At 35.6% G+C, this 72,089-nt stretch overlaps 2 protein-coding genes and 2 pseudogenes across 2 annotated transcripts; all 4 read right to left on the reverse strand.

Annotated features, from left to right (window-relative positions):
- Positions 1-3,467: 3,467 nt before the first annotated feature.
- On the reverse strand, positions 3,468-6,596 carry LOC124959273 (olfactory receptor 4C6-like). Its single transcript, XM_047517830.1, has 2 exons — positions 6,570-6,596; positions 3,468-4,373 (listed from the first exon to the last, which is right to left on the reverse strand). Exons 1-2 carry the CDS (start codon positions 6,594-6,596, stop codon positions 3,468-3,470), a joined length of 933 nt encoding a protein of 310 aa, XP_047373786.1.
- Positions 6,597-30,829: 24,233 nt separating this feature from the next.
- Positions 30,830-31,738, reverse strand: LOC124960688 (olfactory receptor 4C6-like). The gene has a single exon (XM_047519583.1). It carries the CDS (start codon positions 31,736-31,738, stop codon positions 30,830-30,832), a length of 909 nt encoding a protein of 302 aa, XP_047375539.1.
- A 12,506-nt stretch (positions 31,739-44,244) lies between these two features.
- On the reverse strand, positions 44,245-45,191 carry LOC124959435 (olfactory receptor 4A5-like; annotated as a pseudogene).
- A 14,287-nt stretch (positions 45,192-59,478) lies between these two features.
- LOC124959275 (olfactory receptor 4A15-like) lies at positions 59,479-60,388 on the reverse strand (annotated as a pseudogene).
- Between the last annotated feature and the right edge of the window lie 11,701 nt (positions 60,389-72,089).

The raw sequence follows: 72,089 nt of genomic DNA on the forward strand, positions 1-72,089 counted from the left end.
GGGCATCACCTAAGCAGCAAGAAGACTGAGTCTAGTCAGACTTGGAAAGGGCCCTTTGTATGCACTTAGGAGTCTTCATGAGTTAGGAGAAGCATTGTGCTCCTGGGCAACAGATTGGGATTTGCTCTGTTCCCTCTGTTGGGCAGCAATTTTGCAGACTTTAGGCTTTCAGTGACTCCACTGCAGAAATTATTCAGATGACTTCGTAAAAGCTCATTCCTCCATGATATTATTTGCTGTTATCTCCAGAAGAGATGAAGATGCACAGGATTGTTTTCCTACCATGAAGGCTTAGGGATCCCCAATAAGATTGTTTTCTGTCACAGTTCCTCATGTATAAATGGGAAAGTGGAGTAGAATCCAGACTGATTGCCCCTCTGACACTCTTTCTATCATAATTTTGTCAGATATGCCTCTCTTTCTTAGTGTGACACTTCCCTCTAACCTGCTATTGGCTGGAGTGCCAGTTAAGACCTGATCAAAAATTTCTCACTCTATTCTAGTAAGCATAGGCTTTGAGTTTCTCAAAGATAGCTCTAAAAGTGATTGGAAGTGGTTGAATTTTGTGTATATGCTGCAAGTTGATTCCAGAGGATTTCCTGATAGACTGGATATTAGATGTGACACAGATCGACCAAAAGTGCCATTAATTAACAGAAAATGTTGTAGGTAGAATAGGCTTGCAGATAAATGTAGATCCAGGAATACAGCCTTGAACTTGTTCATTTTGAGAAAATATCTGTCCCAGGGAGAAGGTCATAGAGAAAGTTGGATTTACACATCATAGCATTGAGAAATAATTCTAAGCTGGAGATATTAGAGAATTTTAGTCTTGTTAAGAGAGTGTGTCAGAAAAACTCATTTAAAAACTCATTTAAAATTCACATGATGGATTTTATTTCCTAGGGTGAGAGATGAGCAATGGTTATTCAATTTAATGACATAGGAGTCATTTGATATTTTTCCACACAGACTTTCAGAAAGCCTTAGATAGTGAAGTATGATTTAAAAGTGCTTTTAGATTAATAGAAAAGGAGATGAGAGACAAGAACTACAGCGATCTCTTGAGTTTTGCTGCAAAGGAGAGGACTCAGGGTAGTCCATGACATCGGGTCACGGGAAGATTTTTTAAGATAAGAGATCACTTCTTGTTAATTTTCCCCTTCCCCATCAACACTAATAAAATGCCTACTGAGTATTGTAGGCATAAGTATTGAATTTTTCTGTATTTTCTTTATCATCCATGCCAGGTTCAAAGTAGCAGAGTTTTTTGATGCCACTGCTCTGTTTTAACTTAAGGATACAAATTAGAAGAAATAAAAAAGTAAAAAAAAAAAAAGAAAAAAACTAATACCATTGGCCTGGCCTGCCTTTCCTCTCTCACCTGACCCCAACTCAGTGCACACTCTTCACTTCAGGGTCCTCTCTGCATAACATTTTCTCTTCCCATGGATATGTCTGAGGATGGTTCTTCTCATCATTCAGATTTCAGTGTAGGTATTCCCCTCAGAAAGCCCCTGACCCACCTCCACAGAGCTCCCCAGTCACCTTCACACTACTGCATTAAAATTAGCCTATCTTGTGATGGCTCCATAAGTTTTTATTTTCATTTTCATAAGTTGTCTGTCTGTTTCTTGCACTAACATTAAAGCTCTGAGACATAAGGAAGATGAGTTTCTTATTCACTGCTGTAACCCAGCTCCTAGTGAAGTATGGGAAGTTTATACAAACTCAGCAATGACCTTTTTTTTTTTCCTCCAGGATTTATTTATTATTTAATTTTTTAAAAAATTTTACAGACTGCATTTTGATTCATTGTACACAAATGGGGCACATAATTTCATTTCTGTGGTTGTATATGATGTAGATTCATGTAATCATATGTGTACATAGGGTAATGATGTCTGTCTCATTCCACCATTTTTCATACCCCTGGATGGAATTAGAGAATATCAGGCTAAGTGAAATAAGACAATCCTCAAAAAACAAAGGCCATATGTTTTCCCTGGTAAGTGGAGAATGATATATAATGTGGATAGGGGTGTGGGGAGTGAGAGAAGAATGGAACAACTATCTTTAAATGAACAAATGAATCTTAAAGTTACAAATACAGATTTTTAGAGTTAGATGCTTATTGCATGTACTTGGTTTAATTCAAAATAACAATATTTGACTTAAATGTTGCTTTATTTGAAACCATAACTCATGCTGAAATTGTTGTCCTCACATATATCATAGATACTTGTTTTAATAAGGAAACAGTTTGCCAAATCATACTAGGACCTTAGGCTTCATCAGGACAAGTGACGTGAAAACACCATCAGTGTCTTTTAGTCTTTTTCATAGAAGAATCTTGGTGAAAATAAATATCCTTTGGATTTGGATATAGGTATCTTGAAGGTAACAGCAAAATTGTTTTCCCATAGTCAATAAAATTAGTCCAGGTATGCATAACAAAAAAGAACCTATAAAATAAATAAGTCGATACAGTTGATCCAGTCCCAGAGAGAATGTATAACTTCAAGACATAGACACTTGATTTAAAAGCATTCTGAATCCACAAGTAGTGGCAAGAAGTAGTTGAGAATCTTGGCATACTTGTGGCCTCCTTATTACACACCACACGAACAAATAATAGTGTGTCCAATGGGACACTTGGCAGTATGCCAACTGGGGGATTCTAACCTCCTATAGTGCTGACATGTATTTATATTCCCCACATTTTATGTTTATTTGCAAATATTCTGGACTTGGAATCATCCAATAAAGTTTATTAAACACATACTGAGTGACCACCAGTGTCCTAACCACTGGGGCTACAGCAGGAAGGAATAAAAGTAATCCCTGCATTGACAAGAATTGTGATTTGGTGAGGGGAAAAGAGAAACTGAACCTCAAGAAGTATTTTAAAGTATAATTTTTGATTTTTGATGTTGAAGTAAAAACCTGGATATAGCAGTGGAGAACAGCTGAAGGGAAGGTTTGAGGAAAATCATCAGGAAGTAACTCATAGGAGTTTATATGGAAATAGAAAAAAAAATTCAGAGACTCAGCCTAGCAAAGGCTTTAGGACAGCTCATCTCAAAAAGAAAAAAATAATAATAAATTTAAAAACTGAGACTTGGGAAGACTAGGGTTGTTCAAAATAGAATTTAATTTAAAAGTGTGCCTAGTGTCTTGTGGGGAAGGTGATGTACTACAAAATGTACCCGTGTGAGGTCCTGGACAGGACCCTGTAGTATCTTGACTTGTTTTTTAAGAAACTGATTCTGCTGTCATGTGTAACTGAAAAGAACCAATAAAAATAAAAATAACAGAAATAAAATAAAATAATAAAAAAATAAAATAAAATGATGCATCTGGTTGCCGGTGCCCAGTGGATTGGAGTTCTGGGGAAACTATGACTCTACTGGCTGTGTAAGACAAATCTGTTCCTTGGAATGCAATCTAGTGACCACCAGGGCCCCTCACTTCACCCATAGTTTCCTCATGGCACTCTTCACCTCGGCATTCCTCAAGGTGTAAATCAAGGGATTTAACATTGGTTCAACAATGGTAAAGGACACAGCCATCACCTTGTCTATGGGGTAAGTGACCACAGGCCTCACATACAAGAAAATACATGGCACAAAGAACAACACCACCACTGAGAGGTGGGACCCACAGGTGGAGAGGGCTTTGTGCCTCCCTTCAGAGCTGTAAGACCACAGGGAGCAGAGGATGACCATGTAGGAGGCCAGCAGGATGAGGAAGATGGTCACACATATCACCCCACTGTTGAGGATGACCAAGAAACCCAGGACATGGGTGTCCATGCAGGCCAATTCCAACAGTGGAAACAAGTCACACATAAAGTGATCGATGACATTGGGGCCACAGAAAGGTATTCTGTACATGAAGAGAAGCTGTATTGTTGCATGCATGGATCCGCCCACCCAGGCCCCTCCCACCACCAGGCAGCACACTCGAGGACTCATGATGCTGCTGTAGTGCAGGGGCTTGCAGATGGCCACGTAGTGGTCACAGGCCATCACGGTGAGTAGGATGATCCCCACACCTCCAAAGAAATGCTCTGCGAAGAGCTGGGTCATGCAGCCCTCGAGGGAGATGGCAGTGCTCTCAGAGAGGGAGTCCACGATCAACTTGGGGGCAATGACTGAAGAGTAGGTGACATCCATGAGGGACAAGGAAGCAAGGAAAAAGTACATGGGAGACTTCAGACTCTGACTTGCACTTATGGTCACCACGATGAACAGGTTTCCCAGTACTGTGACCACATACAGGATTAGAAACAAACCAGAGAGTATTTTCCTCAGCTCTGGATTCTTTGTAATGCCCAAAAGGATGAATTCAGTCACGTTGTTTGGATTCTCCTATTAAATGTGGGCTGAGGACAACATGTCACTCTGCACTGGAAAATCTGCAGAAGGATTATCCTTTTTAATTAGCAACCACTAGGTGTGCTAGACATTTTTGGTATGTTGTCTTATATACCCTCTCCCTACTTTATCTGAGATGCTCTAAAAGCAGTACTATTCTGGAATTGAAATAATTGAAGCATGCATCAAATCTAAACAAACCAACACTTACATCAATCATATAAAGAAACACTTAAAATTCGCATCAAAATATTGGCAATGGAGAACATTTTGTGCTCATGGTTCATGATTTCACATCTTTAAAAAGTAATTGTCTTAAATTCAATCAGTTATCATTAAGATTCCTACAGCAGAACAAACACAGCAGCCGAATGAAATCACTTAAATATAAATAAAATAAGATTATTTGAAATTATTTAAAATTAGTTAAGATTAAAATATCCATGTTTATTTCATCATCTTGACAGATGTATCTTTGAAAATATAAGAGGATAATAGTAGGAGATAATGAGTGAGAGGTGTTCAGGAAGTTTCTACACTCTGTAAGCAAGGATTTTCCTGATCTGAATTTATTAAAAATAAAAATTCAATAAAAAATTTTTCATTTTTGGCTACCAAAATGCTAGAAGTTTCAACTCCATCATGAAATAGTCAAGTGTGACTATTTCATAAACAAACCACCCTGCTCCTCTCTCCTCTTCTGGACCATAGCAGTAGTACCAGTGGCCCAGCTGCCTGACCTACAAGAATCAAGTGCACAGTCATTATGAACAGTTTTACCAAGAATGGATCAAAAGAAAATGGAAATATCAATGTTGGCATTGTTTTTAAGCAGTATTAACAAACACAAATAAGCTAGAAATTGGATTGGCATAAGAATGAAATATGTATCTTAAAAATCAGGCTGTTTATTAGTTATATCTACTAATATCACAATGAAACTGGTTCATTCATGTAAGCATTTTCAAAACAATGTGGGTAAATACTTTCAGAATCATAGACTTGTACTAGTAACCCCAATCTTAAAAATTTATTCTAAGATTGAAATGGCATGGAAAACCTTTATTCCAGAAGATAATGCATTATCATATGAAACAGTGAATATCTAAAATACTCAATAAGAGTAAGCTGATTTTGCAAATTATTGCACATTAATTTCACATGATGCTATGACTAAACAAAAAATTAATAATATGAGGATAGAAAAGGTAAAGCATTTTTTGGAATTTTATGTGTGTGGTAGTTACTGGAAATTGAATTCAGGGACACTTTACTACTGAGTTACCTCCTCTGTCCTATTTATTTATTTATTTATTCATTCATTTATTTTGAGACAAGGTCTTCCTAAGTTGCCCACACTATTCTAAAATTTGTGATCTTTCTTCCTCACTCTCCTGAGGCTCTGGTATTACAAGTTTATGCCTTTGTGCCTAGCACAGAAGAAAATTTCTGGTAATTTCCCCCATTGGAACAGATATTTTATTTTAAATATAATTTTACAATTTGTAAGGGAAATATATAAAAATTATAGGGTTTAAATTTACAATGGAAATTGGTTATCATTTGAAGATCATCTAATATTGCACATAAATTTAAAAGCACAGCACCAGATTCTTCCTTTAAACAGTTCAAAAAGGAAAGGAGAGAGAGGGGGTATGAAAAATCATGGAATGAGACAGAAATCATTCCCTCCACAGTTATGATTACAAGAATGGTATGACTGTACATCCTGTACAACCATAGAAACAAAATGATCTACCCCATTTCTGTACAACAAATCAAAATGTAGTCTGTAAAAATAATTAATTAATTAATTAAACAATTTAGAAAGTATATGAGGTTTGAAGAAAATTTGTTTGCAAAGGTGAAGCTAACATGCTAATATTTAAAAGAATCATACCTTGAAATTTTAAACTATTATAGACTTTTTTTTGTAAACTTTGTATGAATAGCTATACCATGGCCCATCACTCCCCATCCTTTATGCATGTGTTTTGATATAAATTGTAAATTCACATTCTATTACATTCTGTTCATCTTTCTCCTTGAATATCTGATGACCTTTCTCTTCTCAAAAGCCATGCCCTTGATTAGGCTGGGTCTTCCTGAGATTGCTCAGTGCCCCATGGCAGCATGAACTGTGGGTGGTGGGCCATCTCCTAGGGCAGTGACCTTGACAAGGTCACCTGCCTGTGCTCCACTGCCCACATTGCCCATTGTTTCCTTCTCATTCATTTTAATCAAAACCCATTCTACCAACATCCTTCAAAAAATAACAGAACTTCTGTTTCAAGTTTAAGTACATACAACATTCAAACCTAAAACAGGGATGAGGAGTAACTTCATTACGTGAGTAGTGCTTTGTAACTCTAATTCAAGCAGAAAAGTTCAGATGTATTTATATGTATATATATGTGTGTATCATTCACATTTGCATTTGTATTCTAAATAAATGATTTCTAAATAAATACTTTTGCAAATTAAAAGAATAATTTAAAATCTTAAAATCTTAATAATTTTAAATCTTTGTGATTACCCTACCTGCAAGTTTATTCAATCCACCATATTGTTTTATTCAAGATTATCATTCACCTATAAATGGTTCATTTCTCATTTGTCTCTCACACCATATTCTTTTTCATAACTACCAGGGAAATAGGTTCCTTTCAGATTTCAGTACCTTTCCTCCCCTTTCAATGTAGCTCTGTTGATTTCCCTCAATATCTCAATGTTTATACTCTTAATATTTCTGGATTTTGGAAAAAGAAATCCATCTCTCTGTTTCCACCTTTTCTTCCCAATGGATGTATGAGCCTGCTTTTTCCTCTTGTCTTAGTATTTTAAGGGAAAGACCAAGAAACAACAGCTAAAATCAAAGAAGTTTAGAATTCCACCAACTGTGATCTTTCCTAAACAATTCTCAGGCAGGAACCTAATGCTACTTGTGATATCAAATGCACTTAAGGAAAGTTAAATGGACAGAGATAAATCAGAGGACTCCAATCTGTGATTTTAGTACCTATTTCTTACCTTAGAGTCCTCCCATTTTCATTTGCCAGTTTGTGGTTGTAGAAATAATAAATACCACCATCTACATCAATAACTGTGAAAGGTATGGTTGAGAGCTCTTGAATTTATCACACCCACATATCAGCATTCTTTGTAGGGCCTCTGAAAATTCCACATTTTAGTCTGAAATACAAGGACAGAGAAAACATTAGAAGATAAAGAATCAATGAAAGTGTGTTTAGAAAGATCAAATAACATGCTCTTGGAAAGCTAGAACAAAAAATGTGCACTTGTAACATTTCTAAGTCACTTGGATTTAACTTGAAGATGAAAATCTAAATAAACCTCTAATTTCATTACTTTTGAAGAAATAGATTCTTCTAACCACACCACTCCATCTGGACTTTTAAAGATTTGATTCTTTTAAAATAGCTGCTGTTGTGAGAGGTTTTGTTTATTGGGCATCTTTTAGGGATCAAGAGCTGTTCCGTGGGCCTCTATGTATTGTTTCATATGCATGCACATTCTTTAAACTTGGAAATGCAGTCCTCATTAAAGATGAGTCTGAGAGCCAGAAAGATTAGTAAGTTAGCTCAAGCACACACAGTCTTGATAGGCCCATCCACTGCATTAAATATGGTACCTGGCCACAATACCCACACTTTTTAGCCCTGAATCACAGTTTGAAATCCCCATTGAAAATGAAATCTGTGAAGTAAGAATCTCACCATATATCATTTTCTTGAGAATCCTGGTGATGATAACTTCCTATCCTGAATGAAGAGAAGAAATTCAATTCAATGGTGCCAAAAATATGAAGGCTATTTCCAACTCTTCCTTCTGCCTCTAAGTGGGTCAGGAAGAGTATCCCTAGCAGTCAAAATGGACAGTGTTTTCACTATTCTTTGAGTGCTGCCTTCAACATCTCAGGAAAAAATGAACAAGCAAAGCTTCCTCCTTGATTTCCAGTAGAATATGAAGAAGTTTCCCTGAGAGATCACAAATCCATACAGCTACCTCACAAAAGCCCATGGGACTTGGAATTTTTCCATCAGCATGGACTTTCCATGACAAAATTTTGTGTTGTTTTACACTTCCTCAAGTGTTTGTAACTCTCTATGTCTCCAAAGAGTATTTTTTTCTTTCTTTCTTCTTAAACAGCTGTATTTCTATTTGAAGGTTTTTTTCTTTCCTGTTCTGTTCTGGAATAGAACACTGAATACACTGGGATGGAACAGTGTACCTTTGTATAATGCCTGTGTACCTATTAAATCTAAGATCTGAAATTTAAAAGGACCTGAGTTCTGAAAGAGGGCAGTGTTTATTCATAGAATGATGATTATTGCTTTGGAACTGGGGTGGTAAAGAGTGCCTATTAAAGAAGAACACATGCATATGCAGAGATTTATGGGTCAATCAAAAAGTACTCTCAGAAGTTGATTTGAGATTCCATGATTTTAAAACTAAAATCACAAAGACTACAGATTATATTTTCACTTTTTCTCTTTTCTTCTTGTGTTTCACTTCTGTTGGTATGTTATAGTTGTACATAACAATTGAGTTCATGCTGACATAATCATGAATAGTGAAATTTAATTTTCTCCATCTCAATCCCCAGTGTCCCCCTTTCCCTTCCCTTCTCCCTTCCCATATTCTGCTTCTTCTACTCTATTGGTCTACCTTTCACTGATCTACGTATTTTTAATTTGGGAGATAGATATACATAAAGGTGGAAATCACTGTGGTATGTTTATATATGCAGTAGTGTAATTTATTCAAATTCATTCTGCATATCCTCCCCTTTCCCTTCATGCTTTTCTCCCCCTCAATCTCCTTTTGATCTTCATTTTCTTTATGGTATCCATCCCCCCCAACTTTTTCCCATAAGTTGCTCTCGCTTCCAAACATGGGAGAAAACAACTGACACTTGATTTTCAGAGTCAAACTTATTTCCCTTAGCATGATATTCTCCATTTCCATCCATTTAGCAACAAATGCCATACTTTCATTCTTCTCCTTGGTTGAGTAAAGTTCATTGTGTATATGGCCCATTTTATTATCCATTTGTCTGTTGATGGTTACCTCAACTGTGCCATAATTTGGCTACTGTGAATCATGCTGCTTAAACTGTTGATGTAGCTGCATCATTATAGTATGCTAATTTCAGTTCTTTTGAACAAATACTAAGGAAAGGAATAGATGGGTCATATGGTGGTCCCATTCTGAGTTTTTTGAGGAATCTCCATACTGCTTTCCAGAGCATTTGTATTGATTTACAGTCCCAACAACAATGTATGAATGAGTGTACTGTTTTTCACCACCATTTATTATTATTTATATTCTTGATAATTGCCATCCTTATAGGCTGGACATGAAATCTCTGTAATTTTGAATTGCATCTCACTGAATTCTAGAGATACTGAACATTTTTTCATATAGTATTTGGCCATTGTATTTATTCTTTTGAGAAATATCTCTAGTTCTTTTGCCCATTTGTTGATTGAGTTTGTGTGTGTGTGTGTGTGTGTGTGTGTGTGTGTGTTGTATGTTAAGCAATTTTAAAAATTTTTATATATTCTGAATATTAATCTCTTGTCACAGGAGTGGCTGGCAAAGATTTTCTCCCATTGTATAGGTTAAGTCTTCATGCTATTTATCAAACCTTTTGCTGTGTGGAAGGTTTTAATTTGACGCCATTTCTCTCATTGATTCTTGGTTTTATTTCTTCTCTTTGGGGGTCTTGTTAAAGAAGTTGCTTCCTGAGCCAATATGTTAGAGCATAGAGTCTATGTTTTCTTCTAGCAGATACAAAGTTTCTAGTCTAGGTCTTTAATCCACTTAGATTTGACTTTTGTACAGGGCAAGAGTTAGGGATCTAGTTTCATTCTTCTAATTATGAATATTCAGTTCTCCCATGTCCATTGGTTTAAAAGGCTATGCAACATATATTTTTGGCACCAACTTCAAGTATGAATTGACTGTGTTTATGTGGGTCTGCCTGTGTGCCTTCTGTTTCATTCCCTGCTCTTCACCACATTTGTTTTGATGCAATACCATGCTGGTTCTTTTTTTTTTTTTTTTTTTTTCCCTATACGTCTATAGCATAATTTGAGATCAGGTACTGTGATGCCTCCAGCATTACTTTTTTGTGTTTTATTTTGTTTTGTTGTTTTGGTGTAGGGAATTGAACCCAAGGTACTTAACCACTCAACTGTATTTTATTATTTATTTCTATTGTTTATTCCTCACTAAATTGCTTAGAACCTTGCTAACTTTCTGTGGTTAGCTTTGAATTTGAGATCCTCCTTCTCAACCTCCCAAGCTGCTTGGATTAGAGGCATAAATCAACATACCCAGCTCTAGCATTACTCTGTTTGGTCAAGATTGCTATGGGTATTCTGGGTCTTTGTTCTCAGAAAAGACAAATTTCAAGACCAAGGGAACCACAGTCAAAGATCTATAACAAACTCAGGATAAGAGAATAAACATTGCTCTTCCAGAATTTACCCAACATTCCAGTGATTACAAAATACTTTATCATCATTTAGTTAATCACAAAATTACTAGTAATTTTCCAGAGAAAGAGAGACAGATGGCTCAACATCTGAAGAATTTGTCTGTTCTTTGGAATTCTTAATTACTCAGTCTATAGAAAATGTTTTACAACCAGAGTTTGACTCAGTATCCAACTCTCTAGTACTCATCGTCGTTCTCATATTGTTTTGCTAAAAAGCCTGTTATTCAAACCCAGGCATATACCCATATAATCTTACCATTATCTTATCAATTTCTCAGAAAAAAACATTTTGTTATTATGAAGGAAATGGGGAGAGTCATTTATTTATCAAAACATTATCATCTGTAAAATCAGGGTTAACCCTAGGATGTGCAGAACCAGTCAAATTAATTTTTATTTTTTTGCAGGAACCCTAGTTTACATTTAGTTCAACATAAAAATAAACCATTAGGCTAAAGATTGTAATACAAAATTTCTGAGTCAGTGTCTCATGTAGTGATTTATTAATGGAGACTTAGAATTTTAAACATGGTGGAGGCACTGATGTACTTGTTCATTGTCCGGTCAGAGCACAGAAAGATGCTTTCTGCTCTTCAGGCATACTTTTCTCATCCATCCATTGATGGACACATAGTCTGATTGCATAGGTTGGTCATTGTGAATTGTGCTACAATAAACATGGATATGCATGTATCTCTAAAATAAGCTGATTTAATTCTTTTGTATAAATACTAAGGAGCGGTATAATCGAATCTTAGGAAATATCTATCTCTGACTTTTTGAGGGACCTCCATACTGATTTCCATAGTGGCTGCACTAATTTACATTCCCACCAGGATTGTATTAGAGTTCTTTTCCCCCACTGCATCCTTGTTAGGATATGTTGTTTGTATTCTTCATGCTTGCCATTCTAACTGGAGTGAAACGAAATCTCAAGTGCACTTCCCTATTTACTAAACCTGTTCAACATTTTTTCATATGGATATTTCTGTCAGAAGTGTCTATTTGGTTTATTTTCCCATGTAGTGTTTGGATTATTTGTTTTATTTTGTTTTGTTTTTAATGTTGAGTTTTGTGAATTCTTTAAATATTCTTGATGAGTCAGAGGAGAATCTAGCAAAGATTTTCTCTCATTCTCTCAGTTACCTATTTTCCTTTGCTGTGCAGAGGTTTTCAAATTTGATGACATCGAATTTATTAATTCTTTCTCTTAGTTCTTGAGCTTTAGAGTTCTTATTCAAGAAGTCTTTGTTTGAGCCTATATGTTGAAGAATTTCCCTTACTTTTTCTTCTAACTTTTGCAAAGTTTCTGGTCTTTTCATAGATATTTCATCCCTTTTGAGTTTTAATTAGTACAGGATGAGAGGTAGGGATCTGTTTTCATTCTTCAACACATGGTCATCTAGTTTTCCCAGGATAACTTATTAAAAAGCCTGTCTTCTCCAAGGTATGTTTCCTGACACTTTTGGTATTTTTATGGAAATTGCATTGAATCTGTTGACCTCTTTTAGAAATATGGTCATTTTATTATTAATTCTATCTATCCAAGAATATGGGGAGGCTTTCCTCCTCTAGTGTCTTCTTCCCTCAGAGTTCAACAATTTTTGTTACAGAGGTCTTTCTCCTCATTTCCTTAGTTAGCTTTATATCTAGGTGTTTTTGTTTTTATTGTCAGTGCTGTTGTTTCTGTGTTTGTTAGCTATTTTGCATGATTTCCTTATCAGTGAATTCCTTATTACAGTATTTAAAACCTCATTTTTTATTCTGATTTTATATTCTATTACTTTGTTGAATGTGTCTGTCTGCTCTAGAAGTTATAGAGAGGATCATATCAACTGCAAATAGGAATAATTTGACTTCATTTTTCTATCTGTAACTCTTATTTCTGTAGCATAATTGCTCTGACTAAAATTTTAAACACTTATAATTGAATAGAGTGGTGAGAGTAGGCATTCTTGTCTTCTTCCTGATTTTAATGGATATACATTCAGTTTTTCCCCATTCAGTGTGATGTTTGCTTTGAGTTTGTCATCTATGTTCTTTACGAAGTTAAGTTGTTTTTATCCCTAGTTTTTTCAAAGTTTTTATCATAAATGGTTTGTTGAATTTTGTCATAGGATATTTTACATCTATTGATATTGTCCTGTGATTTTTCCTTGGTTCTATTTATGTAGCGTATTAAATTTATTAATTGTGTTATGCTCAATGATCTTTGTACCTTGGCATGAAACTAACTTTTCATGTTGCATAATATGTTTAAGGCATAGTTGAATTTGATTGGCTAATATTTTCAACAGCATTTTTTTTATGTTCATCAATACTGTTGGCCTGCAGTTATCTTAATTGAACTATTGTTATCTGGTTCTGGTATCAAGGTGATACAGGTCTCATAGAATGAGTTTCAAAGTGTTTTCTCCTGTTCAATTCCAGGGAATAATGTAAAGAGTAATGGGATTAGTTATTCTTTAAAGATTCAGCAAAATTAAACTGTTATTTGATAAGGTCCTAGGCTTTTGGCAGGTGGGGATAGTGAGGAGGCCTTTTATTACATATTTTTCTCATGACTGGTGTTATGGTTTGAATGTGAGGTACCCACCAAAAGCTCATGTATGAGAATTGATTGGATTATGAAAGTCTTAATCCAATCCGTGAATTTATATCAAAATGAGATTAACTGAGTGGTAACCGAAGGTGGCAGGAGGAGGTGGGTCTCTGGGGATGTGCTCTTGGGGTATATAGATTTTCTATCTGCAAAGTGGAGTCTCCCTCTCTGGTTTCTAGTTATCATGTGAGCTGCTTTCTTTTACCACACTCTTCCTAATGATGTCCTGCCTCACTCTGAACCCCTAGGAATAGAGCCTGTTGTCAATGGACCAAGACCTCTGAAAGAATGATCTCCCAAATAAACTTTTCCTTCTTTTAAATTGTTCTTTGTCGCATTCATGAAAAATCTGAATAAAACAACTTGTTATTTGGTCTGCTTAGGTTTTCTATTTCCCTTTGGTTCTGTTTTGGTAGTTTGAGTGTGTCTCAGAATTTACTCATTTCTTCTATATTTTACAATTGATTTGAATATACATTTTCAAAGTACTCCCCAATGTTTCTCTGGGTTCCAGTGGTGTCTAATATTCCCAGTTATTTTTTAATTTATTTTGATTCATTGTACACAAATGGGGTAAGTGAGATATTCCCAGTTTTATCTCCAATTTTATTGATTTGGACCTTATTTATTGTTTTGGGTCTTTTCAGTTTGACCTGTTTATTAATCTTTATTTCTTCAAAGAACTAACTTTTGTCTCATTGATTCTTTTTATTGTTATTATTATTTTATTTTGTATGTCATTAGTGACAGATCCAATTTTTCTAAGACCTTAAGGTTTCTTATTTGAGCTCTCTTGTGTGCTCACTCTCTGTCTCTCTCTGTCTCTTTCTCTAATGTAGGCACTCACAGCTCCAAACTTCCTTCATAGCATTGCTTTTGCTATTAGCCAGAAACCCAGATATTGTGTTTCCATCTTTGTTAATTCAGGGTATTTTTAAATTATCCTCTAAGTTTCTTCAATGGCCCATTCATCATTCTAAAGTATATTGTTTATTTCCATGTGTATTTATATAGCTCCTGTAGTCATTATTTTTTCTAATTTCATTCCATTATTACATGAAAAAATGCAAGAGATCATTTAAATATATTTGTGAATATTCTACTGTTCATTTTATCATGTAATATAAGATAAATTGTGGAGAAAGTTTCATGAGTATCTGAAAAGAAAGTATATGCAGTCATTAGTGGGTAAAATACTCTGTAGATATCTGAACAATCTAATTTATCTATAGTAAGGCTTAAATATGAAAGGGCTTTGCTGATTTTAATGGCCTATTAGTGAAAGAGGTGCATTGGTATTTCCCACTATTATTGTAATGGAGGTCTGTCAGTCTCTATATCCAGTAATGTCTATTTAATGAAATTGTGTTTTCCAATTTTCAGAGTGAAAGTATTTATAATTATTGCATCTTCTTTTTGAATTATTCACTTAACTAATATGTAATAACCTATTTTGTCTCTTCTGGTTACTTCTGACTTCAAGTCTGCTTTGCTTGATATTAGAAAAGATACTCCTGCTTGCTTTTAGATTCCACTTGCATGGAATATCATTTTCCATCCTTTCACTTTGTGTCTGCAAATGTTTTTTCCTGTGAAATGTGTTTACTGGAGACAATATATAATTCTCTTTTCTCAATGTAATCAGCCAGTTTGTATTTTATATATATTATTGTAAACAAAAGGGATACATTTTGATTCTCTGTACATGGGGTAAAGGCATACCATTCGTGTAATCATAAATTTACACAGGGCAATGTTGTTTTATTCATTCTGCCATTTTTCCCCCTTCCCCCCCTCCCCACCCACCCCTCTTTTCCCTCTATATAGTCATTCCTTCCTCCATTCTTGCCCCCCTCCCTAACCCTAACCCTAAACCTAACCCTAACCCTAACGCTAACCCCTCCCACCCCCCATTATATGTCATCATCCGCTTATCAGCAAGATCATTCGTCCTTTGGTTTTTTGAGATTGGCTTATCGCATTTAGCATGATATTCTCCAATTTCATCCATTTGCCTGCAAATGCCATAATTTTATCATTGTTTATGGTGGAGTAATATTCCATTGTATATATATGCCACAGTTTCTTTATCCATTCATCAATTGAAGGACATCTAGGTTGGTTCCACAATCTGGCTATGGTGAATTGAGCAGCAATGAACATTGATGTGGCTGTATCTCTATAGTATGCTGATTCAGTTTGTATTTTTTAATTGGTTAGTTAAGACCATTTCTTTTCAGTGTTAATATGTGTTACTCTCATTTTATTTCTAAAGTTTGAATTATTCCTAGTTCTCCTATACTTAATGTTATTTTATTTATTTATTTATTTATTTTTTGAATTTTAATTTTTAATAGAAAAATCTGCAGGTAACTTGGATCTATTCAGTACATTGATTTCCAAATCAGGTTTTACTACACAAGTAAAAATCATAAGTTTTTCTAAAGAACAGTAGATGAAACTAAAACAATATGATCTATTTTTAAAACAAAGTAGAGACTTTCTATCTCTTGTCAACTTATCTAGGATTTTCCTATTTTTTTTTTCCTACATAAAATGGCCAAGTCTGGATTTCACATTTTTTTTTTAATGTTTACATAGGGTAATGATGTTTATTTTATTTTTCCCCTCCCCCCCACCCCTCCCGCCCCTCTTTTCCCTCTACACAGTCCTTTTTTCCTTCATTCTTACCGTTCTCCTTATCCCTAACCCTAAACCTAACCCTAAACCTAATGCTAACCCCTCCCAACCCCCATTATATGTCCTCATCCGTTTATCAGCGAGATCATTCGTCCTTTAGTTTTTGGAGATTGGCTTATCTCACTTAGCATGATATTCTCCAATTTCGACCATTTGCCTACAAATGCCATAATTTTATCATTCTTCATTGCGGAGTAATATTCCATTGTATAAATATGCCACAGTTTCTTTATCCATTCATCAACTGAAGGGCATCTAGGTTGCTTCCACAATCTGGCTATGGTGAATTGAGCAGCAATGAACATTGATGTGGCTGTATCTCTGTAGTATGCTGATTTTAAGTCCTTTGAGTATAGGCCAAGGAGTGGGATAGCTGGGTCAAATGGTGTTTCCATTCCAAGCTTTCTGAGGAATCTCCACACTGCTTTCCAGAGTGGCTGCACTAATTTGCAACCCCACCAGCAATGTATGAGTGTTCCTTTTTCACCACATCCTCGCCAACACCTATTGTTGCTTGTATTCTTGATAATCGCCATTCTAATTGGGGTGAGATGAAATCTTAGGGTAGTTTTGATTTGCATTTCCCTTATTACTAGGGATGTTGAACATTTTTTCATATATCTGTTGATTACTTGTACATCTTCTTCTGTGAAGTGTCTGTTCATTTCCTTAGCCCATTTGTTGATTGGATTATTTGTATTCTTCGTGTAGAGTTTTTTGAGTTCTTTAAAGATTCTGGAAATTAGCGCTCTATCTGAGGTATGGTTGGCAAAGATATTCTCCCACTCTGTAGGCTCTCTCTTCACATTTCTGATAGTTTCCTTTGCTGAGAGAAAGCTTTTAAGTTTGAATCTATCCCAGTTGTTGATTCTTGCTTTTATTTCTTGTGCTATGGGAGTCCTGTTAAGGAAGTCTGATCCTAAGCCAACAAGTTGAAGATTTGGACCTACTTTTTCTTCTATAAGATGCAGGGTCTCTGGTCTGATTCTGAGGTCCTTGATCCATTTTGAGTTGAGTTTTGTGTAGGAAGAGAGATAGGGGTTTAATTTCATTCTGTTGCATATGGTTTTCCAGTTTTCCCAGCACCATTTGTTGAAGAGGCTATCTTTTCTCCATTGCATATTGTTGGAACCTTTGTCTAGTATGAGAAAATTGTATTTATTTGGGTTTGTGTCCATGTCCTCTATTCTGTACCATTGATCTACCTGTCTATTTTGGTACCAATACCATGCCGTTTTTGTTACTATTGCTTTGTAGTAGAGTTGAAGATCTGGTATTGCAATACCCCCTGCTTCGCTCTTGCTACTGAGGATTGCTTTAGCTATTCTAGGTTTTTTATTCTTCCAGATGAATTTCATAATTGCTTGCTCTATTTCTGCAAGGTACATCATTGGGATTTTAATTGGAATTGCATTGAATCTGTATAGCACTTTAGGTAGTATAGCCATTTTGACGATATTAATTCTGCCTATCCAGAAACATGGGAGATCTTTCCATCTTCTAAGGTTTTCTTGAATTTCTTTCTTTAGTGTTCTGTACTTCTCATTGTAGAGGTCTTTCACCTCTTTTGTGAGATTGATTCCCAAGTATTTTATTTTTTTTGATGCTATTGTGAATGGGGTAGTTTTCCTAATTTCTCTTTCTGAAGATTCATCACTTATGTATAAAAATGCATTGGATTTATGAGCATTGATCTTGTAACCTGCTACTTTACTGAATTCACTTATGAGTTCTAAAAGTTTTCTGGTGGACTTTCCAGGTTCCTCTAAATATATAATCATGTCATCAGCGAACAGGGATAGTTTGAGTTCTTCTTTTCCTATTCGTATCCCTTTAATTTCTTTGGTTTGTCTGATTGCTCTGGCTAGAGTCTCAAGGATGATGTTGAATAGAAGCGGTGAAAGAGGGCATCCCTGCCTTGTTCCAGTTTTTAGGGGGAACGCTTTAAGTTTTTCACCATTTAGAATGATATTAGCCATGGGCTTAGCGTAGATTGCCTTTATAATGTTTAGGTATGTTCCCACTACCCCAATTTTTTCTAGTGTTTTGAGCATGAAGGGATGCTGTATTTTATCAAATGCTTTTTCTGCATCTATTGAAATAATCATGTGATTCTTAACTTTAAGTCTGTTGATATGGTGAATGACATTTATTGATTTCCGAATGTTGAACCAACCTTGCATCCCTGGGATAAAACTCACTTGATCGTGGTGCACTATCTTTTTAATATATATTTGTATGCTATTTGCTAAAATTTTGTTGAGAATTTTTGCATCGATGTTCATTAAAGATATTGGTCTGAAATTTTCTTTCCTCGATGTGTCTCTGTCTGGTTTAGGTATCAGGTGATATTGGCTTCATAGAACAAGTTTGGTAGGGTTCCCTCCTCTTCTATTTAATGGAATTCTTGAGGAGTATTGGAATGAGCTCTTCTTTAAAGGTTTTGTAGAACTCGGCTGAGAACCCATCTGGTCCTGGACTTTTCTTTGTTGGTAGGCTTTTGATGACCTCTTCTATTTCATTGCTTGAAATTGGCTTATTTAAGTTGTGTATGTCCTCCTCGTTCAGTTTAGGTAGTTCATATGTCTGTAGAAATTTGTTGATGTCTTCGAGGTTTTCTGTTTTTTTGGAGTATAGATTTTCGAAATAGCTTCTAATTATGTTTTGTATTTCACTCGTGTCTGTTGTGATGTTTCCTTGTTCATTCCGAATTTTAGTAATTTGAGTTTTCTCCCTCTTTCTCTTTGTTAGTGTGGCTAAGGGTTTATCAATTTTATTTATTTTTTCAAAGAACCAACTATTTATTTTGTTAATTTTTCCGATTGTTTCTTTTGTTTCGATTTCGTTGATTTCGACTCTGATTTTAACTATTTCCTGTCTTCTACTACTTTTGGTATTGGTCTGCTCTTCTTTTTCTAGTGCTTTGAGCTGTAGTGTTAAATCATTTATTTGTTGATTTCTATTTCTTTTTTTGAATGCACCCCATGAAATAAATCTTCCTCTAAGTACTGCTTTCATAGTGTCCCAGAGATTTTGATATGATGTGTCTTTGTTCTCATTTACTTCTAAGAATTTTTTTAATTCCCTCCTGATGTCTTCTGTTATCCATTCATCATATAATAGTGTATTATTTAGTCTCCAGGTATTGGAGAAGTTTCTGTTTTTTATTCTGTCATTTATTTCTAATTTCAATCCATTATTATCTGATAGAGTACAAGGTAGTATCTCTATCTTCTTGTATTTGCTAACAGTAGTTTTGTGGCATAAAATATGGTCTATTTTAGAGAATGATCCATGTGCTGCTGAGAAGAAAGTGTATTCGTTTTTTGTTGGATGGTATATTCTATATATGTCCGTTAAGTCTAAATTGCTGATTGTGTTGTTGAGATCTATAGTTTCTTTATTCAATTTTTGTTTGGACGATCTATCCAGTGGTGAGTGAGGTATGTTAAAATCGCCTAGTATTATTGTGTTGTGCTCTATTTGATTTCTGGAATTGAGAAGGATTTGTTTGATGTACGTGGATGAGCCAATGTTCGGGGCATAGATATTTATGATTGTTATGTCTTGCTGATTTATGCTTCCCTTAAGCAGCATGTAATGTCCTTCTTTATCAGTTCTGACTAGTTTTGGTTTGAAGTCCACATTATCTGAGATGAGGATGGATACTCCAGCTTTTTTGCTGTGTCCGTGTGCATGGTATGTTTTTCCCCATCCTTTCACCTTTAGTCTATGGGTGTCTCTTTCTATGAGATGAGTCTCTTGCAGGCAGCATATTGTTGGATTTTTCTTTTTAATCCAATCTGCCAGTCTGTGTCTTTTGATTGATGAGTTCAGGCCATTAACATTCAGGGTTATTATTGTGATATGATTTGTATTCCCAGTCAATTGACTCATATTTGTTTTTGACATGATTTGGTTTCTCCTTTATTTGGCTATTCCTTTAGGCTAGCACCTCCTGTTGCTGATTTGCTTCTTTGTTTTTCATCTCTTCCTCATGGAATATTTTGCTGAGAATGTTCTGTAATGCTGGCTTTCTTTTTGTAAATTCCTTTAGCTTTTGTTTATCATGGAAGGATCTTATTCCATCGTCAAATTTGAAGGTAAGTTTTGCTGGGTATAAGATTCTTGGTTGGCATCCGTTTTCTTTCAGGGCTTGGTATATGTTGTTCCAGCCCTTCTAGCTTTTAGGGTCTGGATTGAAAAATCTGCTGATATTCTTATTGGTTTCTCTCTGAATGTAATTTGATTCTTTTCTCTCGTGGCCTTTAAAATTCTGTCTTTATTTAGTTTGTTAGGTATTTTCATAATAATGTGCCTTGGTGTGGGTCTGTTGTAATTTTGTATGTTTGGAGTTCTATAAGCCTCTTGTACTTGGTTTTCCATTTCATTCTTCAGATTTGGGAAATTTTCTGTTATTATTTCATTGAATAGATTGTTCATTCCTTTGGTTTGTTTCTCTAAGCCTTCCTCAATCCCAATAATTCTTAAATTTGGCCTTTTCATGATATCCCATAGTTCTTGTAGATTCTGTTCATGATTTCTTACCATCTTTTCTGTTTGGCCAACTTTGCTTTCAAGATTAAATAATTTGTCTTCAATGTCTGAGGTTCTGTCTTCCAGGTGTTCTATCCTATTGGTTATGCTTTCCTTGGAGTTTTTAACTTGGTTTATTGTTTCCTTCATTTCAAGGATTTCAGTTTGGTTTTTTTTCAGTATCTCTAACTCTTTATTGAAATGATCTCTTGCTTCCCGTATTTGGTCTTTTAACTGTTGATTGGTGTGATCATTTAATGCCTGCCTTTGCTCTTTCATCTCCTCCTTCAATGTCTGCATTTGCTCTTTCATCTCCTCATTAGCTTCCCTGATCGTTTTAATTACGTACATTCTGAACTCCCTTTCTGACATTTCTTCTGCTGTGCTGTCATTGGGTTTTATTGATGTAGTATCTAGGTTTATTTGGGACATTTTCTTCCCTTGTTTTCTCATATTGATCAGTTGTCAGTGGGACCCTGAGATATTGCAGTTTTCCTCTATTGTCTTATAGTGTCCTGGTAGATTTCCAGTGTATCACCTCCCAGGCTTCAGTTGCGTGATGTCTTGGAGGAATCTGATAAAGCAGCTCATCCAAAGAAAACTGCCCCTAGCCCCCTACTGGTTCCACGGTTTGGAACTGGCTCTGTGCTGAAATGCTCTCACTATGTGCCTGCACTGTGCATCTGGCCGTGTGGGAGGAGCCCACTGCCGGAGTGTGGAAGGCTACCTTGGGAAGACTCTAGCTGCCCTGCCCGGCTCCAATAAGCCACCTCTATCTGGGCCTGCCACCCAGGCCGAGCTTTACCCAGTGTGCAGACTCACCTGTGGCTCTATTTCAGTCCGAGTCTCTCAATGCCTCCCCTTCTTAACTCCTGGGTTCTGGAGCGACTGGGGGTGCAGTCTCCCTCTAGGCCGCCATCTTGGATCGCCCCGTGAAGAGAGCCTGCAGCCGGAGTGGGCAGAGCCGCCTGAAGAGGTCTCTGGCTGCCCTGCCCTGATCCCAGAGGCTGCTTGCGGATCGAGGCTCTCCGCTGGTTCGTTGCCGGAGTACGCTGCGCTGCAGTGGCTCCGGGACTCTCCCTTTACTTAATTTTATAACATGAGTTTATTCTTTCCCATGATCTCTTGGTGATTTTTATCTTCCTCTTCTGTGTAGAGTTTCCATGTATCTTCTAAAATTCTGGTTTAGTGGTCAGGAATCCCTGCATCTTATGTCTATCTTTACTATCTATTAAATTCAGGAGGATGGCTTTGCTGGGTATACTAATCTACCTCAGCTGTACTTTTCTTTGGGGATTTGAAGTATGTCATTCCATACCCTCCTTTCTGAGAAAGCTCCTGTTTCATTGATAGGTTTGCCTCTATAAGAGATTTTGAATTTTTCTCTTTGAGCTTTTAAAATTCTTTCTTCCTTCTGAAGTATAGCCATTTTAACTACTAAATGTCATGGAGAAATTTTTTCTTGTCATCCATCTTTTGGAGTTATAAATGCCACCAGTAATGCTATGTCCATCTTCTTCACGAGAATAGGGGAATTTTCTGTTATCATTTTACTGAATAACTGTTCTGTGCCATTAGTCTGTATCTTCTCTTTCCTCAAGGTTATGTGATTCTTAAGTTTCACCATCCTATGTTATCCCATAATTCTTGTCTATTATGTTCATAGCTTCTTATTTATTTTTCTGAATACTGAGTGTTTTAATTATTGCATCTATCTTTCAGCCCTGCTAGTCTTTCTTATGCTAGATCCAATCTGATGGTGACACTCTGTACTGAGTTTTTTGTTTAATTGAATTTTTCATTTTTAAAATATTTCTCTGATTCTTTTTCAGAATGTCTTTATTGAAATACTATTTCATATCCTGTGTTTCCTTCTTTACTTCATTTCTTAAATCTTTTAATTCATTGATTGTTTTACCAGTCAACTCCTTGAATCCTTCATCTGACATTCCCCACTTCATTATCTCTGAATTTAGTTTAGGGGGAGTTTTGAGCTTTTGGATGCCTCTCATTGCCTTTTTTTACTTGTTATCTTGTTGTATGTTGAATTTTGTTCTGCTGGGATGGATATGCCTCTAGTACCTTTATGTGAGGTGTGTGTGTGTGTATGTGTGTGTGTGTGTGTGTATGTGTGTGTGTGTGAGTGTGTGTGTGTGAGAGAGACAGACAGAGAGAGAGAGAGAGAGAGAGAGAGAGATGCTTTTTCCTTATGATATTCCCTGGAGCCTGGGGTTGATGTTAGCATGAAAGCACCGATTCAAAGTGCTCAAAGTGCTGTGTTTAATTCCCAGCTTCACTTTGAGAGGATAGGATAGCCAACAGGAACAACTGAAGTTCAAAAGCAAACCACTTGTCAACATACAATAAAAATGTATTGAAAGTGTTTTCACTGCTTTATTAACCAAGGGAGAAGAAAGGAGGAGTGATTATATTGAAATATCTTCTAATAGAAGCTAATAGAAAATATAAAACTAATGTGAAATTAGTATGGAAAAAAGGGAAATGGAAGGAGAAAATAACGAAAAAAAATAAAGTATTGGGGAGGTATTTGGGATATAAGAGAAAAACAAATGAAAAATATGGTAAAGACTACAAATAAGAGAGAAGATACATTGAATTTAATAAATTTTTAAATACTTAAATTTATGTAAAAGTATGGAAAGAACAGGCAAAATCAAAAACACATTTAAAAATTACTAAAAGCTCCCCTTGCCAAGGTTTAAACATATATACTTTCAGGTGCTTCCAGACCTGAAATCAGACAGGTGTCAGAGGCATGACCAATGTCCAAACCTTGGTTATTTATACTTTGAAAGGCTTTTGGTTGGAGTGGGGCAGGGGAAGACAGCATCTCAACACTCATCATTGAAGTGGTTCTTCTATATTTGTTTTTTCCAGGATCAGGATCTTGCTTCAATAAACTGTGAAGTTCAGCCCTGTATCCTGTATGTCTAGTCTTCACCTCAACTTCCTCTCATCTGAACATAGGCAATTTGAGTTGTTTTACTATGGTCCTGTGAGCCAGCAGACCATCTGGGGACTGTGCCCTTCAAGCCTGATAGCCGTATCCCTCTCTAGTGCAGGCAGCAGTTTTGTCTGCCCTTGCATGTCCTTGGTGTATAGTGGGAAGCACCAAGAACTGGGTTGATCACAAATATTTCACCCAGTCCTCCGCTAGTGCAGATCTAGATGGTTTTAAAGACTTCATAGCTGCCCTGGGAATGTGTGGGCCCCCACTTATTGAAGAGGAGCTGGTGCAACAATGTCCCTTGTCTAGTGGAACCCTCTCTGATGTGGATGTTGATCGTGCTTTGTGTGCACTCAAAATCCAGTGGGTGAGTGTCCTTAGTGGATTGTGGATCTGACCTATCTCTCTCTATTACCCCTGCTGGGCATTGTGTATTGCAAGTTTTAGATTTGCAGTGACCTCACTGGTACAGACAGCAATTTTCTATGCACACAATGATTTCCTGTTGAGCAGGGAGAATTACTGTGAACTCGGGATTAATCAAAAATCAACACCCCTGTTTCTGTCCCAGAGGAGCATCCAGTTAGCGCTGAAAATTCAGTGACTGGTCTGGGAACTCATGGGTCCCCTTCTATTGCAGAGGGTTGGTATCAAGACATCCCATAAGCAACAGACTGTGCCTAGTCAGACATGGGAATGGCTCTCTGTGTGCACTTGGGAGTCTTCAATGTGTTAGAAGAAGCATTGTGCTCCTGGGCCTTGCTCCATTGCCTCTGTTGGGCAGCCGATTTTGCTAGTTTTGGGCTTGCAGTGATTTCAGTGTATAAATTACTCATAAGTCTTGCTAACAGGCCATTTTTATATGATATTATTGCTATTATATCCAGGGAGATAAAATGCAGGGAATTATATTCTTCCTAAGGTGCAGACTTAGGGATCCCCAACAGGATTGCTCCCTGCGACAATTGTTCACTTATAAATTAGGAAAAGTGGAGTATTTCTCACACAGCATTATGTAGTTGTGGTTTCAGCTGAATCCAAACTGACTTTGCCTTCTGCCACTGTTTGTCATGGTTTTTTCAGATGTGTCTTTATTTTTCTTTCTGTAACCCCTTCCCTTTAAATTGCTCAAGCACTGGCTAGGGTACCAGTTTAGACTTGATTAAAAAATTCTCACTCTTTGTTCCAGGAACCAGAGGCTCTGATTCTCCTCAAAACTCTGATTGCCCAATATGAACTTCAGTACATTCTGTCCATCTCCCACCTCACTGAGTAGCTATTCTCCAACTGTTTTGATACTGAACTGCAGAGGAGCTGGGGCATGCAAACTACTTCTATGCTGCCATCTTCCAAGTCTCCTAAAAGATATTTTCTTAATGATGATTACAATGTAAATCTAATGATAACTTAATGCAAGAAAATGTGAATTCCTTTCTAGTGATTCCTTTCTAGGTCATGCCAAATTTAAAGGGCTTGTAATAAAAAAAAGAATAAAACTACACATTTTCTGTCTTTGTCTTCCTTTGAACTTGTAAGGTCATGATCAGATTCCTAGAATGCATTTTTTTTAACTGTGTTCATGTACTTGACCTCTGTGCACTGTCACCAGCTGGTAAAATAGAGAAAAGATGAGACTGCTTTAAAAAAAAAAAAGTGTTCCAATTTATGTAAGTTATATCCCTCATCACCATGACTGAAGAACATGGGAACACATAATGCCATCGCATCCAATGAAAAACAGAGCACATCAATTTAGGATGAGGAGAGGATTGCAAGTCAGCATCACAGAACAAATGATCCTGAAAGACCACGAAGGTGATATACACAGTAATCCCTACAGAAGTTTCTGATACTTGCCATAGGGACAATGGAAGGGCTGGAGTGACTTCCCTCAGTGTCCATAGTAGGGACAAACAGGATAAATAATGCCTGGAGTAATCCTACTACCTTCTGCAGTACAGAGGTTGGCAATTCAGTCTGATTAGAAGCAGGAAAAAAACTCATGAGGGCACATACACACATGATCAATGCTAAGAGAATAAGGAACATTTGCAGCCCAGAACTTTGTACTTCTCCTATGTGTCCCAAATCTGTATATCAATACCACTCTAGCAACCAATGTAGTGCAATCATATCAAGAAATAATGAATTATCCTTGAGTAATAGTTCTGGTCATATGACCTAGGATAACTTCATAGGTACAACAGCAAGAGCTTCTGATGACACCTGGTAGACACCATGGATAGGATCTAATGTTGGAGAACACCCTGTATGATTTGGAACTAGAATGTCCCAAAAACTCATGTATTGGACACTTGGTTCCTAATACAGTAATGTCTGCAGGTGGGGCTTTTGGGAAGTGATTGGATTATGAAGGATCTAACATCATCAGTGGATTAATCCTTTAATGAATTAACAATTTGAATGGACTACTGGGAGTAAGTGGCAAATGTAGACACGTGGGACATGGTTGGAGAAAGGAGATCAATAGGGACATGGCCTTTGTAAATATATCTTGTCTGCAGCCCCTTCCTTCCTTTCTCTCCTCATTTCATTCCTTCTATAAGTTGAGCAGAGTTCCTCTACCATGCCCTTCCACCATGAGATCTTGCATTGCCTCAGGTCCAGAGCAGTGGAGCTGGTTTACCGTGGGACAAAACCTCTGAAACCATGAGCCAAAGTAAACTTTCCCTTCTGTGTTATTGTCAGTTATTTTGTTCAGAGTGACTAAAAGTTGACTAACACACACCCCAAAAGAGAAAATCTAGGATGCAGTCCAGGCCCTAGATTGTTGACTGAGATACTTCATGAGAAACAACTGCCCAATTCTAGATGCTTAACAAGAACTTTGAAAATTTCAACAAAATTAATCCAAAATATGGAGTCAAGCCCATTGGCTTAAGTCTAAGGGGAGAACTGTCTAAAGTATTGTCCCTTTCAATCAGTTAACATTTAGTGAGTTAGCAATGCAGAAGGTAGGGGGGATATATTGCAGACAGACAAGAGAATGATCTATGTAAGCCCTACCTCAGGAGCACAAACTTACAGTGGTGCACACCTGTAATCCCAGCAACTTGGGAGGCAGAAGCAGGAGAATGACAAGACTGAGGTCAGCCTCAGCAACTTAGTGAGGCCCTAAGCAACTAGGTAATACCATCTAAAAATAAAAAATAAAAAGGGTCAGGGATGTGACTCAGTGGTAAAGCATCCTGAGTTCAGTTCCCAAGTACCAATTTTTTTTTTTTTAGAAAGGATAATCTTAACAGTTGGAGAACCAGAAATTTACCAGAGTTTTCAGGGAAAATGCCAAGGGATCAGTTGTAAGAGAGGAGGTTCAAAGAGAGAAAGGGTTAGCCTTATTGTGGTTGTCAGAACTTGAATGATCGTAAGGGCTTTTACCCTATCATGAAGTGTGATGTAACCTGACTTATAAGTTTGAAAGACAACTCTGAGTGCTATGCTGAGGATCAAATATAAGAGCAGGGGATGCTGAGATAAAAGTACAGAGTAGGCAATAGTTCATGTGAAAGTCGGTGGTGGCTTGGAACTAGGTGATGACTCTAAAAGTCATTAAAAGAGATTGAATTGGGGAAATAAAATGAAAGGTGAGTCCACAGGGTTTCCTGCCAGACTAGATATTACATGTGACATAGACCAAATGTGCCATCAACTGACAGAAAATTTTGCGTGTAGAATAGATTTAGGAATAAAGGTAGAACCAGGAGGACAGCTTTGGACTTGTTCAGTTTGAGAAATTATCTGTTCCAGGGAGAATGCCATGCAGAAAGTTGGATTTCCACATCACAGCATCAAGAAATAAGTCTAGGTTTGAGATATTAATTTGATTATGTTGGTCATGTTAAGATAGTAGGTCAACAAAAACTGGGTTAAGAATTTCTAATGAATTTTTTTAAGGTGAGAAATGAGCAGTGGCTATTAAATTAAATGACACAGGGGTCCTTTGATATTCTTTAGAATAGACTTTCAGAAAGTCTTAGATAAGGGAACATGACTGAAAAGGGCTTATATAAAAATAGGAGAGAGATGAGAGACAAGCCCTATGGAGATCTCTTGAGTTTTGTTATAAAGGAGAGGACACAAGATAGTAACTGATGAAGGAAGTGGAGTCACAGGAAGATTTTTCAAGAGAGGAGATTGATTGTTTTCTAACATAAATGATCCTGTGGAAAAGGAAATGTAAATGAAAGAAGAAACATCAAATCAAGTGTTAGATCATCGCCCTTATGTAAGAAAGGAGGAGAAACCTAAGTCCAGTACACAGGCCAAGTGGTTCACTGGCTCTGAAGTGGTACAGATGATTCACGTGCAGCTTCAGGTAGGACCTAAGTGAACAGATGCTGGTAGATCAGTACAAGCAGCTGTGGGGTAGGAAGAAGTTCTTTTCAATGGCTTAAATTTTCTTATGAAATGGGAGGCAAGTCCACCTAATAGTTACTGTTTTAGTCAACATTTTTTTTTTGTCACTGTGAATAAAAACAACAAAGAAGATAAAAAGTTTATTTGGGGTTCATGGTTTCAGAGGTTTCAGTTCATAGATGGTTGATTCCATAGCTCTGACCTGAAGGTGAGGCAGATCATCATGGCGAATGGGCATGGTGGAGGAAAGCAGTTCAGGACATGTCGATCAGGATGTAGACAGTTCTTCACACCAGGGATAAAATAAAAGTCCCAAGAGTATGCCCCTAGTCACCTGCTTACTCCACCTGTAGCCTACCTGCCTATGGGTACCTCCAAGTTAATCCATGTTAATGGATTAATTCACTGATTAACCCAATCTCACAACTCTTATAATCTAATCCTTTCACGCCTGAACAGTCCTGCATTGTCACACCTATGAGATTTGAGGGGTCATCTCATATCCAAAACAGAAGAGTTACCATTATGTTTTATGTGTACCCTTTTCAAAAGATAGATATTATTGTTCCAATTAAAGTGCCCTTATGCTCCTACCTTTCTATATCTTTATATCATAAGTAATATTAAATTTTTCAAATTCTAATATCCAGAAAATCATATGGTTTAAAAGCTATTATTGATAAGAATCAGTTACTAAAGAAAAAATTAAGATTTGTTCCAGAAGTGAATGTGTTAGAAAAAGAAAAGTGTTGAGCTACTAAGTAATGTGTATACTGAGTAAAACTATTTAATGTGATTTAACATGGGGGATCTATAGAACAGAGAAGACAAGAAATTTTTGAAATCTAAAAGGTCAGCAATATTTTCAGCATGAATTACCAGAACAGTTCTTTTCCTGGTAAGAGAAAAATGTAGGTTCTGATCCTACTAGTGATACTTAAAAATTATCAAGCAGAGTATAAATATTTAAGATTAGGAATCTCATTTTGATTCTTCCATTTTAACTTTATAATCAAACTAAGAAAACGCTCTACATAAATTTCTTACACAGACCAATTATCATATCATGATCATTTTCTTCTTCTGTGACAATGTAAAGAAATGTAAAATGAATCTAGGTATTTAATTCCAAAACATTGCTATCATGCAGTAAATATTATGTTCTCCTAATGATACAGCAAATGGTAAATGAAAGTTGTATGCAAAGATTTTTATGCTGTTTCTAAATTCATCTATAAATCCATGTAAGATCTGATTTTCAGTTGTAGTCTAATAGAGTCTTTGATGCCACTGTTCTGTTCTAACTTAAGGATTAATAATAATAGCATTGTCTTCCAGGGCCTGGCCTGCCTTTCCCCTGTCCCCTGGTACCACAGCCCCACCCCAACAGCAGTGCACTGATTACCTACACATTCCTCACTTCAGGTTTCACTCTGCATATTTTATCTTCCCAGGGATATGTTTGAGGATGGTTCTTCTCATCATTCAGATTTTAGTTAAATATTTTTTCCCAGAAAGCCCCCTTGTCCACCTCTGTAGAGTCCCCTAGTCACCTTTGCACTACTCCATTACGATGATCTGATCATGCAATGGCTCTATGACATCGATTTTCATCTTCATAGGTTGTCTGTCTCCTGCACTAACATATAAGATCCGAGACACAAGAAAGGTGAGTTTCCTTATTCACTGTTGTAACCAAACTCCTAGCAAAATATCTGAACTTTGTACAAACTCAGCAACTGTTTATCAATGAACAAATGAATCTTGAAGTTGTAAATATGGTTGGGGATTATTAGAGCTAGATTCTTCTTGCACATACATAGTTTATTTCAAAAAATATTTGATTTAAATGTACTATATTTGAAACCATAACTCATGCTGAAATTTTTGCCCTCACATATATCATGCATATTTGTTTTAATAAGTAAACAGTTTGCTAAATCATGCTAGGACCTTAGGCTTACCATGTACCTCATTAAGGGAAGTGGCTGGAAACCCGATCAGTGCCTTCCTAGTCCTTTTTATGGAAGCATCAGGGAGAAGATGAACATTCTTTGAATTTGGAAATACATATCTTGAAGGTAACAGCAAAATCATTTTCCCATCGTCAAATAAATAGGTCTAGGTATGCAAAACTAAAAAGAACCAATAAAATTAATAAGTAAATAAATAAAGTCTACACAGTTTCTCCAGTCTCATGGAGAATACATAACTTCAACACATAGACCCTTGATTTTAAAGCATCAGCCAAAGTGAGCTATTAAGAAACTCAGTGAGACTTGTCTCTAAATAAAAAATACAAAATAGAGCTAGGGATGTGGCTCAATAGTCTAGTGCCCCTGAGTTCAATCCCCAGTACCAAAACAAAAACAAAAGAGAGGGGGGGTTTAAATAAATTAATTAAAAAACCTAAACTTGGGAAGACTAGGGTTGTTCAAAATAAAATTCAATTTGAAAGTGTTCCTTTGTGGACAAGGTGAGGCAGTACAAAATGTACTTGTGTGAGGCCCTAGAGGCATATCATGGTTGGACAGGACTTCTGTGTACTATCTTAACTTGTTTGTTAAAAATGGATTCTGCTGTCATGTATAACTAAAAACAAACAATGAATAAAATAAAATTAAAAGATGAATCTGGTTGCCTATGCCCAGTGAATTGGAATTATGGGGAGGATAAGACTCCATCAGCTTTGTAAGGAAAATGTGCTGCTTGGAATGTAATCTAGTGACCACCAGGGTCCCTCACTTCACCCATAGTTTCCTCATGGAATTCTTCACCTCGGCATTCCTCAAGGTGTAAATCAAGGGATTTAACATTGGTTCCACAATGGTAAAGGACACAGCCATCGCCTTGTCTATGGGGTAAGTGACCACAGGCCTCACATACAAGAAAATACATGGCACAAAGAACAACACCACCACTGTGAGGTGGGAGATACATGTAGAGAGGGCTTTGTGCCTCCCTTCAGAGCTGTAAGACCTCAGGGAGCAGAGGATGACCACGTAGGAGGCCAGCAGGATGAGGAAGATGGTCACACACATCACCCCACTGTTGAGGATGACCAAGAGACCCAGGACGTGGGTGTCCATGCAGGCCAGCTCCAAAAGTGGAAACAAGTCACACATAAAGTGATCGATGACATTGGGGCCACAGAAAGGTATTCTGTACATGAAGAGAAGCTGTATTGTTGCGTGCATGGATCCGCCCACCCAGGCCCCTCCCACCAACAGGTAGCACACTCGAGGACTCATGATGCTGCTGTAGTGCAGGGGCTTGCAGATGGCCACATAGCAGTCACAGGCCATCACGGTGAGCAGGATGATCCCCACACCTCCAAAGAAATGCTCTGCGAAGAGCTGGGTCATGCAACCCTCGAGGGAGATGGCAGTGCTCTCAGAGAGGGAGTCCACGATCAACTTGGGGGCAATGACGGAAGAGTAGGTGACATCCATGAGGGACAAGGAAGCAAGGAAAAAGTACATGGGAGACTTCAGACTCTGACTTGCACTTATGGTCACCACGATGAGCAGGTTTCCCAGAACTGTAACCACATACATGATTAGAAACAAACCAGAGAGTATTTTCCTCAGTTCTGGATTCTTTGTAATGCCCAAGAGGATGAATTCAGTCACGTTGTTTGGATTCTCCATTGAATGTGGGCTGAGGACAACATGTCACTCTGCACTGGAAAATCTGCAGAAGGATTATCCTTTTTAATTAGCAACCACTAGATGGTGCTGTCCCAGACCTTCCTAACCTGCCTTTGTCTCCAGCTGCTGCCACAGAATCCAGCTAACAATCAAAGCCTGACAGGGGCTTGACCCTACTGATCCCACACCACTTTCTCCTCCCACAGGCATAACTCTTGCTCTCTGTCCCACTGCTTGTGCCTGAGACAATTAAGAAACTCTGCTTCATCCTGGTAGCACATACCTACTCCTGTGGACATGGAGACATTAACACCCTAGGGGAATCCACTGACCATGGGTAGATAGGAGTCAGTGGATAAATGGAACCAGCTTAACATTCTTTTATTTCCCTGTCTCATTCTCCCCAGTGCTTCCATTCAGTTTTCTAAAATAACCACCTGCATGCAAACCCTTCTCTCAGCTCCTGTTTGTCTGTTTTTTGGATGATCATGCTAGATTGTTGACCTTCATTTATTTCACCCAAGATCTTAGAAAGTATATGAATTTCCATTGATATATTTCATATATAAATTGAATACTTAGAATGTGCTAGTTGAAGAACTGAAACAAGTTCTATCTGAAGGACTCTATTTATTATGGATTATATTCTTTCCATCTACATTCAATTCAATTAAAAAATTGAATTATTATTATTGTATAGTTCTGATAGTCAACTAGTCCCTATTATGTCTCAATATCCCATGAAATATTTCCTTTTTAGAGATGAGTTAATGAGACTTAAAAAGGTGAAATACAATGACACTAAGTTCCTACAACTAGTAAATACTCAGGTTGAATTCTAATCCAGATTTTCCAAGTTCCAAAATTAATGCTAATAACAATCCATCTTGTTTTATCTTATTATAATTTCAAGTGCTTGGTATCTGTATTTCTATCTATCATCTATCTATTTCAAATGTAAAATTTAGAGTTACAACCATCAACACACTTTCCAAGTATTCTAATCATTTTTCAGATGTGCTTATAAAGAAAATTAAGACCTAAGCATCTTTATCTGCTCCAGAAACCCAGATCTACAACCTAGCTGATACCATCCCTACACAGCCTGTGTTGGCAAATCTGTGTAACTCCCAGCTTTCTATTACTTCTGCCTGTGCCCTCTGTTAGCAACTCTTCTCCTTTTCCTTCTCTATCTGTTACTTCTTCCCCTCTACCAGCTTCATCCCTGTCATCCTGATCTTTATTACATGCACCTCTATAGATCATATTAGCAACAATTCATTTATCTTCTTGGCTCATACTTTTATTACAATTGCATGTTGGTTTTATTTCCTAATGGAGATGCTTAAGGATGGCTAATTTATTATGATTCTGTCATATTTCTAATACTGTGCTACACTAGTACACACTCGTCATTTAATTAAATTTAATTGAATCCATAAAATGGAGTTCATCTGAGGAAAATGACATTGAACCATGAAGCCCAAGCACTGCTGGTGCCAGTTCCTGCCTGCAGAAAAGAGAGTGTCATTTTCTGGGCATGGCTATTATTCTGGCATCCTAACTCAAATCCTATCTACCATCTTTCATCTGTAACATTTCCTTTCTTAGACATGCTTTAACCAAATTCAAGAGCTGCACCATACCTTGGACTCTTAATTTGGTGTTGAAACAATACCATCAAATCCTCCTTGTAATATTAATTTTTGACAACTTGCCAAAAGAGATTAACGTAAATCTAGCTGCAAATTGTTGACAGCTCAAGGCTCTTCTTCCTGAGGCCAGTTTCTGCATATAAATAGAACAAAAAAATGAAATACTGACACTTTTAAAACATAATTGTGCACATGTTAGGTGGTTTCAATCATGTCCACAACTTCAAACTCATTCCTCAAATTAACAGGAACATGTCTAATACTCAAGTAAAATTTCAAAACTACCTTCAAGGTTCGGTCTGGTACCTGATGATCCCAGTAAGTAGAAGGCAAAAATTGTGTGAGTCAATTGTCTAGGATCACATCAGGTTGACAAAAGACATAGCCCATCCACAATGCACTCACATGAACTTTCTCCTCCAGGATTAGGAATCTCAGAAAATTAGAGGTCTGAAGTAAGTCAGGACCTGCACAGAGAACAAACATACAGGGCATCGTTTCAATAGGAATAGATTTTCTAATGAAAAGAACAATTAGAAAAAGGTGTTCTAAGTATCCACAGACTTAAATAAGAATATCCACTGTAGTTGGCAGAGAATTTGTTTCCTATAAATAGGATAAGTTGCCAAACAAACAGCAACAAAGAAAAGGGCAGCCAACGAACTTGCTTACAAAATGATTGGTGGCACTGTGCCTACCATATTTCAGTACACTGAGCTAAATTTATAAAAAATTTCCAGTCCACATTTTAGAAGAAACACCATCAATAAAATGTTATCCTTTGGGTAACAGACCTGGGTAAAGGAGGACAGAGCACCAGTTTGAAGTGGCACAGAATTCCAAAATGTCCATATTTGCCTCATTCCAATTGCATCCCTTGGTGACTGTTTCTCCACTGACCGAACTAACCACTGCACCAGTAAATTCCCATCCACACTTGCAGTGATTACTCTTTCCCCAGAGACAGAGTCTCACTAGAGCCAGGCCAAGCTGATGCTCCACAAACAAAAAACAGACCATAGTATTAACCCTTCAGTTATTTGCTCCACACTAAACTCTCTTCAACAGAGAATGGCCACACTGTACCATCTGTTCATAATGCATTTTTTAATACCAATGATTAAATCCAGGGGACGTAACCAACCACTAAGCCAATCCCCAGTCCTTTTTAAAAAATTTTTATTTTGAGACAGGATCTCACTGAATTGCTAAGGGTCTCTCTGAGTTGCTGAGACTAGCTTTGAACTTGTGATCCTCCTGCCGCAGTCTCCAGAGCCACTGGAATTACAGGCATGTACCACCATGTCTAACTAATAATATAAAATTTTAGAAAGGAATAGCTCATGTTGGCTACCTAGCAAGTTCCAGAATCAAATTTTTCTATCAGTTAGTCTGTCACTCAATCTTTTCAGACTATTATTGAAACAGGGTCACATCTACCTGCAGATTAGTTTCCATTATTAAAAAAAAATTAAATATCTCAGTCAAAAAAAAATTCCCATTCCATAGCAGCATTCTCAAATAATAAATTTTTGATGTGGGAATATTTGGGTTTAATGCCTGATTTCTTTTCAACTTCAATAGTAAAAAATAATAATATACTATATTCATATCATATTTCACAGATTACACATAGTTCTTTAACATATTCATCTATAAATCCTGAGGAGTCTTCTAGGGAAAAAAAGTGATTCCATTTTTATCAAACATGATCCTCAGAGCCGAAAGGCTAAGCTGTGCATTTGGATTCCTTTACTAACACTCTAAATTTACTCCATGTTCTTACCTGACCATTTACACATGAATTGGAGCAGGTGTCTTCAACATTATCTTTTTATTATGACCCTCCTGAGGAAGTGTTAAAGACTTCTGTTCCCCTAATCAGCCTGCTTCTGAAGTTTTAATATCTACCTGTTATGCATGTTATGTACATCTATCTGTACTTTAAACAGAAAATCAGTAAGATTTTTTCTCCCCCAATATGCCATTTTTATATATGTAAGGACATGAAATATCATGTCTATTATAAATACTTGCACTAGGTAACTTATTTTTTAAGAAGAAATAGAAAATAATGTGGTTGTTTATTTGGGGGGTTCTAACTAAAATTCTCTAGCTATGCTTCAGAAGAAAATAAGTCTACTCCCAGTTCTTAGATTCTGCATTACAACCTTAAAACTATTTTTTTCAGCATACTCATTACTGTTTTAACAAAATTATGTTATTTATTTCTTATTATTTTTTATTTAGCTTTTAATTTTTTACAGACTGTATTTTGATTCACTGTACAAAAATGGGGTACATCATTTCATTTCTATGATTGTACACAATGTAGATTCATACAATTCATGTAATCATACATGCACATAGGGTAATGATGTCTGTCTCATTCCACCCTTTTTTATACCCCCCTTCATTTCCTTCTACGTATTCTAAAGTTTCCCCACTCTTCTCTCGTTTCCCATCCCCCAAACCCCATTATTTATCATTCTCCACTTATCAGGGAAAACATACAGTCTTTGGCATACTTTTACATTGCTGGTGGAGTTGCAAATTGGTGCAGCCACTCTGGAAAGCAGTATGGAGAATCCTAAGAAAACTTGGAATGGACACACCTTTTGACCCAGCTATTCCACTCCTTGGTTTATGTTATTTATAATATTTTGATTTGTTTATTTTACTCCTATTTCCAGTTGAATTTTAAGTATAAATACAACCCTTGTTTGTACTGGGACATGTTGTGTATTTAGCTCGTGAAATTGTCTGACTTACTACAAGCACTAAATAAAAATTGATAAAATAAGTCAAAATTTCCCCATTGTAACTGTCCATAGAGCCACTTTCAAGTAACCACATTAATGCTATGGAAGAGTCTGGGGAAATCCCTACAGAAACTCATTTGTCTCTTCAAGTTCTCAACCTTATATCCATTAGGTGTCAAGCTACCTCCCTGACTGCATGGCTTCTTCTTCCTCCAAGCATCTCTCTCACCCATGTGTCAACTTCCTTGAAATTGAACCACTAACTACTCATTCCTGGTGTCCAGTGCATCCCACTTTTGATGATGTTCATACTAGGGTGGGAACGAGATGGCCAGATGACTTTTCCCTGACACAAGAGGAATGAAGAGAGTATGGGAAACCTGGAAAGTGGAGACCAAGGTAAAGGGAGGAAGGTCACCCCCAAAATAAACAAGGAAAGAAATCTAAGAATAGCACAGCCAGGGACCAGGTCCATGTTTTGATGTTTTGCATGCCACAAGCAAGAAATGTTGTGACAAGAATGGCAGAGAGGGTAAAGCCCAAAATATGTGGAGCCTCCCTTAGCCTCACAAATCTCATTTTTCTCTTGTAGAAGATGTATTCAGTCTGAACTAATAATACCTGCTGCTGCATTAATAGATATAAAATGTGTAAAGGAACTAACAATGCACATTCCTCCCCGTTGGCTTTAACTATAGTTCACTTACTCTCCTTTTTAAATAATGGCTGATATTGTCATTTGAATTAAACATTGAGATTAAAGCAAGAATCTTTATATATCAACTTCCAATGTAGTTTCTCTTAAGAACTTTTAGAAGAAAACCTACATATTTCTTTTTAGGTTATTTTATTTTCAAGCATTAGAAATAATCATATGCAGTGTCTTCATGAGAGATTCTTAATGATGAATGCCAAGAATCATCTTAACAATCCCTAAAATATTTGCAAACCAATAAGACCATCTACTGATGATGTCAGGATTACTTAGATATTTTCCTTTGAGTCCTACACCTTCCAAGATTGCTGTTGAAAATTTATAATTTCATTAAACTCAACCCTTCACTGAGCAATTGGTGTAACCTCAAAGACATAACTGTTGGCCTTAGTTTCCCCCTTCAAACATTCTCTTTTAACTTGGAGTACAACTGAAAATTTTCTCAGTACTGTTACCATCCTTATTCCTGGATTAACTTATCTCCTATGTGTCATAAGACAAAGTGAATCACAAATTATTCAGTCTGGAGTCACTTTCTCCAGAACATCTCTCAAGAAGACTTCATGTGTAGCATTATATATATTTTTTATTTTCCTGATGATAATTTCATCTTCTAAGATCTGTGAAAACAAGCTCATGAGTAATGATTTCACTTCCGTATTGATGTAAAATAATACCTATAATTAAATAGAGCATACGATTATAAGCCAATTTGTAAATATTTGCCCACCTACTACTTTCTTATAAGTTCCAGCAATCTAGGAATAACTCATAGCAATTAAAGATCCAGGGACACTGTGAGTGCTCATGAAGACTTTATTTAACTATACTGAATTTCAAAGCTCATCAGAGATCAAATGAGCAAAGATGAATGTATTAACTTATTCCCAGTCATGAAAATTCAATTAAAGCAAAGGATTTTGTTAACACACACACACATGCACACACTCATTGAATTGAAATTATTTGCAACCTAGGTTATTGCAAACCTGTCAGAGGTTTGTAGATGATCACATATCAATCATAGGTCATCACCACCAGGAGAATGACTTTAATTAAACAGGAATCAATTCAGAATGTCAAAAAGCTGAAACAGAATCATGGGGAAAAACTCCATATGTACATCAAAGTGGATGGACACTGCATAAACATTTTCTCCACTCTTCAAGTTTGTTTACAGTTAATAATGGTTAGCCACAAATCAATTCCGAATGTCAAAGATTTGAAGCACAATCATGGGTAGTAGAAGAAACTCTATATTAATAGTCTGGAAATATTTGTTTATTTTACCTAAGTTATCTTGTGAAAATTATGTCCCATCTTTATTCCTAATTGGAAATGCTGTGGTGTTTTACATGTATGAGCTTCGGAATGCTTTGACAACTTTGTCTGAAATGATATGGTCACATTTTTCTGGTAGATCATTTTTGTATTAATCGAGTTGGCTTAGCCTACTTTAAAGATTACTTTATTACAAGTCATCATTTCATGAAGTGTTTTGTTCATAGTGGTAGTTCTTGGCTATCTGTGTTCATGCTGAATTAAAGGCATTCTTATTTGAGGAAAATAAATCCTGTATGAGACCATTCAGATGTGATCCTGGGCTAGTCTTATGTATGATATGTGCAATTTCTTGTTGGCAGGATTATTTTAGTATGTTTTTTTTTTCAGTGTTACATTTCTGGATGGTTATGTGTGAAAACCAGGGAAATATCCTGTTTTGTGTTTCTAGGTAATCAAAACTACACTCAAGCATCTGAGGGGGAGTATAATTGTGAGCATGAAGAAATAAGAGATAACTGAAGAAAGCAGATAGACCAGCAAAGAATATAAGCTGAATGAAAGAAACATGTTTTAAAATTGGTAAAATTGGTGAGGAGGCTGTGAACTGCATTAATAGAGAGTAGAGATGTCTAAGATCTCTTGAACTGTCAATCAGGAGGTTCCCTAAAGGGAGCATTAGTGCCAGCACTTATTTCTGGAAATATTTATACTTACAAGTAAGAGAAAAATGGAAAAATCACATTATGAACTTGGGTGTATATCAACAGAAAAGACCAGCTACCTAAAGAAAAAGTTTCATCTTTATCGCTTCTGATATTCCATATATACAAGACTATCTTCATTCACAGTTATGATTCTATATCTGTATTTATAATGGAAAGTAAAGACCATTCACAGATGCTTTCTGAGAATTTAGAGATAACTTCTCATAGGAGGTCTCTCCTGTTGACTTGTCAAATCCTTACAACACTTATTTATATTCAGCTTGTAACTGCTCCAAAAATATTTCAGTATTAAAAACATTCTTAAGGAAATTATTACTCTGGACTGTTGCAAACCATTGATTTGTCTGAATGTCACAAAATTCTATACTTTATCATTGTGGTGATTAAACTTGTTATAAACACTAGCTTTTTCCAAAGATTGAACAATAATAGAAATGATAACTAAAATTTCAGGTCCTACTAAAAGTCAAATCAACTCATTAGGTATCTTTAAAACAAGATGATTTTAAAGAACTACCACATTTTTTTTCCTAGTCAGTTTCTTCATAGAAAATTATATTGCTGGTTGAAAAATCTGTATGCAGTTGAATAAACTTTTGGAACCAATAGAAAAAAGTGATAACCAAGGGGTACGATTTGCCTGTCTTATGAAGTGTTTGCCAGTTATGTTTTGCTTTACCTAGTAATTTTGCATGGCTAGGCTGGGATACCTACATTAGTGTAGCTTTTGAATGTCAGGTTCTAAGTTCTGATTTGGGAATTTGAGCCTCCGAATTTGTTTCCCCAAGTGGGACTTTAGATAAATTACTCAGCATTGTCTACAGAATGAAAATTGTTAGAGCATCTAACAGGTAGCAGAATTATATGGATCAAATAGCATAATGCATGTAAGGTCTCAGAAAACTGGCAAATAGTGAACATAGTGAGTTCAAGATATATTTTACTATTATTTGTTTACCCCATAGAACTAATTAAAGCCATATCTTTGTAAAGTTGTATAAATTTTTCCCAACTCCCACTCTCCTTAGTACCCAGTGGAGCATTCCTGTAGGATGCACGGATTGATTAGATCTCTGTTCTGTACAGTTATGAAGTCTGTTCTCCCTTTACCAATCACACTGCTATAGAAAAATTCATTGTTTTTCTTTCTCTACAATTCATAACCATCTTTTAAATTAGTCATTAAAACTAAATATAAACTTAATGGGTTAGTGAAAGGGTTAATGAAGTACATAATGTCATGTGCCCGGTTGCATTCACTATATTGTTAGGACAATAGACATAAGCAAATATCCATGATAAGAAAGGCATTTTCTTTGAGATTCTGTAGAGTTTGTACTTAACAAAATTCAGAACTTCTATTCACATTGAAACATCTTTTGAAATAGGTAAAAGTGGGTTCATAAATTAAATTTCACAGGGCCTGGTGTTGCACGCCTGTAATCCAAGAGGCTTGGGAGGTTGAGGCAGGAGGATCATGAGTTCTAAGCCAGCCACAGCAATAGCAAGGCACTAAGCAACTCAGTGAGACCCTGTCTCTAAATAAAATATAAAAAAGGGCTGCGGATGTGGCTCAGTGATTGATTGCCCCTGAGTTAAATCCCCGGTATCCCCCCAAAATATTAAATTTCTCTGAACATGAGGTTCCACATTTTATAATGAGAGGTTATTAACTTATACTTCAAAATATAAGTTTTGATAGTCAATTGATATGCAAATATGGAGTTTACATATCTAGATGTCAGTTGCGGCATATACCTAAAAAGAATAGCAAACAAAGACCTGAAAAAGCATTCATACACTCATGTTCTTACCAGAGAGAGATATTTTATGTCATATGCAAGGTCACCATTTGTAAAAACAAGTAATTGTTAGATTCTCTAAAGAAAACATATATGACGTTTTATACGATAAAATATATTATAAAGATAATAATTATGTGTCATGCTATATTTTTTATTGTGCCCTGTATTTTCTCTATTTTGGTATGTATTTAAAATATTTCTAATACAAAACTTGGAGAAAATTATTGCCATTGTACTTATTCTAGTAACATTTTATAAAATAAAGGAAATGCATCTATTCCTTTCTTGGTTGTGGCATAAAACTTTTGAGGAAAATTATAAAGCCTGCTTATTAAGAAAGGTATGCGATTCTTTCATCGCAAGCCTCTATTGTCCTATTAATAATAGCTGTGATGAACTTTTTTAAATATGTTACCTGGGGTTTCTATTTCTTCTTTGGTCACTTGCTCCAAATCCAAGCTTCTGCAGTTTTACCGTTGGTGCTAAAAGATGATGACTCAGTCTGATGAAGATAAGTCAGGACTGCACCATGTCAATCCAGATGTGACTGCAATAAATGTGTTGTCACACAGAAATATAACTCCTGTAGCCTGTGTGTACTCTCAAAAACATTTTACAGTTTAAATCATGGATTTATCCAGAGATGGCCTCAAGAATAATCAGTCAATAAGCTTAAGTATCATCAAATTTGAGAGTTGCTATTTAGAATATATATCAAGAAGCAAAAAAAATTAAGACATCACTGCTACATTTTCTGATCAAACTGAACAAGCCTATTTTTAGTCCATACTGTGCAGTAATGGAGAATCTAAAACAAGGAATTTTTTGAACATTTTGAAAGCATCAACCTGATAGTGTTGATATGGCTCATGTCTGCAATTGAAGTGGCCTCTTGACCCAAAGAGAATTTTTTCTCCCAGGTAAGGGAAGATATGACGAGGCACTTAATAAACAATGAATACAAACATACTTCACTGAGATGTTCAGCTTGTTCCCAAGGCTGTTTGTTACAAATTAAATTCACTGAGGAAGTGTGCCCCAGAGAATGGATACGTGTTCACAGGATCCTTCCAGTGCATTCTATATTTTCAGATGCTTCTCCTGGAGGAAAACTTTAGGAAAATTAATAGAAAAAATACTAATCTAAGAGCAAAGAGAAAATCTCTTTGACATGTCATTCTCAAAAATGCATTGCTTCTGGAGAAGATGAGAATGAACCCAAGTGAAAAGTGCTCTTGGGAGATTTGATGACAAAGGAAAGGAGAAAATAAGTGTTCCGAGGAAATAAAGAACAATAAAATATAAAGAGATTCTCATTATTATTTCATAATTTTAAATTTTGAATAGTAAAAATTTAATTAATATTCCTCATGAGCACCCAGGCAGGAATAAGAAAGGTGGTGAAGGGAAAGGACCAGCTGAGATGGGAATTTGAACTCTGCAGTTATGAATCCCTGTTTTCCTATACTAACCATTGTAAACATATAATAATGAGAGGTTTGACAAATTAGAAAGAAAATCAGTAGTTAAGATGGAATCAATTTTTTTTTGCATTGCTGGGGATTAGAACCCAGGGCCTTGTGCTTCCAAGGCAAGGACTCTACCAACTGAGCTATATCCCCAGCCCAGTATCATTTTTTAATCAAGTAAATCCAAAAGAGTAAACTGAAAATCTGTCATTTTAACTAAGGGAGGTGAGGAAAGTGACTGAATTTGAGGTTAGACTTTCTTGAATACAAGTAACAGTGATGTAAAAAATAAAATGTAGGAAGGATATCTTTAATTAAGGCAACCCAAATTACAAACTATAAACTCGAACAAAAAAGTGAAAGATTTATATTATGGAAACAAACACAAAGAATTGCTGAAGAATCTCACAGTCTTAAATATAAAGATAGATTGTTTATGCTTTCAAAGAGAATGATTGAATGTGATCAAGATGTCAATTCTATTCCAAATTAATTACACATTATGTACATTATGGTCAAAATCCTAGATTTATGTAACCTTATGAAATTCTAATATCAATGTTGGAATATATTGTTTTAATAAGAGTTTTGGGGGTGGCACTTTTATCAAACTCTGTTTAGATTTTTGATGAACTAAAAGGACATTGACATAGAAACAATCAACCTGAAGAAGGTTATGTAGAAATGCATAAATATTAAACATTTAATATAATGAACATGGGATGATTTTTAAGGAATGTGTTACAAATGGTTTTAGAACAAAAGAAAATTAATAATGACAGTAGTAATGGTATGAAAACCAAAATCTGATTTTAAGATGGGCGAAGAATCTGATTGATCATTTCTCAAGATCAGCACAGAAATGGAATTAAAACCACAAAGAGATATCACCTCAGAGCAATAGAATGGCTGTTATTAAAAAAATATGAAAGGCAGATGTTGCTGAGGAAGTGAGTAAAGGGAAACCACCACAGATCCAACAATCTCACTCCTGGGTCAAAATCTACAGAGCATTAAATCAGTATCTCTAAGAGAATCTACACTTCTATTTTCATTGTAGTATTATTCACAATAAAAAAAATATGCAATCAAGCTAAGTGTCCATCAGTGGATGGAAGAATGAATGGATGGGTAAAGAAAAGGTGTTATATGCACAGGGAATATTACTCAGCCATAAAAACAAGGAAATTCTTTCATGTATAGTAACATGTGTTAGCCTGCAGGGCATTATGTTAGGTAAAATAAGTCAGGTGCACAAATACAAATACTGCAAATTCACATTTATATGTGGAATCTAAAAGGCTAAACTCAGAAATAGCGGAATGGTGGTTACTGAAATTGGAGCAAGGGAGATGAGGAGATGCTGGCCAAGGGATAGATATTTTCAATCAGACATGAAATAAGCTTCACTTATTCTACAAAGAACAGTAAAACCACATATGATCACTAAAGCAGAGAAAGACAAAAATCTTTACAACCTGGGTTAGAGCTTATTCTAAAACCAAGTACCTGCTTTATAATCAAGAACTCAAATTTTGTAATCAAGCACTCAAATTGGTTTTCTTCAGTGACATCCCATTAACAAAATCATTCACTGCTAATGTCTTGAACAAAAAAATTATATTGACTACCAAATAAAATTAATCTTAAAACAAAAATATATGGGCAGGAACAGAAATGTGACATACTGATAGAATAGTGAATATTAAAATTTAAGAATTACTTTTTTGGTTCCATGAATTTATCTATTAGCAAAATTGCTTTCTCATTTTCTGGATGATATCAAATTTTCAAATGTTGCTTTTTTTCATTTAAAAATAAACACTTTATTTAAAAAGTCTTATTTTAATATAAATTTGAAAAATGAATTTTAAGGAGAGCTGCACTTTACTTTTATTTATAATAGAACAGACAATAGTACCACTTATACGTCATCCCAAATTCTTTTCAAAGTTGATACTACATTCAAAAGATAATTTATTCTACTCTTTGATGATTATAAATAAAAAGAAGCATACATTGAGTTTACCACAGTAACCTTTTTTAGAATTTGCCACCTGTTTCTTGTTTTAGAATTAGTACCCAAAGGATTCAATGTGGGAGATCCCTTCTTATTTAACCTGTAGTTAACTTTTTACACCAGAGTTTTTTCATAGCATTTTTCATCTCTTCATTTCTCAAGGTGTATATTAAAGGATTCATCATGGGAGTGATAACTGTGAAAACCACACTTATGGGTTTATCAATAGGAAAAGTAGAAACATGTCTGACATAAATGAAAATATTGGGAACAAAAAAAGAGGACAACAACCATGATGTGGGAGCTGCAGGTAGACAGGGCTTTGCACCTTCTTTCCAGGCTGTAGGATTTAAGGGAGTTTAGGATGAATCCATAGGAGATCAGGAGAAGGATAAAAATGACCATAGATTGCTCCACCATTGGCAACCACAGAAAGGCCTATAAAGTAGGTGTCAGTGCATGCAAGTTCCAGTAATGGGTACATGTCACAGATGAAGTGGTTGATGACATTAGGACCACAGAAGAGGAGATTGTGCACAAAGGCAAGCTGAACCACAGAGTGTACGAAACCTCCCACCCAGGCCACCACCAACAGGAGGATGCAAACCCGCCTATTCATGATGCTCAAGTAGTGCAGTGGCTTACAGATGGCCACATAGCGATCATCGGCCATCACCACCAGAAGGAAGACCTCAGCACACCCAAACAGGTGTTCTAAAAAGAGCTGGCCCATGCATGCTGGGAATGAAATCGTCTTCTTCTCACAGAGTAAGTCTTTAATCAGCTTGGGTGAGATGGCAGTGGAATAGACAGCATCCATGAGTGACATAAATGCAAGGAAGATGTTCATGGGGGAGTCCAAGGAGGGGCTGGCAATGACAGTCACCACAATGAGCAGGTTGCCCACCATTGTCACAATGTACATGAGCAAAAACATGACAAATAATGCCTTTTGTCTATCACAATACTGGGTGAGACCCTGGAGGACAAATTTTGTGACGTTATTATTCTGTCCCATTCACTCTCCCATGAGACTTGTTTCAGAGACGAGGGTTCAGGAGAATAGGAGCTGCCATGAAATTGTGAGCAGGTCCCTGAGTTCCTTCTGTCACGAAGCACACCTTCATCTTTCTATCTTCTACAGTGGTGAAAATACAAAAATGGTTAGTAAGCATCTGTTGAAATCCTCTACCAAGGAGCCCAGTAAACTTTCTATAATTATTCTATTTCTCCTAATGATTGCTTGGGATCTAAAGTTTAATGATTTTTCTCTCAGCCTTAGTTGATACTCTGTAGAAGAGAGTAGTCAAAAGTCAACAGTCATTTACATATTTAATAATGCATATTGTAAACAGGTTCCCCAACAATCATGAATAGGGAAAGATTTCCTGCATTCCAATACCTATTCTTTTTTTTTTTTTTTTTTTTTGTGGTGCTGGGGATTGAACCCAGGGTCTTGTGCTTGTGAGGCAAGCACTCTACCAACTGAGCTATCTCCCCAGCCCCCTATTCTCTATCTGTAACAATAAATTTTAAAACTACAAAGTGACTACTACAGTCCATTGAGTTGGTTGCATTTGAGGGGAGTGACTTTACAATATTATCTGTATAACATCGGAATTAACACTTATGAAATATCTGGCTCAGTCCAATTGCATCCTACAGTGATTAATTAGATGACCAGTCTTTCAGATCACAAAGGATGTTTAGTCTTTGGGAATCTCTTGTTAAATTTCAAAAAAATGGACTTTGAAGTGTATCAAATAGCTATACAAGTAATTGTCTATTGCTGCCTATGGCATTTACTTCATCCTATCTATCATCCTTTTCAGAAGTTACACCAAACATTTTTTAACCCAAGTGAACTATCTCATGACTATTATCAACTGCTACATTAGCTGCTAGAACTTTATTTTCAGAACTCCTAGGTTAACATAGGCAATAAAGGAAAAAGAAATATAACTGAAAATAGATGTAGCAAATAGTGGGACAAGGTTGTAGATGCAAAGTTTCCTAGGGATGGAGAGTGCTCAAAAATAGGACTTCAGTGTACATACTCTGAGAAGCAGTATCCTCAAGTGGAAAGTTCACACTCAGTGTAAGAAAGCACAAGTATCAGTCATGTTCTAAGTGCAGTTACAAATCTGTCTCAGTTTACATATTGGAAAATACAGGAATTGACCTAAATGATCCCAGAATCCTTTCCAGTCCAACTATGTCCAACATTATTAGTGCAGCTCAAACTTGTTTCTTTCTGCTGACAATTTGTTATTTTTTGGTATTTTATAATCAAATAGCAATTTCCAAGATTATGACTATTGCTTGGAAGGTGCCAGATAGTAGTTATGGGGTATGATAACTATAGTGACAAAATAATGACTCTTAAGTTTCTCATTGTGTACCAGACAGGACCCAAGACTTCCTTGGAGAGAAAACAAAGCACCATGAAGACTGCCATGGACTTTGGAGATGCATTGCTTGCATTATGTCACTTAGGTCCATGCGTGAGCAACTGAATAAACCTCCCTGTGTCTGCACTTCATCATTTTTAGCATAGGGATTGCCATAGCATCTGCCTCTGAAGTTTGCTTTTTTATTACATACAAAGTGCCTAGAATGCAGCTGGACACTTGGTAAAATCTAAATAAACAATACCCATTTAATTTTCTGAATGTTTCACTGTGAGCATTGGATCAGAATAAATCATCAGGATCTCAGTCAATTTAGTAGACATACTCTAGGTATAAAGAATGGTATTCCTATGATACATGAACACTTTTTGGACATATATAAATAATATTAGAAAATATCTAATACATATTAGAAGATATCTAATATATATCTAATATACATATATATATATGTATCTACATTTCTGAGGGGCTATGTATATATATCTAATATATATATATATATATATATATATATATATATGTGTGTGTGTGTGTGTGTGTGTGTGTGTGTATATGTACAAGAGTGATATTTACCTGTGAGGGAACATATATAAACAAGAAAAAAAAAAAAAAAAAAAAAAAACAGAGGATTCTGTTCGCAAGGACTTGGCCCTGGAAGAGGACATGTGCAGAAAGAGTCTCAGTTTCCTTTAGAAGTCAGTTCTGATGAACATTCTACATGTCTTGGTCGTATAAATGCTTTCATCTGAAGTCATAGACCAATAAAATTAAACCTGCTGGAGAACTTAAGAGTATAGTATAGTACATGACCAAATTTCTTGTTTTCACATCTTACTTCCTATAATGTTAATCTCTTTAATCATTAATGCTGGCTTTCACCAGAATAAATCTCCTATTATGCGGGGACATCCGGAATTCCATCCAGTGCTTGACAAAGATCCTCTGGAGGATGATTGCAAAGGCTCATCCTAAAAGGAATTTCCGGATGTTTTGCTCCGAAGCATGGTGTTTTCTCTGATAATATATTACTCATTTCAGTCTGAATGGATTGCTTAAGGGGACGAAGGGAATACAACAAAAATTCCAGAAAATATTACCTACAATCTGAAAAACAATGGGTCTTTACCACTAACAAAATTAAAAATAATTTTGCAACCATACAATGAGTCCCTGAAAGCCTCTGGAGAAAATAGTTATAAATCTGCCTTTCTCTCCAACAGGCTGGTTAAATTTTAACAATGGTTTTGTTTATGTGTGGTGGTGAGGTAAGAGAATAAGGTTCCACAACATTCCTTCCTTCCTATGTCACCCCTATAATAAATGTTGGCACACAATAACCATTGGGACTGCTGCCCTCCTGTAACCCTTAACTCAGCAGTTTAGATATTAACCAGAGGGACCTAATAGAAATGGTCACATGAGATTACTTGTCTATCACTTTAACCACGAGAATAATAAGAATAGTCTTAAGTCACATAGAGTTTAGATATTAAGGAAGTAAACATTGTATTAGCTCATCAACGTAGTTAGATATTCTTAAAACAATTGTGATTAGGTAAGGATGATCTGTAAGGTTGTTGTTTTCTGCCTATGCTTTGAAAACTTCTTTAATATTAACCACAAGATTGTCATTATAGCCTGAAGAAAAATGTATATAAACCCAGCCTTCCCCAGAATAAAGTGGGATTGATTGCACCAGAACTAGAGTCTGTGTCTTTCATTCTCCATCCATCACCGACGCTGTCTCCCCGTGCCCCGTTTACCGGTGTGGAACCCATGGACTCCTGCTAGGGCTGGACCCCGGCACTATTAGAAATTATTTACATGTTAAAAATAGGGTATACAAATTGTGCTTTATAATTTTTTTTCAAAACATAAAACCATAATAGGTAAATACCATATATAGTTCCTTACAACAATTTTATAAATCTCTCCAGGTAATAGTGGATGAGGTACTTCCCTGAGCATGACTTTCTCTATGTATATGTACCAACACATTTGTCCAGAATTTAAGATTCACACATAAAAGATCATATAATTTTCCAAAACATAAGAGAAATCTATTCCTTTACATTCTAACATACTTGGTATATTATGTGATTTTCCTTTTTTTTAATTTAAATGTATCTAAAAGCAATTATACTTATTTGTTAGCATATTATGCAGACTAAAATATACCATAAACTAAGGCAATAAATTCACTGGTTTATTTGTTAGACATTTAATATATATCACTATTTGGCAAAAGGGAAAATAATGTACAAATAAAGAGCAATACTAAGACAAATGTACTTTGAAATTCTAATTAATTTCTGTGTTTGGCTACCTTCATTCCCCCAATTCAGATACCTCCAATGAGAACATATTTCATTTAAGACATTAGTTGTATTTCAGTATATCACAGTAATTTTCAACTAGTATCCATTGTCAATTGTTTCATGAATTCACATCTTGGGGCTTGTCCTTGGTTCAGAAAAATGAATACTGCTTTCACTGAGGATGACTATAGATATCTTGTAGCTGTATGTTATCATAGAACATATGATAATCTATGGCTGATCAGTGAATCTATAAATATTTCTAAGTGGTTAGAGATTTTCATATTTCCATGTTGACTTCCCATTATCTCAGTCTTTCAGAGAAGTGTGAAAAAAAGTATAAGCCTAAGGAATAAGGACATTTAAATGTCATTTACTGAAAAGTCAAGAAGGGGCAGTGCGGTGGTAGAAATGATCTAAGTATTTTACATGCATGTACAAATAAATCACAATTAACCCAATATTTTTTATAGTTGGAATGCAGTAATAAAAATAAATACACAGTTTTCTTCAAAAATAATTACTGTATAAAGGTAGTTGAGTATTCTCACCTGCTGGAAAAATTTTTTGTGGTATAAAAAGCTTCTATGTTTGCATGAAAATTGACCTGGTTAGTGCAAATTAATCGGGCTAAGCCTATTACTCTGTGGCACAAATAAATGAATAAAACATTTAACAATACTAAAATTGGGTACACGATTTTTCTCATTTCAGTCAATTATGGTGAAGCAAAATGGACTTGACTGAGTACTCATGGTAATTCAGGTGCCTTCCTATGAAGTTCTGCAACTAACAAGGCAAAGGCTGGGACTTAATCTCATGAAAAGGCTGATGATGCAAATTTCTCACAGGTAGAGGCAGATCTCTTCAATCTTGCAGTCACTCAAACAGCATCTGCCAAGGGCCCCTTCCCTTCTAATTAAAAACGTGTCCCTGTATCTTTCTAATCTTATCCCAGGAAAGAAAGACCTTCCACAAACTTCTGAGGGCAGCAATGAATCAAGCAAAACAACATTTATCCACTTGAAGACCTAGACACCAGCTGAAGACATGCTGCAGCTTGGGCAGAATTTGCATTTTCAGAAACCAATCTTTCCACTTAGGTGTACAAATGCAGTCTATAAATGCTTTCACCATTGTTCCTTTAAATAGATAAGTTTTTTAGCATATTTGGAACAAATTCAGATGAAGTAATCTCTCCTGAGCAAGTTCCTGCCCCTGAATAATCCCTAGAGGAAGACTTGGGTCTTGCGAAGAAAGAATAGCTGACTGCCAAATGCTGTGAAAAATATCCCATGTGAAAAGAAAAATTCCAGAGTGTGACGACTAGTAAACTATGATTTCAAGATAATGAAACATTTAGGTGAAACCAGTGACATTTAATCAGGCTGAAGGAGGAAGCAGCCCCAGTTTCCTTACCCAATCACACCCCAGCAGAGGAAAGCCTTACTGTGTTTTTACCCAAGAAGCATCAATGGTCAGAGGCAAGGAGCTTGGAACTGGAGGGTCTGTTGAGGTCAATAAGTTCTAATCCTTTAACTCCGGAAGTGGTGGCAGTAAACACTACAAGGTTCCCCAAAGAAACTTGACTCAGATCCATCATCTCATTGCCTGATTGGATTAAGGCTATTTGTTTTTTTTTTTTTTTACTTTTCCAACGCTAAATAACAGCTAGAAAGACAGGAAATCCTCTCCTAAAGAAGAAAACAATATTTAAAAGTCTTGAATTGCCTCTGCAAAGTTTTACACACAGTATTTGGCACTCAAGTAAAAATATAGAAGACAAAGCCTGATTAAAAAGCAAGAACAATAAAAACAAAAATTATTCAGATAATAAAAAATAAGCATTTTAAAATAGGCTCAGTGTTTGAAATATGTAAATCATACAGGGATAATAAATTGACTTATAAACACTAAAATACATACCAACTGAAATTCAAGATGTGATTTATTTAATAGCAGATTAGATATAGGTGAAGAGAGAATTGGTAAATTGTAAGAAAGTTTACAAAATATCATGCATACCAAACAAGAGCAATAAAATAGATTCAGGAGATAGTATAAAATAAGTACAAAAGATAGAGCAAAATTTTTAGAATAATGCTGGGAAGATAGCTCAGTGTTAGGGTTCTTATCTTTCATGCACAAAACCCTGGATTTGATCCCTAGTCCTGCAAAAAAATAAACTGTAATATATGCTTAGGTATTTAATTTAATTACAATTCCCAAAAAGAGAAGAGAAAGAGAACTAGCAGAGCAGGCAAAATACTTGAACAGGTATGGCTGTAATGTTTTTGAAACTATTGGAAGTTATTCAATTTTAAGTTCATGGGAACTTAAAGTTTCATGAAGTTATGTTTTAAAAAGAATTAATTTTACAAAAAGAGTGAATATATGGAATAATTACAAGAGGTCTTAAGGACACACTGTATTAAGAAAAATAAATATTTTCTACCTAATTTTTTTCTACCCACACTTTTTATTGGTGTATTATAGTTGCACCTAATGTTTTTACATATTCCAGCATGCACATGATATAGCAATACGATTTGGCCGATATCACTCCCCAATAATTCCTCCCCTTTTCCCACCCCTTCTTCTACTGTTCACCCTTTAATTTTCATGAGAACCAATCCACACTTTTTTTTTTTCCTCTTAGCCTCCATATATGAGAGAAAACATAATGACAATTAACTTTCTGAGTCTGACTTATTACACTTATCATGATGTTCTCTAGTTCCATTCAGTTATCAACAAATGCCATAATTTCATTTTTCTTTTTGACTGAATAAAAACCCATTGTGTGCACATACCACATTTTTTTTTTTTTTTTTTTTTTATCTATTCATCCATTAAAGGATCCCTAGGCTGGGGCCACCATTTGGCTATTGTGAATTCTGCTGTTATAACTTGAACATGTTTGCATCATTATAGTATTATGACATCAGTTCTTAGGATAATTTCCAAAAAGTGGTATAGCTGGGTCATATAGTGGTTTCATACCTAATCTTTTGAGGAACCTCAAAATTATGTATGGAAATACTGATTTCCACAGTGGTCATACTAATTGACAATTCCACCAGCAGTGTAAAAGGGTTGATTCGTTTCTTTACATCCTCTCTTGCGTTTATTATTGCTTATTTTCATGATGCATGCCTTTCTGACTGGTATGAGATGAAATAGTGTAGTTTTGATTTTCATTTCCCTAATTGATAATTTGGTTAATTGGGTTATTTGGTTTTCCAGTTAAGTTTTTGCATTCTTTATGTATTCTAGATGCTAATCCTCTGCCAAATGAGTAGCTAGCAAAGATTTTCTCCCATTTTGTTTTCTTTTTACATTTGTAATTGTTTCCTTTGTTGTGAAAAAGCTTCTTAATTTGATACCATCTTATTTATTAGTTCTTGGCATTGTTTCCTGAGCTTTAGGGGTTCTATTGAGAAAGTCAGTGACTAAATCTGGAGTGTCAACCCTATGTTTTCTTCCAGGATTTGCATCATTTCTGGTCTAATTCCTAGGTCTCTGATCCATGAATTGACTTTTCGGCAGGGTGTGAGATAAGGATCTAGTTTCATTCTTCTACATATGGATAACCAGTTGTCCCAGCACCATCTGTTAAAAGACTGTCTTTTCTCCAATGTATGTTTCTGACACCTTTTTTAAGGATCAGATGACTGTAGACATGCCGGTTTGTCTCTGTGTCTTCTATTTTGTGCCTTTGGCCTATGTGTCTGTCTCCATGCCAGTACCATGCAGTTTGTGTTACTACAGCTCTGTAGTATAATTTGAAGTCATGCATTGTGATGCCTCCAGAATTACTTTTTTGGCTTAGAATTGCTTTGGCTATTCTCAACCTTTTATCCTTCCAAATAAATTTTAGGACTCTTTTTCTAGTTTTGTGAAGAGTAAGACTGGCAATTTCTTTAAAAGTATATGGAAAACCCAAAGATAAAAGGAATGGCATCATCACAGTTCTGACTGAAAATGAAATCTCAACATAGCTTTGAACACTGATTTAAAAGTTCAAAGAAATGATCACAAAATACAGAGGCTTTTCTGATCACATGACAAAACAAGAGAATTTTACAACCAACCAACTATACCATAGACAGATGTGTGGAATGCTCTTTGGGAAGAAGAGGAAGTTCTAACCTGAAAAACAAAGGAGCTGCTAGAAGGAATGAAGTGCAGTGGTGGAACACAAGTTCAGCAGGTGCACAGCCCTGGGTCTGCACCCAACTCCAAAATGATTAAAAACTGATATTAATGAAAAGGTATCATGGGAATAAATCCAAATTAATAATAACTAAATGTAACATCAGTGAATGCAGAACAAATAAGAGCCTGATGGATTTATATCAAAATACTTGGTCAATTTTACATAAAAACCTTAATAAGCACATTTCCCCTGCTTACAAAACAGAATTCAATGGCCAAGAGCCTTAGGGGGAAAAAACATGTTAAATAACAAAATTAAAAATAAAGGTTAAAATAGTGGAATAAACTGCATACATCCTGACCAAAAGAACATTGTTTCTATGCAATTATCAGACAAAAAAAATAAAATAGAGCTCAAGGCGAGAAACATTTTAAAAGAGAGATTTTGTTGATTTGTTTTTGTTTTTGTTATGGCAAAAGGTCAGTGGCAAGAAGATACAGCAGTTGTGAACCAGTATGAACCCAAAAACATAGCTTCATAAGATATTTTTTAATTGTTTGATCTAAAAGGAGAGATAGACAAATCAGCAACAATATAAGATTTCACCACAATTTAATAAATGCAAGGACATGCATAAATGTTCTTAAAGATATTTAAATTTTAAACATCATTAACACAATTGATCCATTGATGTAAAAGAACAGTGCATAAAATAACTAAAAGGTCCCCATTATTTTGAAGTGCACAAGAAACATTTTTCAAAATCTTTGTCAAGTCATTGCTAACCACAGAATTTTTCTCTAGCATGTAAAGCAAATCACCCAGAACCATAGAGTTCAACAGTGTAAACACATGTCTCTTCACCTAGAATTAATTGAAGTAATTAATCCATAATGAAGAATAAATTTGAAGATGAATTGAACTTTGGAATGGCCTACTAAAGACTGAGAAATGTAGATACTTAGAAGACCCCTCATTATGTTTGAATTATCATGTACACTTCGCACCATGTATCTCTGTGAGATGTTATCCTTACATTAATGAACATTCCCCCATGCAGCCTGATACTTTGTCCTTCTCCATTCCAATATACCGAATGTTAATTTCCCCACACATTCTTCTAATTCTTACCCAAATATATCATTTAGCTTCTGCAATTTTAATGGAAAAATCTACATTCTTTTAGAACAAGACCATATATCCTAGTTGCATTCTAGTGACACCAAAGCCTAATTATTGAAATAGAGGTAATATGGGACTGCTCTGCATAGCATGTGAGTCCTTTCTGAAGTGGGTTTCTGCAGCTTGTGTACACCTCAAGGAGGATTACATCGGAAGGGTACTAACAGCAGTCATAACTGGAGAAATAAATCCTAAATCCTTCTTTTGTCAGTGGTCAGTGGGGCAGTGCAACCACATATGCAGGCATACTTCAGGGAGATTACATTGAGTGACTCTTCCTTTCATGAAATCTCTGTAGCATGCATTGATTGTTGATTGCAGTTTACTCATAGTTGAACTTCTTTTGAAATTGGAGTCAGTGTCCTTCAATCCTGCCACTGCAGGATGAATTATGCAATTTTCTAAATCATTCGTTGTCCTTCCAGCAATGTTCCAAACATCTTCGTTTTCAGCAATGTTCCAAACATCTTCGCCAGAAATAGACTCAATCTTAAGAAATCACTTTGTTTTTCTCTTATTCTTAAGTGGCCATGTTTCATCTGTTAAGTGTTATCATGAGATTGCAGCAAGTCATTCACTTCTTCAGACTTCACTCCTGATTCTAGTTTTCTTACTACTTCCAACTCATCTGCAGTTACTTCCTCCACTTTCAGACTCCTGTTAATGTTGTTGTTTTGACCTCCTCCATGAATAGTGAATGTTCTTAGTAGTGTCTAGAATGTTTAATCCTTTCTAGGAGGTTTTCAATTGATTTTGTCATGTCTAGAAGACAAACCACTATCTATGGCAGCTATAGTCTTTGAAAAAAGCATTCTTAAATAAAAATGAGTTCTTATACACTGTTGGCAGGAATGTAAATAAGTAGAGCCACTGTGGAAAACAGTATGGTGGTTCCTGAAAAAACTAAGAATAAAATTATCATATGATCAAGCTACAGCACTCCTGAGTATATATTCAAAAGAAATAAAGTCAACGTAAAAGAGACACCTGGGTACCCATGTTTATTTCAGCACTATTCACAATAGTGAAGATATGGAATCAGCCTAGTTAATCATCAACATACAAATAGATAAAGAAAATATGCAATATATACACTTTGGAGTATTATTAACCCATAACGAAGAATAAAATTCTGTCACTTACAGGAAAATCTATGGAACTGGAGGACACCACATTACGCAAAATAAGGCAGACACAGAAAGACAAGTATCTTGCGTGGGAAAATTAAAAGACCTGCAAGTAGAATAGTGATTCCTACAGACTCGGAAGGCTGCTGGGGGACTAGGGAGGTGGGGATGGAAGAGGGGTGGTTAGCTGTGATGAGTGCTCATTGTGCGTATGTACGAAAATATCACACTGGATTCCATTAATATGTACTACCAATACGTGTTAATTATAATTAAGTCAAGTCATAAAGTCAAAGTTACTTCTTGAGCCATAGGCTTCAAAATGGAGGTTGGGTTAGCAGGCATGAAAACAATCTGAACCTATTTCATGTAAAATTACACACACAGCATATATGTGTGTGTATATATATATATATATATATATATATATATATGTATTTGTGTGTGCATGTGTGTGTGTGTGTAGTGTCTAGACAATCTTGAGATCTGAATCTATGATACTCTCGGGGTCTCTGGATCAATGGTCCAGCATTAGGTGGAGGAAGCTCACCCATGGTTATCTCACCCAAGAACATCACCCAGAGCAAGGGAAGCCCTGCTCAGTCTTGATCTGGTCTAGACCATTTGCTAAAGCAATCAAGGTTACAATGAATAGTAGATTAAGAAATCCAGGGACAGATTGTGTTCTGAGGGAAAATTAAAGTGGAAAATGTGGACTCTCCTGAAGTACATAGAGTAATGCTTGAGATAAATTTTGTTATATATATTTAAGGTACAACAACATGGTGTTATTGGATCAAATATAATCTAATCCAGCAAAAATCACAAACATAATACACTATTATTAACTGTAATCCTGGAGCTGTGCATTAGATCTTTTGACTTGTTCATATTTGGTAGTTTGTATACTTAGATACACATTTCCCAATTTCCTCCCTTATAACATTTACCTTTTACCCTGATTTTTGTTGTTTTGTTCTCTACTGTATGCATTTGACCTTTTCAACTTATTTTATTTTTTTTAGATTCACCCACTTACTAGCTCAATAACACAGAACATTTTAAGTCCTTGCCACATGAAACAGAAGAAAGCCAAATTAACACTCCTCCCCACCAAGTTTGAAATAAAATGAAAGGGTGATCCTTTTAAGTAACAAAAGACTGGAGCCCTGTGTTGTGTACTATGAAATAATCTTTAAAAGTGGGATTTCAAAGTGTGGTAATACCATAAAAAATTTTATATACTGATCTATGCTATCAAATATAGACCCATGTGTGTTCATACAAAGGTGCTTGTGCTCAGATGGATATGGTCCAAAGTATCATTGAATACTCACCTGTGTGCGCTCATACAGATTAATATGAGGTCAAACACAGACAGAAGCATGTAGTCAGATACAGACTGCCAGGTGACCAGACACATATATGTATACACAGATTTATACTTCAATTCATGGCAGTAAAAGTTACTGAGTTCTTTCTGGAAATCAAATGTAAATAAAATGCTTTTTTTTTAAATGAGAAAACAAAAAGGCAAATAAGTAGACACTATGACTGTGATTAAAAACTCAGTTGAGATTTATTGATCAAGGCTTAATAATAGATGTACCATTCTGGATGGAAAAGTTAGATGTTATTATATACCACATTCTTCAAAATTAACATGACAGGTTCAGTAGTTCTAAATCTAACTTATTGGAAGTTTTCAAACTTTACAAAACAATCTAGAGCTTTGTCAGAAAGACTAAGGGAAGGGTGAGTATTTGGAAAAAACCAGCCCTAATATTAAGAAATAAGCATGAAAAACCTTTGACCATTGAAATGTTGTGTTAGTGATAGAAGGATGAATATTAAAAAAAATTAAAAAGAAATTTAAAAAAAAAATAAAAGAGAAATGGTCCAGGTTTAAACATTCTATATGTAAACTGTTGACATAACAAAAGAAATTTCAAATTATTTCTGATAAATTAATGATGAATAAATTGCATTGACAGATTATCTTACCTATTTGAGGAAAATAAGTTTAGGTATATCCTTATACCAAACAAAATAAATCATGGGTTAGAACTCAAAATTTTCTGAGAAGTTATTTTAAAATTGGATGTTAAAATTTATAACATTGCTGGCAGGAAATGGAATCTTCTCATGTGTATTGATAGTAGCACTGAAAATTAAAAGATATTAAGGTAAAAACATCTGTATAGAAAAAACTCAATGATAACACAATAAGGTAAATATCACACATGTCAAAGAATATATACATATGCATATCTAACACAGAAAGAGTTCATCAAATTTAATCAGTGAAAATTCTGACTCCAACAGATTAAAGATTCAAGCATACAAGCAGCTGACAAAGTTCATAGAGTGGTTTTTATGTCCCAAATGTTGTTCAAGGAACAGAGTGAACAGAGAAGTCATTTTTCCTGACTTCAGGGAACTTATAGACAAATGAACACAAATAGATAATTAGATATTTATCTCATCATTCATTATAACTCAAAAAAATTGAAAATTAATTGCATATCCAAATATAGAGGACTTGATTGTATAAACATTGGTATGATTGAATGTTATTTGGGGAATAGTACTATATTTGGAAAGAATTTGAAATAATATAAGAAATCTCCATGTAATAAAGATGTTCATAAAAATGATACTACAAATTACTCATACAGTGTTATTTACCAGTGAAAAAAAATTCATTTCTCCAAAGTCTTAATTCCTTATGAATGTAAACTAAACAGGGGAAACTGAAAAAGTTAGTTTCTTTGATGTTTTTTTACCAGATTAGGAGTATCATATTTATTTCAAGCCTAAATCAGACAAAAAAGTTCACAAAGATTACACAAAAGAGATTTCTATCAAATAAAACAATGTGTCTGAACTCTTCATTACCTAATAATCTGCATTCTATTAATAAAAGAGATTGAAATCTCCAAACATAAACTGACAAGGAGATAGAATATTAAGTACCTTATTGTATGCTTGTATAAAATCATACTGTACCCCATAAATATGTACAATTCTTCATGTTAATCAAAATTTTTTTCAAGTTTAAGGTAATGGAAATACTAATTACACATTGTATGCTTGTATCAAATTATCACATATTTTCTAGAAATATGTAGAATTGAAATTATAGGATAAATCATAAACTTGTATAATTTAAAGTAATTAAAATACAGAGATTAGAATTAAAATAGCATATATTTCTAGCATCTTTGTTGGCAATATTCTCCAAAATGTCTAGTGTCAGTCTCTGCATTATATTCTTGTAGCTCCAGGATTATAACCTTGTATATGAAAGGCAGAGCCTGGACCCTTTCTGATGGCCATAAACATATAAGAAAGAGATGGGTATGTTGAAAACTGGCAAAGGCATCATCAGATATTCTTGCTGTCCAGGAAGATTAATGGAGTACTTTTATTCTTATGAAAATATGACACCAAACATGAGGAATTCATCTGATTTTCCAAATGGGAAAGTAAGATTTAGCTGTTTTTCTGCATTTGTTCATTCATATTCTTTTCATATACTTTACTTTTTACCATGAACATTAAAACTGAAGTATTATTCCTCTTCAATCTTAATATGCTAAGCAATATGAACAAAAGATTTTATTTGAAGTGTCTTACAAAAATAAAGTATGTACCTCAACTCTAATATGATCTATTAGCATGTGTGTCAGTGAGGGAAGGAATAAACCAAATATTTACAAAATATTTACATACTATTTCTTATTTTATTCTTTCAAATCTGTGATGAGCACTATTCTGAAAAATGATTAATTTTATTTAAGAAAAAATTGAGAACATCTTCAATAAGTAAAATAAATTTACAATATCAATTATGGCACATAAATCCATAGTCTCAAGAGAACTATTTTAAACCCCCAAAATGAACATGTGTTTTCCATAAAAATTTCTGACAATCTTAAAACCTATGCTGATCGTTGGAAAATCCACATACTGAAAATTTTTCATCATGCACAATTACTACAGCTGAGGGAAATATTACTACAATGAAATAATCACACATGGCTTTCCTTAAAGGAGCATCTCCTCATTGAAAATAAGTCTACATTTCTCTGCCACCTCACATTCATTTTCCAGTCCGCAGTTTCTTCATGGTGTTTTTATCTCTGCATTTCTCAGAGTGTAGATTAAGGAGTTCAACATAGTGGTGATAATAGTGTAAAGCACAGTCAAGGATTTATCAATTTATCACAGTCAAGGAGGTCTCACATACATAAAAATGCAGGGAACAAAGACAAGGACCACCACGGTGATGTGCGAGTCACAGGTGGACAAGGCTTTGCGCCTCCCCTCCTGACTGAGATTCTTCAAGGAGTGCAGGATGACGCCATAGGAGATGAGCAAAAGAACAAAGATGACCACAAGATTGCCCCATCGTTGGCGACCACTGTCAGGCCAATAGCATAGGTGTCAGTGCAGGCAAGTTTTAATAAGGGGTACATGTCACAAATGAAGTGGTCCATGATGTTGGGACCACAGAAGGGAAGTTTGTAAACAAAGAGGAGTTGAACTACAGCATGCACAAAACCCCCGGCCCAGATCAACAGCAGCAGCAGAACACACACTCGTTGGTTCATGATGGTCAGATAATGCAGGGGTTTGCAGATGGCCACGTAACGGTCATAGGCCATGACCACCAGGAGTAAAATCTCAGCACCACCAAATAAGTGTCCTATAAAAAGCTGGGTCATACAAGCCTGGAAGGAAATGGTCTTCTTCTCATAGAGTATGTCTATAATCACATTTGGAGTAACCGTAGTAGAATACACAGCATTCATAAATGATAAGTAGCCAAGAAAGAAGTACATAGGAGCATCCAAGGTCAGGCTGACCACCACAGTCACAACAATGAGTAGTTTGCTTGCTATTGTCACCATGTAGATGACCAAGAACACCACAAATAATATTCTTTGACCCTGGAGGCTCTGAGTGAGCCCTAAGAGGACAAATTCAGTCACATTGTTCTTTTGTTCCATATGTCTTCTGGACTTCCTTATTTCACTGATCAGAACACAAATATTTGCAAATATAGTTATTACTAGTGACTTTAAGAAAGTTTAGAATAATTTGCTATGTATTACATAAATAGGCATTATGACTCACTATGTTTCAGAGATGTCAGACGTTAAAATTACAAGACTGATTAAAACATATTGCACAACCTCAGACATCTTATACACTAATGGAAAGAGGAGTAAGAAATTAAAGGAAGATGTGGGAAATGATTATTAAATAAACAGGTCTTCCACAATTAGATTTCTACCTATAGCTATTAAAATTGTACATATGGTTAATACTCTAAGTAAAAATAAAATAAAAATGGATTTAGGGTCTAACATAAAATTAAGCAAGCTTTACTTTATATTTATTTTCAAGTTAATAAAAGAGAGATGACTTTGTACATTCTAGGGTTAAAAAAATCTCTGTGGACTGGGGAGGGAACTCATCAATGGAGTGCTTCCTCAGCATGCATGAGATCCTGGGTTCAAACTCAGTCCCATAATAAAGAAAGAAAGGAAGGAAGGAAGGAACGAAGAATGGAAAGAAGGAAGGAAGGAAGAGAGTGAGAAGAGAAATCTTCTTAAATAATAAAGTTCCAAATAAACACATTTGACAAAATCAAAAATTTTCAATAATTTAGCAAATAATATCATTAAAACCAATAGACAAGATATATTTGGAGCCAAGATGTACATTTTAAAAGACATACGTAGAGGTAAGATCTAAAATAGACAAAGGGCTCTAAGTAATTAATACATATATGACAAATCAATAGCAATGTAGGGCAAGGATATAAACAAGTGATTAAAAGAAAAATACATTTATATGGCCACAAAACATAGGATAAGATGCTGAAATTCAACTCTTAACAGATAAATTAAAAATTAAAATAAACAGGCACTACTTTATATCCATCAGACTGACAAAAAAAGTAGCTGGTAAAAATGTAAGAAATTTTCTTACACTGCTAGCGAAACATAAATTGTATAATATTTTTGGACATAGTTTGACAAGTTTTATTGAAAGTAAAAATATATGTGCCTTTTATCTCAGTAATTACACTTCTGTTCCATAAAATCTACCTCATAAAAATTAAATCGCTAGTACATAAGGACATTTACATGGCAGGTTTTGAGGTGTTATTTATAATGGCTTTTTCAAAAAATCTTTCAAATTCAAAGTGAATGCTATTAAAGAAATGCTTGAATAGAATAGAACTTCGATTAAATGGAAAACAACCTCTTAAAATAATAATTATAGCTATGTTAATATTCTTGAAGAAATTTTCCCAAGTGATTGTTGAGTAAGAAATAAATAAGCATAGAATTATTTATAATAAGATCTTGTTGTAAAGTTGTAAAAAAAATCATACATTCATCCACTTATAAATGTCTATGGTTATATGAGCTTGGAAAACCATGGAGGGATATGTGATTTGTAGCAAACGAGTTCTACATCTGTGCTACTGATGCAGGGAGAAGCAAGGGACAGAGTGTGAAGGGATGAAAATGACAGGAGAGGAGAATCCAAGCCAGAGAGAGAGTCAGAGAGAGAGAGAGAGACTACACACACACACACACACACACACACACACACACACACACTCCTACATAAGTACAATCAATATTCACTAGCCCAGTTATCTCCTAAAATAATTCTAGTCATGGCAATCAGTGCTCAGAATCCTCTCTTAAAAATCACTTTCCTCCTACTGCATGAGTCTGCCAGGCTGGCTCCTCATAAACATGGATTGCCTGTGTTCCTAACCATGGCCCCTCTCTCTGCACAGGCCACAGATCTGGTCTCAGTTACCATTCTTCAGTACACTGCTCCTGCCATTTCCCCCTCATCTCCTGTACCATCAGTTTATGATCGTCCACCGTCCGCGGGGACGATCACAACACGTACGCTCTTCTTCATCACAGGAACCAAAAGGGCTTTATTCCACAAGTCTCAGACTTATATTGAGAACATCAGCCTATCAGAGAGTAGACTACCAGGAAAGTCAGCCTATCAAGGAACAGTCTCCAGGTAGATACCAGGATTGCCTCATGTACAACAGCAAACCAGAGTTACTTCCTAAAACTTGTATATGAGTGCAGCTATGTCTGGCAAGTTGCCAGGTGCCATCTTAGAGATCAGGCCACGGTGCGGCTCTGGGGCCCTCAGAACCAGCCCCTGACATCAGTTTTCCTGCCTATTCTGTGTAACTCTTTCAGCCTATTTAAGAAACATCCATATCCTTGGAGGCCCCCACCTCTTTCAGGCAAGCACTCCACATCAGTGACCTATGTACACACCCCTTTGCTTTACTGAGTTCAATAATCAATCAACTTCAGTCTTGTCAGAAGAGCTGCCATTCCTCTGATCTAAAATAACAGCTTGCTGACTTAAGTTTTAAAATGGGTTCTTGAAAGTCACTTATTTAATTTCTACAGATGCTACGTCATCCTCTAATTTTTGGCATGCCAAGCATACTTAGAAAATAATTCAGTTGATCTTATGAAGAGATTTCTGACCACCTATCTGTATATTAAAATATCTCCCAAATGGTTACACTTGAATTAGTTTCTAAGAACACTGCAGTTAGAGAAGAAACATTTATTCTGGGATTTTATAACATTAAAATATCCAAAAATGATATTATAAATTTGAGTCAAGTCACATATATTTTAGCAATCACAAAGGACCCCTAATGTGACAGATTATTAAAATGAAATAGGAAAATTTTGAAAGTCTTGAAACTGTGTATTCCTACATCCCTAATCTACTGCTATATACTTAAAGCTAAGTTTAGAAGGTTACAGATAAATACACTTCCTGCACTACCTGTATAAGCAGACAGTCATTCCCTCCAAGGTCTGGATTGTGGTGCCTTCTCCTTGGTCCTACATGATAACAGCTTCACATGTACCATGTGAACCTTGAGATGCATCCACATGACCAATTCTTCCCATGCTTGCAGGAAATATGACTCATAATATTTTCAGAAAAAAATGTCTTGCATTTTAAATTGTTGCCATTTCTAAAATGAACATCATGCATGTTGTTATTGGGCTAGGATTGTGGCTCAGTGATAGAGTGCTTGCCTTGCATGTGTGAGGCACTGGGTTTGATTCTCAGCACTGCATATAAATAAATGAATAAAATAAACAACCAAAAATTTTTTTTAAAAAAAGAATGCCATTATATCAAGATATCTGAAGATTGGCGATGAACAAAGAAGCCCCAAATCTTCATTGTTGGCAAAATTATTCAAAATAAAAAATAATTATTGAATAAGCATTCAAAGGTTAAAAAAGATGAATTTTGTGGGAGAGAGAATCACATATTTAAAGATAAATATTTGCTATTTGTGTTTTATACCAATACAAGTGAAAAAATGAAGTAGCCTTTGAAACACTTTGATTTTGTCAGGGATACTAGTCTGTTTTCATACAGCGTAACTGATTTTTGGGTTCTGTAAAGAATGAAGAATAATTTTAATCCCTGTTTTATCTTGTTTTTATTTTATCATTTCAATTTAAAAAGCAGTCAGGTGAATACTGATGTAGACTGCACTCTCTGAGGTAAGGGCAGAGGTCTGAGTGCTTTAGATTTGAACCACAGCAGATATTGTCCAATCATGCAAGAGCAGCCTCTCCAAGGGTGACTTTTCTCTAATTAAATTCATTGGGACCTTCAACATAATTCTTAGTGTAGACTCTGCATCTCCAGAGATGCCACAAAATAATAACTATACAGAATAAGATTTACAGAAACATGGTCTCTGGGGGAAAGATCCTAAATGAACAACTTGAGGTCAAATCACCAAAAGGAGTGAGTCTGGTGTGGATAGAAATAAAATCATACAAACTCTCCTACAAAAATCATGACCTAAATAGGTGAATTCAGTGAATATACAGTTTAACTTCTGGGTTTTCAGTTGACCTCTGAACCCACAATCAGAAGGTGAGGGAAACTGATTTCAGAACAAGTCACTAAAAAACCCATTCGAGGGCAGATGAAGCAGGGACACCCCCAAGAAAAAAACTCACATTTATCACATAGTTTCAATTGAGCCAATTGTTAAAACGTGTTTTAGTACAGGATCTGGGAATAAGGAAACAGGTGTAAGATGACTCTAAATATCTCTCTGTGTTCAAAGAATGTTCACCAAAATAGACTGGGGCATATCGCCCATTGATAAATATTTCAAAGTACTTACCTCATATAGAACATATATCTGATAATAAGGAACTTAACTAGTTATTGATAAAAACACATAACTAAATTTTCCCCAATCATTTACAAATTCAGCAACCCAAGTGAATTTGAAACACAATAATCTAACTGCAGGTAGAAGAGTGACCACCATTAAAGTCCAGGGAGAGAGTGGGGAGAGAGAGAGGAGGTTGGTGGGGAGACAGAAGAGGTTTGGGGGAATTGGGGAGTAAAACTGACCCATTTTGCTTTTATGTTTGTGCAAATACACCACAACAAAACTCACCATTCTGTGTAATTCAGATGCAACTATAAATTAAAAAAATAATCTAACTGTAAATCTCACTGGAATATATTTTACAATTATAAAAACCTGTGAAGAAATGTTAATCTGCACTGGGTATTAGTCGTATTTTAACTAGTACCATTGGTATTTTTTTCTGTTTTTAAATTTTCAACTCTTTTGATGTATAATTGGCAAACAGGATTCACATATACTTCAAGTATACAACTAGATTTTTTGATATTTGTATACATTGTGAAAAGATCACCACAACTAAACTAATCACCTCAGAGAGTTATTATTTTCTTTCACTTATTTCTGTGGTTAGAACACTAAAAAATCTATCCTTTTAGGAAATTTTAAGTATACAAAACGATCTTGCTAACTGTAGCTACCATGCTGTATATTATTTATCTCATGCACTGGAACTCTGTAGCCTTTACCACAACCTACGAAGCACCAAGGCTTCCTTAGAGCCTTTCTGATCTCCCTTCACTCTCCAGGCCCGAACAATAGCACTCTGCTTTCTGCTTTTGTGTTTGGCATTTTATATTCTACATTTAAGTTAGATCAGCATTAGATGTTTTTCTGTCTCTGACTTGCATAATGTCCTCTGTGTACAAATGTGTTGTCACAAATGACAAGTTATCTTCACAATTTAAGGATAAATAACATGATGTGTAGTATATTATATATTTCTGTATCCATTTATTTAGCAGTGGACATGCTGGTGTTTTAATGTGCAGATTATTGTGAATAATGTTGCAATGATCACAGAATTGCAGATCTCTTCGGCATCCATGTTTTGTTTCCTTTGCATAAATATCTGGAAGGAGGATTGCTAGAGGATATATTAGTTCTATTTTTAATTTTCTCAGGAACTTCCATATTGCTTTCCACAATGATTGAATGATTTTCAATCACATTGCATGAGAATTTCTTTTATCCACATTCTCACCAATATTTGCTTTATTTTATTTTTGATAATAACTATTTTAATGGATGTGAGGTGATATTTCCTTTCAGTTTTGAGTTTGATTTCCTTTGATAATGCTGACATTGACCTCTGTTTCATATACCCACTGGTCATTTAAGTTTTCTTTTGAAAATACTTGTGGATATAGTTTCCTTTTCCTCTCATTTTTTTTTTTCTATTCTCTTCCTCCCACCTTTTTGTTTTTGTTTGTTTGATGGATTTTTTTTTTCTTGCCATTAAGTTTTATCAGTTCTTGGTTTAAGAAAAATGTTTTGGTATTCATCTCTTACCAGATATATGGAATAAGGGGAAAACAGTACTAATAGGGATGCTTATTACAATAAAATCCTACCGAAAAAGAAGAGAGAGATGAAGACAAAAAAGGAGGAGAAGAAAAGAAGGAGGAGGAGGAAAAGGAGAAAAAGAAATTACAAAAAGAACAAATCATACAGAAGCAGAAGAAATGAAACAAAGATTAGAACAGTGATAGATCAAATAGTGAATTTTAAAATAATAGGAAAATTGATAAAGCAAAATTTGATTTTTTTTTTTTTTTTTTTTTTTTGCAGTGCTGGAGATCAAACCCAGGGCAAAGCAAGCACTCTACCAACTGAGCTATCTCCCCAGCCCAGAAAGCGTGGGGAATGGAACCACCATTTGACCCAGCTATCCCACTCCTTGGCCTATACCCAAAGGACTTAAAATCAGCATACTACAGAGATACAGCCACATCAATGTTCATTGCTGCTCAATTCACCATAGCCAGATTGTGGAACCAACCTAGATGCCCTTCAGTTGATGAATGGATAAAGAAACTGTGGCATATTTATACAATGGAATATTACTCCGCAATGAAGAATGATAAAATTATGGCATTTGTAGGCAAATGGTCGAAATTGGAGAATATCATGCTAAGTGAGATAAGCCAATCTCAAAAAACTAAAGGACGAATGATCTCGCTGATAAGCGGATGAGGACATATAATGGGGGGTGGGACGGGCTAGCATTAGGTTTAGGGTTAGGTTTAGAGTTAGGCTAAGGAGAGCAGTAAGAATGAAGGAAAGAAGGACTGTGTAGAGGGAAAAGAGGGGTGGGAGGGGTGGGAGGGGTGGGGGGGAGGGGAAAAAATATAATAAACATCATTACCCTATGTAAACGTAAAAATAATAAAAAAAAAAAAAAAAAAAAAAAAAAATCTCTGTGGACTGGGGAGGGAACTCATCAATGGAGTGCTTCCTCAGCATGCATGAGATCCTGGGTTCAAACTCAGTCCCATAATAAAGAAAGAAAGGAAGGAAGGAAGGAACGAAGAATGGAAAGAAGGAAGGAAGGAAGAGAGTGAGAAGAGAAATCTTCTTAAATAATAAAGTTCCAAATAAACACATTTGACAAAATCAAAAATTTTCAATAATTTAGCAAATAATATCATTAAAACCAATAGACAAGATATATTTGGAGCCAAGATGTACATTTTAAAAGACATACGTAGAGGTAAGATCTAAAATAGACAAAGGGCTCTAAGTAATTAATACATATATGACAAATCAATAGCAATGTAGGGCAAGGATATAAACAAGTGATTAAAGGAAAAATACATTTATATGGCCACAAAACATAGGATAAGATGCTGAAATTCAACTCTTAACAGAAACATTAAAAATTAAAATAAACAGGCACTACTTTATATCCATCAGACTGACAAAAAAAGTAGCTGGTAAAAATGTAAGAAATTTTCTTACACTGCTAGCGAAACATAAATTGTATAATATTTTTGGACATAGTTTGACAAGTTTTATTGAAAGTAAAAATATATGTGCCTTTTATCTCAGTAATTACACTTCTGTTCCATAAAATCTACCTCATAAAAATTAAATCGCTAGTACATAAGGACATTTACATGGCAGGTTTTGAGGTGTTATTTATAATGGCTTTTTCAAAAAATCTTTCAAATTCAAAGTGAATGCTATTAAAGAAATGCTTGAATAGAATAGAACTTCTATTAAATGGAAACAGCCTCTTAAAATAATAATTATAGCTATGCTAATATTCTTGAAGAAATTTTCCCAAGTGATTGTTGAGTAAGAAATAAATAAGCATAGAATTATTTATAATAAGATATTGTCATAAAGTAGTAATAAAAATATCATACATTCATCCACTTATAAATGTCTATGGTTATATGAGCTTGGAAAACCATGGCAGGATATGTGATTTGTAGCAGACGTGCTCTACATCTGTGCTACTGATGCAGGGAGAAGCAAGGGACTGAGTGTGAAGGGATGAAAATGACAGGAGAGGAGAATCCAAGCCAGAGAGAGAGTCAGAGAGAGAGAGAGAGACTACACACACACACACACACACACACACACACACACACACTCCTACATAAGTACAATCAATATTCACTAGCCCAGTTATCTCCTAAAATAATTCTAGTCATGACAATCAGTGCTCAGAATCCTCTCTTAAAAATCACTTTCCTCCTACTGCATGAGTCTGCCAGGCTGGCTCCTCATAAACATGGATTGCCTGTGTTCCTAACCATGGCCCCTCTCTCTGCACAGGCCACAGATCTGGTCTCAGTTACCATTCTTCAGTACACTGCTCCCACCATTTCCCCCTCATCTCCTGTACCATCAGTTTATGATCGTCCACCGTCCGCGGGGACGATCACAACACGTACGCTCTTCTTCATCACAGGAACCAAAAGGGCTTTATTCCACAAGTCTCAGACTTATATTGAGAACATCAGCCTATCAGAGAGTAGACTACCAGGAAAGTCAGCCTATCAAGGAACAGTCTCCAGGTAGATACCAGGATTGCCTCATGTACAACAGCAAACCAGAGTTACTTCCTAAAACTTGTATATGAGTGCAGCTATGTCTGGCAAGTTGCCAGGTGCCATCTTAGAGATCAGGCCACGGTGCGGCTCTGGGGCCCTCAGAACCAGCCCCTGACATCAGTTTTCCTGCCTATTCTGTGTAACTCTTTCAGCCTATTTAAGAAACATCCATATCCTTGGAGGCCCCCACCTCTTTCAGGCAAGCACTCCACATCAGTGACCTATGTACACACCCCTTTGCTTTACTGAGTTCAATAATCAATCAACTTCAGTCTTGTCAGAAGAGCTGCCATTCCTCTGATCTAAAGTAACAGCTTGCTGACTTAAGTTTTAAAACGGGTTTTTGAAAGTCACTTATTTAATTTCTACAGATGCTACGTCATCCTCTAATTTTTGGCATGCCAAGCATACTTAGAAAATAATTCAGTTGATCTTATGAAGAGATTTCTGACCATCTACCTGTATATTAAAATATCTCCCAAATGGTTACACTTGAATTAGTTTCTAAGAACACTGCAGTTAGAGAAGAAACATTTATTCTGGGATTTTATAACATTAAAATATCCAAAAATGATATTATAAATTTGAGCCAAGCCACATATATTTTAGCAATCACAAAGGACCCCTAATGTGACAGATTATTAAAATGAAATAGGAAAATTTTGAAAGTCTTGAAACTGTGTATTCCTACATCCCTAATCTACTGCTATATACTTAAAGCTAAGTTTAGAAGGTTACAGATAAATACACTTCCTGCACTACCTGTATAAGCAGTCATTCCCTCCAAGATCTGGATTGTGGTGCCTTCTCCTTGGTCCTACATGATAGCAGCTTCACATGTACCATGTAAACCTTGAGATGCATCCACATGACCAATTCTTCCCATGCTTGCAGGAAATATGACTCATAATATTTTCAGAAAAAAATGTCTTGCATTTTAAATTGTTGCCATTTCTAAAATGAATATCATGCATGTTGTTATTGGATTGTGGCTCAGTGATAGAGTGCTTGCCTTGCATGTGTGAGGCACTGGGTTTGATTCTCAGCACCACATATAAATAAATGAATAAAATAAACAACCAAAAATTTTTTTTAAAAAAGAATGCCATTATATCAAGATATCTGAAGATTGGCGATGAACAAAGAAGCCCCAAATCTTCATTGTTGGCAAAATTATTCAAAATAAAAAATAATTATTGAATAAGCATTCAAAGGTTAAAAAAGATGAATTTTGTGGGAGAGAGAATCACATATTTAAAGATAAATATTTGCTATTTGTGTTTTATACCAATACAAGTGAAAAAATGAAGTAGCCTTTGAAACACTTTGATTTTGTCAGGGATACTAGTCTGTTTTCATACAGCGTAACTGATTTTTGGGTTCTGTAAAGAATGAAGAATAATTTTAATCCCTGTTTTATCTTGTTTTTATTTTATCGTTTCAATTTAAAAAGCAGTCAGGTGAATACTGATGTAGACTGCACTCTCTGAGGTAAGGGCAGAGGTCTGAGTGCTTTAGATTTGAACCACAGCAGATATTGTCCAATCATGCAAGAACAGCCTCTCCAAGGGTGACTTTTCTCTAATTAAATTCATTGGGACCTTCAACATAATTCTTAGTGTAGACTCTGCATCTCCAGAGATGCCACAAAATAATAACTATACAGAATAAGATTTACAGAAACATGGTCTCTGGGGGAAAGATCCTAAATGAAAAACTTGAGGTCAAATCACCAAAAGGAGTGAGTCTGGTGTGGATAGAAATAAAATCATACAAACTCTCCTACAAAAATCATGACCTAAATAGGTGAATTCAGTGAATATACAGTTTAACTTCTGGGTTTTCAGTTGACCTCTGAACCCACAATCAGAAGGTGAGGGAAACTGATTTCAGAACAAGTCACTAAAAAACCCATTCGAGGGCAGATGAAGCAGGGACACCCCCAAGAAAAAAACTCACATTTATCACATAGTTTCAATTGAGCCAATTGTTAAAACGTGTTTTAGTACAGGATCTGGGAATAAGGAAACAGGTGTAAGATGACTCTAAATATCTCTCTGTGTTCAAAGAATGTTCACCAAAATAGACTGGGGCATATCGCCCATTGATAAATATTTCAAAGTACTTACCTCATATAGAACATATATCTGATAATAAGGAACTTAACTAGTTATTGATAAAAACACATAACTAAATTTTCCCCAATCTTTTACAAATTCAGCAACCCAAGTGAATTTGAAACACAATAATCTAACTGCAGGTAGAAGAGTGACCACCATTAAAGTCCAGGGAGAGAGTGGGGAGAGAGAGAGGAGGTTGGTGGGGAAACAGAAGAGGTTTGGGGGAATTGGGGAGTAAAACTGACCCATTTTGCTTTTATGTTGGTGCAAATACACCACAACAAAACTCACCATTCTGTGTAATTCAGATGCAACTATAAATTAAAAAAATAATCTAACTGTAAATCTCACTGGAATATATTTTACAATTATAAAAACCTGTGAAGAAATGTTAATCTGCACTGGGTATTAGTCGTATTTTAACTAGTACCATTGGTATTTTTTTCTGTTTTTAAATTTTCAACTCTTTTGATGTATAATTGGCAAACAGGATTCACATATACTTCAAGTATACAACTAGATTTTTTGATATTTGTATACATTGTGAAAAGATCACCACAACTAAACTAATCACCTCAGAGAGTTATTATTTTCTTTCACTTATTTCTGTGGTTAGAACACTAAAAAATCTATCCTTTTAGGAAATTTTAAGTATACAAAACGATCTTGCTAACTGTAGCTACCATGCTGTATATTATTTATCTCATGCACTGGAACTCTGTAGCCTTTATCACAACCTACGAAGCAACAAGGCTTCCTTAGAGCCTTTCTGATCTCCCTTCACTCTCCAGGCCTGAACAATAGCACTCTGCTTTCTGCTTTTGTGTTTGGCATTTTATATTCTACATTTAAGTTAGATGGGCATTAGATGTTTTTCTGTCTCTGACTTGCATAATGTCCTCTGTGTACAAATGTGTTGTCACAAATGACAAGTTATCTTCACAATTTGAGGATAAATTACATGACATGTATGTATATTATATATTTCTGTATCCATTTATTTAGCAGTGGACATGCTGGTGTTTTAATGTGCAGATTATTGTGAATAATGTTGCAATGATCACAGAATTGCAGATCTCTTCGGCATCCATGTTTTGTTTCCTTTGCATAAATATCTGGAAGGAGGATTGCTAGAGGATATATTAGTTCTATTTTTAATTTTCTCAGGAACTTCCATATTGCTTTCCACAATGATTGAATGATTTTCAATCACATTGCATGAGAATTTCTTTTATCCACATTCTCACCAATA

The sequence above is a fragment of the Sciurus carolinensis genome, chromosome 11 (genome assembly GCF_902686445.1).
Source record: "Sciurus carolinensis chromosome 11, mSciCar1.2, whole genome shotgun sequence".
Lineage (NCBI taxonomy): Eukaryota > Metazoa > Chordata > Mammalia > Rodentia > Sciuridae > Sciurus > Sciurus carolinensis.

Bases quoted from the DNA above. Each gene is read 5' to 3' on its own strand.
- LOC124959273 (XM_047517830.1), bottom strand. From the start codon at position 6,596: ATGGGCAATGTGGGCAGTGGAGCACAG. The intron at 4,374-6,569 runs GCAGGTGACCTT...CACATTTAATAG, and splicing joins ATGTGGGCAGTGGAGCACAG to GAGAATCCAAACAACGTGAC.
- LOC124960688 (XM_047519583.1), bottom strand. From the start codon at position 31,738: ATGGAGAATCCAAACAACGTGACTGAATTCATCCTCTTGGGCATTACA.